Below are 72,089 nucleotides of genomic sequence, written 5' to 3'. Positions count from 1 at the left end.
GTTTAAGTTAAGGAGTAGACTGGACTAAAGGTTTAAGATAAGCAGTAGACTGGACTTAATGTTTGAGTTAAGCAGTAGACTGGACATAAAGGGCAAAGCAGTAGACTGGATATAAAGGTTTAAGTTAAGCAGTAGACTGGTTAACTTAAACCTTTAGTCCAGTCGACTGGACTTAAGGTTTAAGTTAAGCAGTAGACTGGATATAAAGGTTTAAGTTAAGCAGTAGACTGGACTAAAGGTTTAAGTTAAGGAGTAGACTGGACTAAAAGTTTAAGTTAAGGAGTAGACTGGACTAAAAGTTTAAGTTAAGGAGTAGACTTAACTCAAACTGGACTAGGGGTTTAAGCAGTAGACTGGATATAAAGAACACATCGGGTGTCACCCAGAGTTGGGACCCGATCTGTGAAAACATTGTTTTACTTGTAACCGGTCTGTGGCCCAAGTTTGTGATTTTGGGCAATAGAAAATAAACTGAATTGAATTAGTAGTTGTGTAGTTTAGTTTAATATAGTTTAGTGTATTTTAGATAAGTGAAGTGAAGTTTATTACCGTTGTATTGTACTGCATTATATATTGTGTTATTTAGTACAGTATATACTTACAACAGTAAAAAAAAAGGAAGAATAAATGGCAGATGGAATATGTGATATGACCAAGAACAATAATCCAAGTTTCTTTCATATACTGAACTCCATGCATAAAGCACAATAGTCTAGTTTTAACTGAACATAAAATAACAGATACAAAATCCTAAACATCAGTTTTACAACAATCACTTTTAACTCCTAAAATCTGAGTTAAGAAGCAGAAAAGAGCGCAGGCACAAAAAACAACTGAGAAATCCTCTTTATTGGCTCCATAAGTCCAGACGGTACAAAAGAAAGATGCAAAAACAGGAATATTACTAAAAACGGTCCAATTCAAGTAGGAAACAGTCCTTGAAATGCACAGATGACTGAGGTTAGAGCGCTCTGCTCCAGCTCTGGAGGAGCAGCCTTAAGACAGCTCTAGAGCTGCTGTATGAAGACATGTCCACTGTTAGACGTCTGGATCCACACATCCGATCACTTCATTATGCTTCTTGCTCACAGCAGGGCTTCTCCTACTCATGATTTCAACAGGGTTTCTCCTAAATGCCTCCACTACTACTAACTGTGGCTTTAATCGAGGGCAGCAATAATAAAAAGGTACTAACATCAGATCTGGAGACAGCCACTGGGTTTAATGCAAGGCTGGAGGATATTAAAGGAAAAGGATTAGCTACATCTCTAACAACACATGAGGATTAACAGTAGTTTAGCAGTTCACACAGACTGAGGTTCTATATGGGGATGTACACAAAGTGTGTTTACAGAGTGTGTACACAAAGAGAGCAGCTGCACTCTGGTTGAAGGATGACTTAAAGGTTATGCATGTAGGTTTACATGCTGCACATGTGACCCTACATTTCTGAGTCAGAGGCGTCTGATGGTAGAATCAACAGAACCAATTAACATATTTTGATAATCTTTCTGAAACAAATGTGCAGCTCATTTAGCGATGATGTCGCGCATCAAGCCAGCAGTGACCCCTACAGGTCAGCAGTGACCCCTATAGGTCACTGCTGACCTGTAGGGGTCACTGCTGACACGTCCTGCCTCAAGTCTGGATGTGGTTGTGTTATACTTAAATGACATAATAAAAGAGGAATGTCTGGAACACACTGGCTCCGTCCAGGTGTTGTATTCTTTGGTGACGTTTCAATTCATTCAGTCACGTCAACAAAGCCGAGCTCATTTAAAAATAATTTAAGAGACATCCTAACTTCCCCAAAAGCTGATCCCTCTGTGTGAAAAGCATGTTAACTATTTACTGATGGTACTACCAGAGCATCCACCATTCAGCTGTGACGTCTCACCTCAGAGGAGCACAGGAGCGCTGCAGCACATGAGGACTCCTAGCGCTACACTTAGTAGCTAACGAACTGCTATGCATCATACTGCTGGCTGCTCTGGCTGGAGGGTAGTAGAGGAGGAGGGGGAGGGGGAGGTGCGGGCTCTTCTGAGGGCGGGGGAGGCGGCGCTGCAGCCGCGTTGGGGATAACGGCGCTGGCGTTAGCGGCGCTGGGGTTAGCGTTAGCGGCGCTGGTGTTAGCGGCACCGGCGTTAGCTTCCTGAGCCGCGGGGGCTTCAGGCGTCGCTGCCCCGGCGTTGCTGTCTGAGGAAGGAGGCGGCATGCTGTTCCTGCTGTCGTCACTGTGGGTGCTGCTGCCGGGAGGGCTGCTCTCCCTGGGCGGCTCGGGGGGAGGCGTGGCTTTATCAGAGGCAGAAGAAGGGGCGGGGTCAGCCGGAGGAGCCGGAGCCGGAGCCGGCTGAGGCTCTGACGAGGGCTCTGCAGGCGCCGCCTCGTCTGGAGAGAGAGTAACGCTTTAGTTCAGACACATCCTGACCAATGATCCAGGACTTTACACCAAATGTCCATTACAAACATTTAGTGAAGTCTGGGTGTAAACAGTAAAAAGTGAGTAAATGTAGTATTTAAACTAACAATGAGAATACAAAGCATACAGTAAACCTTAAATGACACAAATGAATGAGACAATAGTTTGATTAAAAGAATAAACATTTATATAGATGCCTGTATGTATGCCTGCTTATATTTTGAGTCTTTCTTTTAAAAGCATATTCATTATTTCAAACTCGGCGTAAATGAATGACATGAACACATGAATATAACACATTTACATGACTTTTACTAAACTTTGGGGATTTCATTTTTTAAAAAGGACTTTTCCAGGCCTGGAAATAACCATTTTAAACTCCATGACTGTTCCAGGTTCTTCATGACGTATGAACCCTGTGAATCAGCACCAGAGGAGCTGAAAGCTCCAAAACAGCTGAAGGAAACTCAAAGGGGCAAAACCTTTAAATTCTTGTCCATGGAGCACGAGCATCCTGGTTTGTGCAGAGAGTCATTGAAGCCGCCAGAACATCACTTTTGGTTCCTTATGAAACTGTCGGGACACACTCGACTATGGCGATGTCAGTCTGTCAATAATTACCAAGACTAAACTAAACCAACAGTGTTTAATCTTTCCCTCCACGTCTGCAGCTCCAAGCCACTTCCTCAAACATGGAGCAGAGATGTATGCTTTTTAAATTCTTAAGTTTGAGAAGGGAAGCCTGTGTAGGTACCTGTCTCCATTGGCGTGGGCTTGTCCTCCTCCTCCTTGGTCCCTGAGGCCGGGTTAGCGGGGCTGCTAGCATTAGCACTGCTAGCATTGGCACTGCTCTGCTCTGCAGCTTTGTTTCCAGCCGCCTCCTGCTGCTGCTGCTGCTGCACCGCCGCCTGCTGAGCTGCTTTCTCCGCTTGCTCGGCCGCCTCTCGCTCCCTCTCCTCCGCCCGGCGCCTGGCGGCCTCTTCTGCAGCGGCCATCTCTGCTGCTAGCTTCTCCATGTCCACCTCCACCTTCTGACCGCACAGCTGGAGACGCAGGGAACACCAGTGAGACGACGGCTGGTTCACATTTAGTTCTTAAACACATTATTCTAGATGGAGGCTCAGCTTTCTAGAGCAAAACCTCATCCTCAAGGTCTCAAGGTCAAAAGGTTGCGCTGTACCCGCTTGAGCTCCGTGTTGAAGGAGTCCGTGGTCTCGAGGAAGCGTCTCTTCTTGTCCTGGTGGCGATCCTCAATCTGCAGAAGTTCTGCTTCCAGCTTCCTCTGAAACAGCGACACACAGGTCAAGCACACGCGTGACGTTTGCTCTGCGTGTTTGCAGACGGACCCCTGAGCTCCTCCCACGCGTCACATACCTGGTGCACCATGAGCGACTGGACCTGCCTCTTGAGGACCTGCATGCGGGCCGTGGTGACCACGGAGCGGACGTCCGGCACCACGATCTCACTGAGGATGTCGCTGATGAGCCGGTGGTTCCTCTGGAAGCGAGCGGCTGCCGTGTGCTTCACGGAGAAACCGTCGTCGTAGTCTGGAGGGAGAAGAGCACCGTAACAGTCACCATGGGGAGCCGGGCACACGGCTTTACACCGTATTACAACCATCAGAGCATACCAGTACATGCACGACATCAACACAGGGCTCTCAAATTGTGGGACGGCATTACAGCTGGGGCGCGGTGGATATATTATTATTTATTTTATATAATCCTTTACTAATCCCACAGTGGGGACATGATTCTCTGCATGTTACCATCGTTAGTATTAAGGAGCAGTGAGCTGCTGTGAAGCTCTGGGGCTTCAGGGTCTCATCTAGGACACTGAGACATGAAACTATGGGGATGAACCGCTACCTTGTGGCTTCAGGACGAACTCTCCATGAACTACACGGACATAAAACGTCATTAAGAAACACATGGAGTGCCTTTACCTTTGCGTAAATGTTTACGTTACCCGTTAACGGGCGACGCTGCACGACGGACAAGACTCTTGGAGGCTCGCCGCTCGTTGGCGTTTTGCTAACACTCCGTGAGGTCTTTTCTGCTGTTGCGTCTCATCAGAAAACAGATCTCAGCTCAACATTGAGCATTAATTAAGAGCCGTATCAAATCTACAACCCTGTTTATAAAGATGTGAAGAGGAAAGCAGTTCACTGCTCCACTAATACTGATACAACCTGATGCTCACACATCTCACTACTTCCATTTGCACAGGTTGAACCTTACTGTTATTATCTTGAAAATCTATTCAGTGCAAAACAGGTTAATTTAAGCCACAATAAGCTATTTTTTGTGCAAAATATTAGCACAGATAGAACTTTATTTGCAATGTTCTAACAAAGTGATGCCCATGTTATTAGTTTTTCTCTGATGAGCAATCTGGTTTACTTGAAAGGGATTTACATTTTCTTTGATCTATTATTTATAAAAGCATGGATAGAGGAGTCACAAAAAGTTATTTCAATAAGAATTCAGCATGGACCATTTAGTTACAACGTAGTGGGGCGGTGGGGCGTGAACACTGTTCTTCCTCCAGAGTGGGGCGTGACAAAAGGTTTGAGAACCACTGCGTTAACCATCCTCAACCATCGGGCTGTGAAACCCCAGGGAGCAACCCGTGGTTCAGGGTCTCGCTTAAGGAGACTTAAGGAGTCGTTTTGGCATCGAACCGCCACTCATGTGGTTAAAGGATGAGTCCGCTCTACTCTGAGCCTCAGACGCAACAACATTCCAGCTGAATAGTGGGCTTCCACATGGCTCCGTGTTTCCTCATATAAATGACTTCCCTCTTCTTCGTGTTTGGAACCGTTATTAAACCCGCCACCTTCTAGCTAACGGGCTACATGCAGCGTACCGTCCGGGTCCTCCGCCGGCTGGATGCTCATGTACGGCTCCCCCTTGTCCTGCCGGGTCTGCCTCTGGCGGCTCTCCTCCTCCATGGCGGCCTCGGCCCGGTTCTTAGCGTTGACGTAGGCCAGGTAGGCCGGGGAGTTGTGGTAGGCCTTCAGAGAGTCGTTGTACTCGATCTGAGAGGAGAGAGAACGCATAGAACAACAGTCTCATCCAGATGGGCCGGTTCTCTGAAAGCATTGGGATGTGTGTGTGTGTGTTTTCGGCATTTAAGTAACTTGGGTCAATTCTTGACTCAACCCCAAAGACGTGTTTGATCACGAGAAGAAACTATTCTACCACCACCAAATATCTGGTTCCCGCTTTAGATTTTTTAAATGCTCTCTAGTTGATTGGCTGAAGACTTGAAGAGCCTTTGCATGTGTGTGTGGTGGCAGACAGACAGCTAACTCACCTTCTCAGCTTCGTACTCGTTGAGGTAATCCTGTTTCTCCTCGTCGGTCAGGTCTCTCCACATCCCTCCGATAATCTTTCCAATCTCCCACAGCTTCAGGTCCGGGTTGGACGCCTTCACTTGGTCCCATACCTTGTGCGCACACACACACACACACACACACACACACACACACACACACACACACACACACACACACACACACACACACACACACACACAGGTCACAACAGGGAAACTGCAGTTAATGGCAACTTAGGTTTCTAAAAGGTAGTTAAGGAAATAAAGGAGGAAAAGTGCAAAGGAAGGAAGAAATTGGCTTCAACATTTACTCTATTGGACAGAATAATCTGTACAAGGAAAAGCAGATTCTGTGTTGTAAAGAGATGAAATGGAATGAAATAGATCTGAAGACAGAATCTGTTTTACGTGAACATGTCTGAGTAGATGTTGTCAATGTTAAGATGCTCTGAACGAGAGAAGCAGCAAAGCAACAGACATGAAGCAGAGCAGAGCATGCTGCAGAGGAAACAAGGAGGTTTCTCTGTTTCGTTCTACGGTAAGCCGACAGAGGAGAGACTCCACGAGGTGGCTGAGGTGGTGGTGAAGGCGTCATGGCTGTTTCCCACCCTAAAACCCCTGCAACTGTTCAGGGGATGGGAGGACAAGCAGTAAAAGCAGACACCGTGGACGGGTGTCTTACCTTCCTGCTTACCTTCCGGCTGTACCGCATGTAAGGCATCAGGGGCTTGTCTGGAGGCTTGGGAGGTTTTGGGACGGTGATCCCTGTGGAGTTCTGTGGAGGGAAGGCAGAAAGAGAGGGGAAGAGAGGTGGAGAAGGGGGAAGAGAAGGAGAAACAGGACAAAGGTTTAGAGAGGACAGAAAACAACCTCAACGACCTGAACAGAGACTCTGATCAATGTTCCCTCTAATTTTTTTCAGCACTGAGCAAATTTTTTTCTTCCTTAGCACACATTTCAGCACTGTGAGCAATTCGCAACCACGCGACCTGCCGACAATGACCACACGCCTGCGTTAGCCATAGGGGATTCAAAGAAATGACAGCAAATGCATCAATATGTATACACGGTTGATATTTATTCAATATCCTTTATAATGGCTGGACTTTGGGAACATTTTAATGATGGTGTTTTACCAGTCAGTTTAGTTGAACTTAAAGGATCTTTGTTGAACTTCAATAAGGGGAGGTTATGACTGGTTCACTGGTTATGACTGATAATGATATATATAAAAAAATAAAAGTATCAAAGGTGTTTAGTCATTTCTCAGCAGGTACAACATTTAAGTGGAACTTCATTGAAAGAAAAATGCTAATGCTTAACAATAATTATAGGCCTATTAAATTGACATGGTGTCATTTTTCCTAAAGGTAGCCTATATAAACAATGTAATAACTTCATATTCTTCATATTTAAATATGTCTGAAAGTTTCATCCTACCTGTGTCAGTTTGGACTATTTCACCTAGCCACTCATGTTTGAATGTTAGGCAGACCTTTTTCTGGGGCGCCTGCTCTGCCTTTCTTTTCGCCATGGTAGCCTATAGCTGCTGGAGCAGGGCCCGCCAAGAGGAGCCTAAACAGCGCCGGCCCGAGCTCATGTGGCGCTCTGGGCGAGCTTCACTCCTGGCGCCCGGTGGAGGACAGCGGGGGTGGGGGGTGCTAACGGAGGCGGGGGTGCTAACGGAGGCAGAGCGCTAACAGAGGTACAGAGAGCGCATACAGGAAGCTGATTGGCCAAGAAGACTCGACACGTCACATCAAATATCGTATTATTGCGGAGATAGCTCACTCCTATCTCAGAAACACTGGCGCAAAAAAGATTTTTAACCCCTGGAAAAAAATCGTTTGTGCGGTCTGAAAAATCTATTGCGCGGCCACTTTGACTGGCCTGCGCGGCCGCGCACGTGCCCAGCTTAGAGGGAACACTGACCCGTAAGTACAAACTCTCTGGAGCAGTTAAACCAGCAGTGTTCTTTGTGCTTTTTCTAGTGTAGATAACAACAACAACAATATATTAAACCATATTGCATCAGCCCTGTCTGCTCTCCTCAGACCAAGCAGAGGGTCAGCTGATGACATCATCTGTAAAATACCATCAACCAGATAAAGAGCTGCAGGACTGAGCGTCTTCAATACTCTAATATCGGGCCTATGTCACCACTAGGGTTGGGTACCGAGAACCAACACGTCCGGTACCGACCGGACTGAAAAGCAACGCAGATTTCGGTGCTTCCTTTCGGTGCCTGACCCGATTTAAATGACATCACGAGTCTCAGCATAGTATTCAAGGAAGTAGCTCACTGGCAGCGTACGTGAGCTTTTAGAGATCAGAATACCTTTTAGAGGTCAGAATAGGTTTTTGTGTACGAGTGTTTCCCTGCTATAGAAACAAGACCCCGCTGGTTATGGTGAAGCTTGTATGAAGGCAAATTAAGAGGTGTGTATGACTACCATGACTACCGTAAAAGTCGGGTTACAAGCCGCTACTACCTTCGGTCAGTTTCCCCGCTAGCTCCCCGCTGTAGCCAGCTAGCACTCCTGCTAGCTCTCCGCTAGCTCCCCGACAACCACCGAAGGTAGCGGGACCAGCCCCGGCTCGACACCCGACTCGAGCAGAGGGGACGCGAGCAGTAGCAGCAGCGGCGAGGAGCTAACAGCAGCTACAGCGGGGACAACCACCGGAGGTAGAAGCGGCTTGTAACCCGACTTTTACGGTATACATAAGTCTAAGAATGGTCCTGAATGTTTTCCTAGTTCCTGCAGATGGAGACATTTAGATGCATATTCATTCATGGTGGGCTCACAACCCGTTGCATGACAGAATGTTAAAGATAGTCTAACAATCACAAGGGAAACGCTCTTGGTAGCATTCAGGGGGTTTGCTGAGTTTAGTGGCTGAAACAGGAAGTGCACCCGGCTTCTAGTTCCTGAGTGAAAAGTTGCCTCCAGCAGGAGGAGGAGGGGCGGCTGGCCGGGTCAACACTGTGTTCAATCATTTGCGTTACAAAACGTGGCTAAATTGCACAAAAACTGAAATTCACCTTATGTAATACTTTTCCTTACTGGGCTTGCATAGGGGTATTAAAGTAGTCTATGAATATGACAATATGAATATGACAAGTCCTCCTGGGTGTTGTGGATAATACTGCAACGAACAGCACGTTGAGCATCAATGCTTTCTGCATTAAAACTAACGAAGTCTAAAGGTGTAAACCAAATACAGTCTGAAACATCTAATATAAATTATGCTTTTGGGGAAATGAAAACTGAACTCTGTTCAGAAACGTATTTTAAAAAGGACTAACTCTAGCTAACTTACCAGCACACTGATACTGTAGGCTCTCCATGATGCACTGAGCCCAGCAGTCATAAGTCACCTGTAGAAGCTAACCAGCTGAAGTCATAAGTCACCTGTAGATGCTAACCAGCTGAAGTCATAAGTCACCTGTAGATGCTAACCAGCTGAAGTCATAAGTCACCTGTAAATGCTAACCAGCTGAAGTCATAAGTCACCTGTAGAAGCTAACCAGCTGAAGTCATAAGTCACCTGTAGATGCTAACCAGCTGAAGTCATAAGTCGCCTGTAGAAGCTAACCAGCTGAAGTCATAAGTCGCCTGTAGAAGCTAACCAGCTGAAGTCATAAGTCACCTGTAAAAGCTAACCAGCTGAAGTCATAAGTCACCTGTAGATGAGCTGCTAACCAGCTGACGTCATAAGTCACCTGTAGATGCTAACCAGCTGAAGTTAAAAGTCACCTGTAGATGCTAACCAGCTGAAGTCATAAGTCACCTGTAGATGCTAACCAGCTGAAGTCATAAGTCACCTGTAGATGAGCTGCTAACCAGCTGACGTCATAAGTCACCTGTAGATGCTAACCAGCTGAAGTTATAAGTCACCTGTAGATGCTAACCAGCTGAAGTCATAAGTCACCTGTAGATGCTAACCAGCTGAAGTCATAAGTCACCTGTAGATGCTAACCAGCTGAAGTCATAAGTCACCTGTAGAAGCTAACCAGCTGAAGCCCCTCTCCTGCCTGGGCTCTCTTCAGCCCAGACAGGTCCCCGGTGCCCTCCCCCTCATGCTCTGTGTGGTCATCCCTCTTTAAAGCATTACCCTGCTGGAGCCTCCGGAGCTCCCTCCCAGCCGCAGGTTGTTGTAGGCCAGATGGCTGTAAGGGTTGTAGCCCACAAACCCTGGGGTGGAAGGCAATTGCTGATGGAAGACAAATGAGACAAAACACGAATGAGAAATGGCTCACAAACAGGAGGAGGAAGAGGGAGCAACAGAAATAAGTGATAAGGGGAAAACGTGAACATTTATGCGTATAGTTTTCTCTTGTTTGTTTTCCATGATGTCATCATGCAAGACAAACGGGCACCAGCTGCACCCAGTGTGAATGCTGCATGGGAAAGGGACTGGTTGCATGTAATTAGACATGTGACGCAACACTTCTATTCAAACAGTTCCCCCTGCAGCCGACATAAGGAAAAGCATCACGACACGCTGGCTGACTAACTACACGCGTGTGCTAAACTCTGACACCAGAGGCTTGACCCCTTCAATCAGATGTAGTTCATAAAGGCATATGAGAAGCATTGAGCCCTACTGTGAGTGGTATGAGAGTAAAAAGCTGAAGTGAGAGCGATGATGAGAAACTTCCTCTGTGTTCAGACAGAGAATTTAAATAAAAGCAATATTTAAAACCATGTGGAGAGAAAGACCCCAAGAAAGAAACGACTCGACTTACTGCTGCCGGGGCGGGGGGAGGGGGAGGGGCGTACGACGGTCGCTCTGCAGGGGGAGAGAGAGACATGCATGTTTCAGATGACTCATACAATACTAGTGAACCTTTAGTAACATCATGTTTCAGATGAACAACACTAGTGAACCTTTAATAACATCATGTTTCAGATGAACAACACTAGTGAACCTTTAGTAACATCATGTTTCAGATGAACAACAGTAGTGAACCTTTAGTAACATCATGTTTCAGATGAACAACACTAGTGAACCTTTAATAACATCATGTTTCAGATGACTCATACAACACTAGTGAACCTTTAGTAACATCATGTTTCAGATGAACAACACTAGTGAACCTTTAATAACATCATGTTTCAGATGAACAACACTAGTGAACCTTTAGTAACATCATGTTTCAGATGACTCATACAACACTAGTGAACCTTTAGTAACATCATGTTTCAGATGAACAACACTAGTGAACCTTTAGTAACATCATGTTTCAGATGAACAACACTAGTGAACCTTTAGTAACATCATGTTTCAGATGAACAACACTAGTGAACCTTTAGTAACATCATGTTTCAGATGCTCATACAACACTAGTGAACCTTTAATAACATCATGTTTCAGATGACTCATACAACACTAGTGAACCTTTAGTAACATCATGTTTCAGATGAACAACACTAGTGAACCTTTAGTAACATCATGTTTCAGATGAACAACACTAGTGAACCTTTAATAACATCATGTTTCAGGTGAACACTAGTGAACCTTTAGTAACATCATGTTTCAGATGAACAACACTAGTGAACCTTTAGTAACATCATGTTTCAGATGCTCATACAACACTAGTGAACCTTTAGCAACATGTTTCAGATGAACAACACTAGTGAACCTTTAGTAACATCATGTTTCAGATGCTCATACAACACTAGTGAACCTTTAGTAACATCATGTTTCAGATGACTCATACAACACTAGTGAACCTTTAGTAACATCATGTTTCAGATGAACAACACTAGTGAACCTTTAGTAACATCATGTTTCAGATGAACAACACTAGTGAACCTTTAGTAACATCATGTTTCAGATGCTCATACAACATTAGTGAACCTTTAGTAACATCATGTTTCAGATGAACAACACTAGTGAAACTTTAGTAACATCATGTTTCAGATGCTCATACAACACTAGTGAACCTTTAGTAACATCATGTTTCAGATGAACAACCCTAGTGAACCTTTAGTAACATGTTTCAGATGAACAACACTAGTGAACCTTTAGTAACATCATGTTTCAGATGCTCATACAACACTAGTGAACCTTTAGTAACATCATGTTTCAGATAAACAACACTAGTAAACCTTTAGTAACATCATGTTTCAGATGAACAACACTAGTGAACCTTTAGTAACATCAGGTTTCAGATGAACACTAGTGAACCTTTAATAACATCATGTTTCAGATGAACAACACTAGTGAACCTTTAGTAACATCATGTTTCAGATGCTCATACAACACTAGTGAACCTTTAGTAACATCATGTTTCAGATGAACAACACTAGTGAACCTTTAGTAACATCATGTTTCAGATGAACAACACTAGTGAACCTTTAGTGACATCATGTTTCAGATGCTCATACAACACTAGTGAACCTTTAGTATCATCATGTTTCAGATGAACAACACTAGTGAACCTTTAGTAACAACATTTAGGAACAACACTAGTGAACCATTATGCATGTTTCACGTTACTTACTAGACATCGTGGCTGGAGGACTACACACTAAGTAGAGGTGATGTTCATATTTGTCAACCTGGAGGAGAAAGCATATGCATCAGTCACACATCACATCAACCCCTCGTCACGCCGTCTGTAGCGGCACAAAGACACAGGGTGAAGGTACATGGTTTAAAACGCTTCCGTTGACTGAGCCGCTCGGCCTGCTAGCTAACCCTGCTAACACAAAGACGCCATGTACCCTATCTATCTATATATATATATAATGCTATCTAATTCATAGACTTCAACGTCATTTAGTCACTAAACAGAACACACACAGGGTGACACATGTCAGTGTGCTCGGCTTTCCAGAGGTTTGAAGCCGAGCCGCGGAAGCTATGCTAACAGGCTAACGAACAATACTAACTCCGGCTAGCATGCATCGTGCTAGCAAGCTATCCATGCTATCTTAGTTTTAGAAAGGTAAACAATTACATTGACGTCGTTTTACACCAGCGTTACCACTTCATAAATATGTAACAGTATTAAGTATTTCTGTTGGAAACTGCGTAAACATACTCAATCAGTCGTCCTTTGTTCCCTCCTTGGGCCGCTGGTTCAAACCGGAAGTGTCTTGTGCGGAAAGGATGTTTTCAGAATAAAAGCGTTGCTTCAAATATATAGCTAAATAAAAATAATAATAAACAGGTTCCGAAATCAGCAATATTCAAACTCAAGCTATACTTTTCGGACAAAATGTGACTTTTGGAGAGTTCCAGCAGTGATATCAAGAACCAATAATTATTTATAATATGATCTGTATGTGGAATGTGGAAAAGGCTATTCTCAAGTCACACATAAATATAAGGGTAGTATAAGTATTGCTTATGCAGTGATGCATTATATTAGTAAATGATGGTAAAAATGGAAATGTCTTTATTAGATCAAAGATTATGTTTGGGTGATCACTTTTTAGTTTTGGGGGAGAGATGGAGATTACAAAGCAGAGCCAAGTTGTGCAAAAATCCGGCATATCTTGTCCCATAACGATGCATGAAAAATCTATTATTATAAGCAAGATACATTTGTAATCTTCTTCGGACAGGAAGCAGCACGTGGAGCTGGGACAACATGTCTCAGCCTCTCGGACCATCACATTTAAACTCCTTCTCCTCTACAAAGCCTGAACTGGTGATGCACCATCTTCTCTAAAGGAGCTCATAGTACCATATTACCCCACTAGAGAGTTTATAGTACCATATTACCCCACTAGAGAGTTCATAGTACCATATTACCCCATTAGAGAGCTCAAAGTACCATATTACCCCACTAGAGAGCTCATAGTACCATATTACCCCAATAGAGAGTTTATAGTACCATGTTTCCCCACTAGAGAGCTCATCGCACCATGTTACCCCACTAGAGAGCTCATAGTACCACATTATCCCACTAGAGAGCTCATAGTACCATGTTACCCCACTAGAGAGCTCATCGTACCATGTTACCCCACTAGAGAGCTCATAGGACCACATTATCCCACTAGAGAGCTCATAGTACCATATTACCCCACTAGAGAGCTCATAGTACGAGATTACCCCACTAGAGAGTTTATAGTACCATATTACCCCACTAGAGAGCTCATAGTACCATATTACCCCACTAGAGAGCTCATAGTACCATATTACCCCACTAGAGAGCTCATAGTACCATATTACCCCACTAGAGAGTTTATAGTACCATATTACCCTACTATAGAGCTTATAGTACCATATTACCCCACTAGAGAGCTCATGGTACCATATTACCCCACTATAGAGCTCATGGTACCATATTACCCCACTATAGAGCTTATAGTACCATATTACCCCACTAGAGAGCTCATAGTACCATGTTACCCTACTAGAGAGTTTATAGTACCATGTTACCCCACTAGAGAGCTTATAGTACCATGTTACCCCACTAGAGAGCTCATAGTACCATATTACCCCACTAGAGAGTGTATAGTACCAGATTACCCCACTAGAGAGCTCATAGTACCATATTACCCCACTAGAGAGTGTATAGTACCAGATTACCCCACTAGAGAGCTCATAGTACCATATTACCCCAATAGAGAGCTCATAGTACCATATTACCCCACTAGAGAGCTCATAGTACCATATTACCCCAATAGAGAGCTCATAGTACCATATTACTCCAATAGAGAGCTCATAGTACCATATTACCCCACTAGAGAGCTCATAATACCATATTACCCCAATAGAGAGCTCATAGTACCATATTACCCCACTAGAGAGTAGAGAGCTTATAGGCAAAGCAAGTTCATTTGACGCACATTTCAACAACAAGGCGATTCAAAGTGCTTCTCATAAAACCATTAAAAGCATCAAAACATAATGCAGAGAAAACAGGATTTAAAAAAAGTTAAGAAAACAGTAAAACAGTAAAAAAGCTAAATACAAATTGAATACAAGTTGCAGTGCAGCTTAAGAAATAAAATGCAGTAGTGAGATGCAGCAATTGAATCTGGATCAATTCAAGCTAGCAGCAAACAGAAAACTCTTCAATGTGGACTTAAAGGAGCTGAGGGTCTCAGCAGACCTGCAGCTTTCAGGGACCTTGTTGATTTGTGGAGCAGAAAAGCTGAACACTGCTTCTCTGTGTTTAGTTCTGACTCTTGGAACAGAAAGTAGACCAATACCAGGTGACCAAGACCAGTCCCAGACCACCTGAGGGGTCTGATGGTTCATAAGGTAGACCAGTCCCAGACCACCTGAGGGTCAGGACGGTTCATAAGGTAGACCAGTCCCAGACCACCTGAGGGGTCAGGATGGTTCATAAGGTAGACCAGTCCCAGACCACCAGAGGGGTCAGGACGGTTCATAAGGTAGACCAGTCCCAGACCACCTGAGGGGTCAGGATGGTTCATAAGGTAGACCAGTTCCAGACCACCAGAGGGGTCAGGACGGTTCATAAGGTAGACCAGTCCCAGACCACCTGAGGGGTCAGGATGGTTCATAAGGTAGACCAGTCCCAGACCACCAGAGGGGTCAGGATGGTTCATAAGGTAGACCAGTTCCAGACCACCAGAGGGGTCAGGATGGTTCAAAACCCTTTACAAACAGTGGGGAGAGGGATCCTCCTCTGTTGCTCTCCTGAAGGGTTCTTCCTGTTTTCCTGATCCGATGTGGGGTCCTAGGACAGGATGCTATGTTACAGACTGTAAAGCCCTCTGAGGGTATTTTGTGATTTTGGGCTATACAAAATAAACTGAATTGATTGAAGACATATTTGAACCACTGTGGTCTGGGACCTCAATGCATCCGGACCGGCTCAAGGGTTTCCCCCCCAAAAATAGTACTTAACTTTACATATTCTCGACTACATGAGAAACAACAAAATACGCAATCAAGTGAAAGTTACAGATCAGTATTGATTCACAAAGAACCCACAACCTGTACTCAGATTTTGACAACAAATTACAAAACTCTTCATTAGTATATGGAATTGCATTGCTCTTCTCAATATGTAGATATTGAATAAGAACATTTGTCCATACATGTATAAGAAGAAGCTAAGTGGTGTGTCATGCTCTTGCTATGGATGGTGTGTAAAGCTCAGATGGTGGAGGATGCATGTTTCAGACAGCTTCTTGTTCCTGGTGCTTTGTATATTGGATACATGAGTTTCAGAGAGCTCTACGTCATTAACGTGAGCAGCGCTTTCCTCAAAGACCTGTTGTATACCACTGTATGCATGTAGTCTGCCATCTGGTGGAGTTTCCCAGCACTTCAGGCAGGAGACCGGATGTAATTACCATATTCAAAATGGCCGCCGTCACAAAGTTACTCGTTCGTCTTTTCCAGGGAAATCATTGGTGATTTTGAAAAGGTTATGGTAAGAATTACTTTTATATTGTTACTAATATTTCAACATGAATAGTTACTGTATTGAAGCAACCTATAATTGCGTAATGTTTCGTTCCTTATTTGATAGTAAAGTTGTTTTGAAAGCACCTGTATCAGATATGATATACAGCAGGTATTTAAAGTATTGTATTTAATTTAATTATAATAATCTGGATTATGCCATATCAAAATGCCAAACATTTAAGGTTAAGGTTTTTATAGATAATAACAAAATCCTTGGCTATCATAATCTTTTGTTATATTGCCTAATTATGAAAAGAAATTCAGAGTAAACAATCAGTTGTTTGTTGTTTACCTTTAGATGGCTAAAAGGTGCAGCGTTGAAATGTAAAGTCCATATTTTGGACAGAAACTGTTTTTTGCCGACCACAATTCAAACTAAAAGGCTCTAAAAGGGTTCCTGTTGGGGAGAAATAAACACAAACCAACTGAAATGTTCCAAATGTTCCAAAAGCAATGCACATAACTTGTAATTGTTTCTAAAATAAACATTGTTCTGATCAATACATTGACAAATATTCCTGATGTATCAAATGTGATGCAAAAAATATACCATATACGTAAATGCATTATTTTTTTAATTATTATTATTTGTTGACTAAAGGTCCAATAAACACTTCAATTTAAAAAAATAAATAATTTTCTGAATATTATTTGATGGGCCAGGCTTCACAGGGCTGGCATTTTGCATTGTGCATGTCAGAAATGTAGAGGCTTCAAGATGATAAATGAAATTATTATTTTTTTTATTTTCTGCACTTGATTCAATCATACCTCCCCCAAATGATGTCTTCAGCCATGCAGAAGCTCTTTGAGGCCACAGATACATTGAACAGATAGGTCTGAAGTTTAGCAGGCACAATGCTAGCAATGTAAGCTAACGAGCACTTAAGGTCCAGCAGAAGAACAGCTGTGGCAAAATTGTCAGTTAAAAAAACCTTCTAATCTAGTGCAGAGAAGCATGAAGGCCAGCGCCTTAGTGATTGTTTATTCAGTTCAGGGCGTGTGTCTGGTACATGGTAGCACAAAGGAATGGACACATGGAATACACATCTGGTCGGAAAGTTTATTGTTGACCTCGTGAAAATGAAACAGAAGCGTTCAGCTGCTTTGCATGCCGAGCCAGCAACACATTTTGTTGATGAAGATCTTGACATTGAAAGCTCTGAAAAAGCAAGAAGTGGATGCATGTTGTTTACTGTGGGCTAGAGTGGATTTAAATATGGTCGTATTCAATATGTCAATCGTTTTATAGCAGGATCCAATCTTTTATTTACGCTAGAAGGCAACAGTTGTTTTGCTTTCTCAAAGGATTCATGTCTTCCTATCACCTGACTCTGGACCAAACCACTTTCTCCCTGTTCCTTCTTTACCCAGATCTCCATCTGTCTACACTCCTTTGAATGACAGAACATCATGATCTGAGCCAGTTGATGTCATATGCCAGTCCTATTGCATTGTAAGTATTGTGCTGGGTTGCTGCTGGTAGCAATATGAGGACACAGTGTTAGATAAATAACTTAACAAGTTACCCTCATATTTACAACAGAAACAGGAGTTTTAAATGTGCTGGAAAGCTGCCACGCCTTCCCTAAACATGTGGAGAAGCTCAGGGTCGACTGTGAAAATGCTATTTGAGAATTGTAAACATTGCTTTACGCATGTTTACCCTCCACAGCCCCGTCACTATCAGGTCGTCTTACGATTGGCCCGTTTCTTTTTAAGGCGGGTCTTCAGGGCCAGAAGGTCAATGTAGAGGGTCTGGTTGAGGACGGACGAGGCGCAGAGCAGTCCGCCGTGCAGCGCCCCTGCCATGCCGTTACAGAACACGTCCTGACCTGCACACACCGACACACACAGTCATTCAGCAGCCGCCTACAGCCGTCTGCTCGGCTGATGCTACAGCAGCTCACCTGTCAGGTAGAGGCCATCGATTGGCGTCTGTGGGCGCGTCCTGGCCACCGTGTCTGGATTGAAGCGGTCCAGGTTGTGTTCAGCGCCGTACATCTCCCCTCTTGGAGCGCCCAAATAGTGCACATTGGTGAGAGGAGTGGCAGCATCCACCATCACCACCTGAGATAAACACACATGCTATTATACTTGTATATATTTGCACTTGGTAATGTGTACATACAGTGAAGAAAACGAAAAGAACAACTTAGATAAAATACTGAATACACCACACTGAGGACGGATGTGGCAAAGACTCGAAAGCCCCAGGATTAAAGCTAGTAAGTGAACCTTGAGTTTGGATGCATTACCTTGTCCCGCAGTTGAGGGAAGATGGTCAGGGCCCAGTCCAGCATCTCTTGGGCCATGCCGTTCTTCATGTCCACGTAGTTCTGTCCCCTCTTGCCGAGCTTGGTGCCCTCCCATTCCTCAAACCACTCATAGCGAGCCATGGTGAGCAACGTCATGCAGGACTTACCTGCAGAGAGATCACAAGGGGAAAAGAGATGGATGATGATATGGCTCATGTCAACAGCAGATTCTGTTTGGGTACTGTGAATCAGGCCTCATTCCGAATGGAGCATTTTACAATTAAAGACGTGGGAATTGCCGGTTATTCTGGTTGAAGGAGCATTCTTTAGACATGTAAACAACACATTCAAAATATGCATCTCAAGAGGGTTTTTTACAGCATAGCCTCTTTCCTGCTTACGGCTAGCTCTGTTCACGGCTAGCTCTGTTGGCTAGCTCTGTTCATGGCTAACTCTGTTCATGGCTAGCTCTGTTTACGGCTAGCTCTGTTTACGGCTAGCTCTGTTCACGGCTAGCTCTGTTCACAGCTAGCTCTGTTTACGGCTAACTCTATTCACGGCTAGCTCTGTTGGTTAGCTCTGTTTACGGCCAACTCTGTTTACGGCCAGCTCTGTTTACGGCCAGCTCTGTTTACGGCCAGCTCTGTTTACGGCCAGCTCTGTTTACGACTAGCTCTGTTCACGGCTAGCTCTGTTGGTTAGCTCTGTTTACGGCCAGCTCTGTTTACGGCCAGCTCTGTTTACGGCCAGCTCTGTTTACGGCCAGCTCTGTTTACGGCTAGCTCTGTTCAGCGTCTCATGTTACATTTATTATTTGGGATATATAATTTAGCTGCTTTAAAATCTTACAGGGTTCTGATTTGATGTCACACTAACACGCGTGTGGACATGTGTGTGTTACCAGTCACCTGGCTGTCTGATACTGGATGTGGGATCTTTAGCTGATGGGAAGGTGATGAACATCATAGGAATGTTTCCCAAAACCTGCTCTGCACTCAGAGAAGAGTAGCGCTCCATGCTGCACACACAAGCACAACAGGGATGTGATCAAATAACATGGGACATGTTAGACTCAAACAGCATCAACATATCTATATATCTATATATCTATATATATATATATATATATATATATATATATATATATATATATATATATATATATATATATATATATTTCTTTATTAAAACCTACAGGGTGTCCAAGTCATTGTCTTTATACATCCAGAAGTTGGTGGAAACAATGCCGAGCTCCTCTTTGGTTCCATCCAGACCAACAAAGACCAAGAAGGAACCCATGCCATGACGCACCAGGCCCAGCAGGGACTGGACCTCTACACACACACACACACACACACACACACACACACACACACACACACACACACACACACACACACACACACACACACACACACACACACACACACACACACACACACACACACACACACACACACAAACTCATTAGAGGAAGTACGCAGTATTAACGGTAGTGAAAGAGAAAAGGTTGGATGTAACCTCAGTTACCTGGTTTGTGCTGAACAGCTTGAGGCAGAAACTTCTGGAAGGTGTTGAAGATTCCAGCGTTGGAAATGACCACAGGGGCATGGACCTCGATCTCCTCTTGTCCCTTCAGCACCGTCACACCTGACACACATCCACACAGTTTGCATCATGTTGTGGCCTGTGGTGATGCGGCCATCAGGCCTCGACCTAACAACACGACATCTTTGACTAGAGCCATGCAGGACGGACACGGGGTGGGAAGGGAAATGCTCAAATGCAGTCATGCTCTTGGTCAGTTTTCAGTCAAGTCCTGTGATTTGGAACGTGCTCATTAATGGAGGCTTCTTGAACCCAAAGAAGATGAGAAGCTAAAGGAGTCCCTGAGGACTCTGGCCAATGAGAGGCCTCTTGAACCCTAATGCCGTGTTCACACCGGACGCGACGCGAATTTGCGGCACCGCGTCCACCGCGGAAGTTTACTCGCGCGAGTAGAAAGAGGGTGTTCACACCAAACGCGAATTCGCGGCGCGACCAAAGGGGCGTGGCTTAGCTCTGTTGCTTGCCTCTGTGAGAGACAAGTGACGAAGCTTTCATTTCCGCTATCGACCATGGAATAAATAACCACTAGTTCTGCTTCATACTTGTTGTGGAAGTCCCAAACATGTCGGAACATGAAACGCCCTCGTGTTCGGGTTCATAACATCATCCGTAGCCGCACACAGCTCGGTGAATTTCACCGACTCCTCCAGGAACTGCGTCTCGCGTATCTTCGTAAAAACGATACCGATTATGCCATCCACCATGGAAATAACCACCAGTTCTGCTTTATACTTTTTGTGTAAACTCCACATATGTCGGAACATCAAACTCCATGGTGTCTGGGTTCATACTATTATCCGTAGTCCCACAACAGCGTCTCAATGAAGCCGCTGTCAGCGCTGGTTCAGGCGGAGCAGCAGCAGTTTCATTCAGAAACGGGGAGACGGCGGTGGTGACGGGCGGAGCTTCTCAACGCTGATTCTCAACGCTGATTGGCTGACGCAACTTTGCGTCACGCGATTTCCCCGCCAGAGTTGGGAGAATTCAACTCACGCAAATTCGCGCCGCATCCTTCGCTTTGTTCGCCCCAGGGCAAACGTTCTGTTCGCGCCGCCTCCAACGCGTCTATCTCGCCGCACATTCGCAAATTCGCGCCGCAGCGCGTCTGTGGATTGACTTAACATGTAAACTGGTCGCACCGCAAATTCGCGTCGCGTCCGGTGTGAACTCTAAGAAGATGAGAAGCTAAAGGAGCCTCTGAAAACTCTGGCCAATGAGAGGCCTTTGTCTGAACCCTAAGAAGAGTGGCTCTGAGATGAAGGGAGAGGAGTCTCTGAGGACCCTGACCAATGAGAGGCCTCTCACCAAAGGCCCTGCCCTGCTGGTTGAGCAGGATGCGCTGCACCGGAGCCCGGACCAGCACGGCGCCGCCCGCCTGCTGGATGACGGGGATGATGTGGAACGCAAACTCACTGGCGCCCCCCACTGGGTAGTAGGCGCCGCGCTTGTAGTGGTGCAGCAGCAGAGCGTTGATGAGGAAGCTGGAGTCCTTAGGAGGGACGCCTATGAGGAGAGGAGGAGCTTCAGGAGGGCGAGTGAGTGTGTGTGTGTGTGTGTGTGTGTGTGTGTGTGTGTGTGTGTGTGTGTGTGTGTGAGAGAGAGAGAGATAGAGAGTGTGTGAGTGTGAGAGTGTGTGTGTGTGTGTCTCTGTGTGAGTGCTTCACCATAGAACAGGTATGCAGAGTGAGTGTGTGTTCACCATAGAACAGGTATGCAGAGTGTGTGTGTGTGTGTTCACCATAGAACAGGTAAGCTGTGTGTGTGTGTGTGTGTGCTCGCTTCAACATAGAACAGGTAAACAGTGTGTGTGTGTGTGTTCACTATAGAACAGATAAGCAGTGTGTGTGTGTGTGTGTGTGTGTGTGTGTGTGTGTGTGTGTGTGTGTGTGCTTCAACATACAACAGGTAAGCAGTGTGTGTGTGTGTGTTCACTATAGAACAGGTAAGCAGTGTGTGTGTGTGTGCTTCACCATAGAACAGGTAAGCAAAGAGTGTGTGTGTGTGTGTGTGTGTGTGTGTGTGTGTGTGTGTGTGTGTGTGTGTGTGTTCACCATAGAACAGGTAAGCTGTGTGTGTGCGCGCTTCAACATAGAACAGGTAAACAGTGTGTGTGTGTTCACTATAGAACAGGTAAGCTGTGTGTGTGTGTGTGTGCGCGCTTCAACATAGAACAGGTAAACAGTGTGTGTGTGTGTTCACTATAGAACAGATAAGCTGTGTGTGTGTGTGTGTGTGTGTGTGTGTGCTTCAACATACAACAGGTAAGCAGTGTGTGTGTTCACTATAGAACAGGTAAGCAGTGTGTGTGTGTGTGCTTCACCATAGAACAGGTAAGCAAAGAGTGTGTGTGTGTGTGTGTGTGTGTGTGTGCGCGCGCGTGCGTGCGTGTGTGTGTGTGTGTGTGTGTGTGTGTTCACCATAGAACAGGTAAGCAGACAGCGCCTGCAGGTCCTTGTTCTTCGTGAGGCCGGACATCATCTCTGAATGGCTGGTGGTTGCTAGGCAGAACACGGAGGAGATGCGATCCAAAAGGCGGAATCGAATCAGGAAGCTAGCCAGCCAGTAAGGCATGATCTTCAGCATGGCGATGAGCGGCGTCCTCCGTGAGGCCAGCTGCAAGGGAGGTCATCAGCTCAGTATGATAATATCACATAAACACCTTCAACAAGGGAGGTCATCAGCTCAGTATGATATCACATACACACCTTCAACAAGGGAGGGCATCAGCTCAGTATGATAATACCACATGAACACCTTCAACAAGGGGACTGCAGGGTGTTAACGTGTTGAGACCGTCTGCACTAAAGAGTTGAGACCTCCTGCACTAAAGAGTTAAGACCTCCTGCAGACGGTTTAATGTACATTATAACAACATGTGAGTCCTTCAAGTTCCTCTTCATGGGCAGAGAGCAGATATCAATAAGACACATGGCTTCTCATGATGCAATCTGGGACAACAATGCACATGTTTGATCGTAGTTTGCACAACTAGTATTATTATTGTTATTGTTGTCATATTGATATGATCCATTTCCTAAAAGCTCTATTTCCTGTAGTGACGTGAAGAGACAAGTCAAGGCCTCAACACTGAGCTCTGGTTTTCAGATTGGATCTTACAGATGAACGTGTCTATGAACATGGAGTCTAACAAAGAGCTCTAGTGTTTCCTTAACTGTTTTAAATGTTAAATGTTTTAAATGTTTTCTTAACTGTTTTTAAATCTGCATTATGTTTTGATGCTTTTAATGGTTTTATGTGAAGCACTTTGAATCGCCTTGTTGTTGAAATGTGCTATACAAATAAACTTGCCTTACCTTGCCTTCCTGCTGGAGGAAGTGTTCAGCCTGAAGCCTAGTTTATGGTTCTCCGTCAGGTCGACGGCGTACCTACACCGTAGCTACGCCGTCGACGCAGACCCCTACACCGTAGCCTGACGCGCACCTCCAAAAAATCCTAACTACGCGTCGCGTTGACGCGGACCGCAAGCGCTGTGATTGGTCCGCTCAGAACGTAGTTTCCGGCAGTTGCTTTTTCCCAGCCTCGACCGGTTTAGTGGTCGTACAGACCACCTCCGCAAACGTCTTCTCTGTCGCCTGCGCTTCAACATTTGCAATATAAGCATTTGCGCTTCAATATTGATGAGCTCCAACTTTAATGCAGCCGCTCCAACTTGGTCGCCATTGTTTACTGTGACCGAAATTCGGCTATAACCCCTGAAACCACACAGCCACGCAGGCCCACCCCCCTGGTGGCATGGCGGTTAATTGCAGAGCAACGCGGTCCCTCGACGCAGAACTTCGAATGCTCAACGACGGCGTCACGTGACGGAGAACCATAAACTAGGCTTAAAGGGCTTAGACTACAGACAGCCGGGCGTCTTCCAACACCGCCCCCTAGTGGCAGCACGGAGAAGCAGAAAGGGAGCTGCCAGATGTTCATTGGGTCAAGTTGCTATAAACACAACCTGGTTCATCATTCCTCTCCAGCTCCTCCCATACCTTCATTAACCTCATGAATTCATCGATGGCCTTCTCCTCTCCTGGGAACTGCTTCTTCAGGCTGGAGGCCATCTCCGTCTTCCCTGCATGGATGTGGTACTCCCTGAGGGCGGCACAGGCATGGGGGAGAGAGTTAGATATCCTCAAAGGAGTGGACATGAAACATTTCAACATGGAAGTGTAGGAGCTTGAGGATGCCAGGCTCTGTTGCAGATGTTAGTCCTGGTAATGGATGCATGTGGAGGAAACCCAACGGTCAGTATACATGAGGTGATGCTGTCCCACCTGCGCCCCTCGTGCTGACCCAGGAACAGGGTGTCGAAGTGCGTCTCCAGCCGGGTGAACTGCAGCTGGCCCTCAGTGATCTGGTCCAGGGCCACGCGCAGCAGGCTGCCCTCGTGCAGCTGGCCCAGGTAGTGGATCCCTGGGGGAGACAGGGCTTTAGATGAAGATACTGGATTCTAAATCATAATAATGCATTAGTAGTGATGTATTGTTGATCAATAAATAATAATTCTAATTAAAGCTGCTCGCAGCTGTGACTGGGCCCTCGCTTCAAGCACCTCGGGGACACCGGCGGGTCGCTGGCTCTCCCGGCCTCGAACATCCGCCTGGCAGGCGAACGTTCTCGGACGGACGACTAAGAGAAGCAAGCCAAAGTATAGAAATATTTACTTCCTGTTGCCATTAGGTGGCACTATGACTCTAATTAAAAATTAGACTGCACATGTCTTCAGGCCTGGAGTCTCATCAAACATGTGAAACCTGGAAAGGATCTTGTCAAGTTCGTAAAAACGGTGGGCTTTCAGCCTAAAGGGGGCGCTATAGAGACATTTTCTCAAACTTTTGGTCGACACCCAAATTATATTAAAATTTTCGCCGAGTCGGATGGGAATAAGAATAATAATAATAATAATTAAAGCTGCTCGCAGATGTGACTGGGCCCTCGCTTCAAGCACGTCGGGGACGTATATATATATATATATATATATATATATATATATATATATACACAGAGGAAATTTGGCCTTTTCCAAGCTCCAGTAGAAGTCGGTAGGGAGAGAAACTGAAGCTGGTTCTTCAGAGATTCACTGCATCTCCATCAGTTCTAGTTCGGACTCTCTTCACTTCTTCTGCATCATCAGGAAGGGAGTCGAGACCAACTTGAATTCTTTCTCAATGGGAAAATTATGCGAAATAAATTATTATTTCGCATACATTTTGAAATGATCACACTGGAACATTCATTCTCTAAGTTGGAGTTTGGTAATAAAACATGAAAAGTCACTTGAGCTCCATAAAGGTGACTCAGCTCTGTGCTGCCCCTACAGGGCGCTTGGGTCATGGCAGCTGTGCTGCTACAAGAAGATGAAAGGACATGTCCACTGTATGTGCTCCACAGTGAACATGTTCACAGTGGAGCACATACACAGTGAACATGTTGACAGTGGAGCACATACACAGTGAACATGTTGACAGTGGAGCACATACACAGTGAACATGTTCACAGTGGACATGTTCACAGTGGAGCACATACACAGTGAACATGTTCACAGTGGACATGTTGACAGTGGAGCACATACACAGTGAACATGTTCACAGTGGAGCACATACGCAGCCACCATGCTGAGGTTCTTTGATATTCCTCACAGGATGTTTGTGTTGGACAGTTTCTCTTTACTTAAAGGAAACTGACTGATGCGTATCTATACAAACACATTGGAGCAGCTGTTCCCCATATCACGGGGTATGTGGGTTCATCTTCATCATCATCATCATCATCATCATCATCATCATCAGTGCCTTCTTACCCACATCAAACTCAAAGCCCTTGTTCTGGAAGGTGTGTGTGCAGCCTCCGGCCTGGTCGTGTTGCTCCAGGACTACGACCCTCTTGCCGGCTTTAGCCAGAAGCGCTGCTGCTGCCAAACCTCCGACTCCGCTGCCAATCACCACGGCGTCCAGAGCCGGGGGAACGCGGTCCACCCGGAACCCTGCAGGGGCAAAGGCTGTCAGGACCAGTGTGGGGGCGGGTCCACAAAGAGGCCTGTCATTCTACCATGATCCACCTAGCTGCACTAAACTAATGTGCACATACTGTGAGTGCAGGGCTCAGCCGGCTGTGAAACCTGAGGGACAGACATGTGAAGTCTACCTAACAACAAGACCACCCCAGAAACACCAGTGTTGCCATCTTTCATTGAAACCATCTGGAGCTGGTTGAAAACCACTTCTAGATTATTTGGTTCCTGCTGAGATGAAGAGCAGCTTTCTCTTGCATGTCTCACACTTGACCTCTCTGTTTGACCTCTGTTTGACCTGTAAGCCTTTCTATTCAAAACCATTTAAAGGATAACACTTGATTGAAAGTAGTTGTCACACTTGGATATTGGGTTGAAAGCTCTTGGTGGACGTTGATCCAATGCTCTGGTAATAGTCGTCCAGACTTCCAGACTCAAGAAGCATCAGAATCAAAGGTTCTTACCTCTCTTCAGCGCGTCGTCCCTCTGCCGGCTGTCGGTGACCAAAGGTCCTGGAGGCCTCAGGCACTTCTCGCTGAACACCTTGTACCGCTGCCCGGTGGTCAGGAAGAAGATGACCACCGCCAGCAGCAGCACACAGCTCACACCACCAAGAAGCCACCACATGGCGAGAAAGGAGGAGGTAGGACTGAGAGAAGAACCCTGGAAGAGAAGGGAGGAGGTAAGACTGAGAGAAGAACCCTGGAAGAGAAGGGAGGAGGTAGGACTGAGAGAAGAACCCTGGAAGAGAAGGGAGGAGGTAAGACTGAGAGAAGAACCCTGGAAGAGAAGGGAGGAGGTAGAACTGAGAGAAGAACCCTGGAAGAGAAGGGAGGAGGTAGGACTGAGAGAAGAACCCTGAAAGAGAATGGAGGAGGTAGGACTGCAGGTTTGTGAGAGAAGACAGATGTGAAGTCCTCCGACAAGGCGCTCCCTCAGAAAGAGCCTACAGGATAGACACAGTTAAAGTGAGGGGTGGAGAGCAGGACACACTTTTAAGGTCCAGGAAGGACATGCAACTTGTGACGTTTGGGAAATTCTGCCTCCATACGGCTGAGCAGATGGCCCATTCTCCACACCGAGGACACGAGACGGGCGGGAAGAGAGAGCGGCTTGTTGTCGCTCCTGAGCCTCCACCCGGCCCGTCGCCCGCATCCAGCACCAATCGGTTGCTCCTGCTGACGCCCGAGGGTGAAGGGTTCTCACAACAATCTCACTGTGCAGCTGAAATCAGACGTTCCACCAGCAAAGAGAACAAAGACGCTTTCAGAGCTCAGATGTTGTAAATGTTTAGTTTGAGCCCCGTGACTATGTGGGTAAATGGACGAAGGTTAACAAGTGAAGAACCATCATCATCATCGTCGTTCCATTGGAGCCGTTCAGAAGCCAGGAGGCTGTTGAGAGAACGCGTCATTCATCCTTCCTTCAGGTTGTAGGTTCTAGATTCAGAGCTGCTCATGTTCCTCCACAAGAGCCATGCACTAGACGGACGTTTCTTCACAAGCAAAAGTCATGATTCACAGTCACAGAAAAATATTTTGGTTTTGGAACTTCAGATTCACAATGTTAAGAAACACGTCTTTGTACTGAAGCCGATTGGCTCCCGTCACTTTGTTTTGTGGCCTTGAGTTGAACTTCCATACACAAAGTAGAGAGAAGTCAGAAATGTCTTCAGTAACGTTACAACGCAGAGAACGTAACGTAGAGAACGCTCTGTTGAGGAAACACAGAACTCTCTTCATCAAATATACACGTTATGCTCCGTGTCAGTTGGGTTTTCTGATGCGTTGTCCCGTGTTGAGGGAATGTCGGAAAGAAGAAATGATGGCAGTTATGACAGTTTTTACAGCTTCTGGCTATGATTAAGTAGTTTTTTAATAATGTAGTTTTGGCGTTTTTTAAAGAAAACATGTTTCCATCCTGCCGGCGGGTGTTGGTGTCCAAAGTTATAGAAAAGGGGTCGCTGGACCGTTTCCTGGTTTCATGTTGTTTTGGTTTGCTATTCATCCATTTATTCCTGAAACAATGGATTCTGTACGGGGGGCGGGGCGGGACGGGAGGGGCAATAAGAACTTTCATAACATGAACACTGAGGTCTAGAAGAACCTTCATAACATGAACACTGAGGTCTAGAAGAACCTTCATAACATGAATACTGAGGTCTAGAAGAACCTTCATAACATGAACCCTGAGGTCCAGAAGAACCTTCATAACATGAATACTGAGGTCCAGAAGAACCTTCATAACATGAATACTGAGGTCTAGAAGAACCTTCATAACATCAACAATGAGGTCTAGAAGAACCTTCATAACATGAACACTGAGGTCTAGAAGAACCTTCATAACATGAACCCTGAGGTCCAGAAGAACCTTCATAACATGAATACTGAGGTCCAGAAGAACCTTCATAACATGAATACTGAGGTCCAGAAGAACCTTCATAACATCAACACTGAGGTCCAGAGTACTCTGGAGAAGTGAGGCGTGTCTTTGTCAAAGTCTTCAGAGGCCTTCATGAGTCTGAACACAGAAGTCTACAACAAGGTGTAAACCACTGAACCCTGAGACTGACGACTGGAGGCCAGATTAGACCAGAACATCTGAATGAGTCGGATCAGTTGGAGATGAAGGTTCTTTGGAAGATGAAACCAAGATGAACTTATTCCAGAAGGCTGGGGAAACCCACTGCAGTTGTGTAAATAGGAGAATTAGAAATATTGTGTCACCGTCTAAATACACAGAGAACAAAGGTTGTGTTGTGTGTGCGTGTGTGGCTCTGGTTCTAACCTGCTGGCTGAGCAGTGACAGTGTGTCTGGAGACACAAACATATGAATCATAAATGTCCAGTAGCTATAGAACAATGCATCCTCTTAGAGGCTCATGAACATTGTAAGAAGAGTTCTCAATAAAAACACAATCAGAAAGGATCAGAATCAATGATTTATTCAGACAGAAGCATGAGCATCATCAGGACAACAAAACTACAAGTTCACGATGAATAACTTGTCGAGGTCGTGTGACTGTATGTGAACTATTATGGCAGAAGAGCTAGGATCACTAGTGTGATGTCATCTTTATGAAAACAGGTCATGGAGTCTGATAGACATTAATAATGAGCAGAGGAGGCGTGAACAGAGATACGGATCAGCTGCCTTTGGGGAATTGTAGGATCTGGAGTCTTTGGAGCGTGACCCATAATAAAGGTCCAGATATTTGCTGCTTCATTTTGACTTCAGTCATCTCTCGACTTCACGGAGGAGCAAACTGACTCACTGTCCCTTTGAATGAGACGGTTAAGGAACATCTTGAGATGACATATTTAACAGATAACTGAGCCATGTTCTTACAAACCAAATGGCTTGACAGTTCCATCTTAATGTCGTCAAACATACAGAAACACTTTCATTGAGACTTCTTGGAGAAAAGACACAGCGCTTTAGGAATGTGCTGCCAGACAAACATCTGCTCAAGCCACTTCAAAAGAAACAGAGCATCAATACAAACGAGACTTTACAAAGAACGAGTCACTGAAGATGTGGTTCTACGACTGAGGACAACGAAGGAACTTATGTGCCAGATATGAGCCTCAGCTGCATTATCATCCATGAACATTGAGTGCAGTAGCTGCCACATAACAGGACATGAACACGGAGGTCTAGAATAACCTTCATAACATGAACTTGAACTTCCCTGAACTTCCATGAACTTCCATGAACTTCCCTGTGAACAACCAGAGGCACGGGCTCATGTACGGTGGCCCAGGAGGCACCAACTACTTCACAGGCTAAACAATATTGTCTTCATTGTTTCACTCTTTTATTTAGTGCTTCAGTCTGGCTGGCTCTCTGCCACGTTGTTGTTGTTGTGTTGTTGTTGTTGTTGTTGACTGTTGGTCTCACTAATCACATTCTGAATGAAACTTAAGTGTAAATATAGCCGGTCATCATCTCATACCGATTAAAAATCACTTTCTATAATATCATTCATCTCTACAAACTGTTCACAAATGAGTTAATAAATACTTATAAATACTACAAAATGATAATATGAATGTTGAACCCATTCTTATGAACTACTGCGGTAGTAAAATAGAGCTTCATGTCACTGGGAACACTGGTGTGTTCATGAGGGTCTGACTGGGTCTGGGTATTTAACTGGTTTTGAGTTATTCTCTACATTCTTCTAAGTTCATAAAATAACATCAGCTGTTCCACACCTGGTTTAGTTTAACTTTCAACATGTTGTTTAAAGCACGGAGCATGAAGGACTAATGTTTGGCAAATTGAGATAAAAAAGATCAGATGTATCTGTTAGCCCTTATAGCTGCTGGATCACGTGTAAACGTTAGAGTTGATATGTAAACAATGTGTAAACGATGTGTAAACATTAGAGTTGATATGTAAACAACGTGTACACAACATGTAAACAATGTGTACACAACGTGTAGACAATGTGTAAACAATGTGTACACAACGTGTAAACAATGTTTACACGTTGTGTACACAATGTGTAAACGTTAGAGTTGATGTGTAAACAATGTGTAAATAACGTAAACAATGTGTAAACAATGAGTAAACAATGGGTAAACAATGTGTACACAAAATGTAAACAATGTGTACACAACGTGTAAACAATGTGTAAACAATGTGTAAACGTTAGAGTTGATATGTAAACAATGTGTACACAACATGTAAACAATGTGTACACGTTGTGTACAGAATGTGTAAACGTTAGAGTTGATATGTAAACAATGTGTAGAGAATGTGTACACAACGTGTAAACAACATGTAAATGTGTACACAATGTGTAAACGCTAGAGTTGATGTGTAAACAATGTGTAGACAATGTGTAAACAATGTGTAAACATGTAAACAATGTGTAAACAATGTGTACACAATGTGTAAACGCTAGAGTTGATGTATAAACAATGTGTAAACAATGTGTAGACAATGTGTAAACAACATGTAAACAATGTGTACACAACGTGTAAACAACATGTAAACAATGTGTAAACAATGTGTACACAATGTGTAAACACTAGAGTTGATGTGTAAACAATGTGTAAACAATGTGTAGACAATGTGTACCCAACGTGTAAACAATGTGTAAACAATGTGTACACAATGTGTAAACGCTAGAGTTGATGTGTAGACAATGTGTAGACAATGTGTAAACGCTAGAGTTGATGTGTAGACAACATGTAAACAACGTGTACACAATGTGTACACAATGTGTACACAACATGTAAACAATGTGTACACAACGTGTAAACAATGTGTAAACAATGTGTAAACGCTAGAGTTGATGTGTAAACAATGTGTAAACAACACGTAAACAACATGTAAACAATGTGTAAACAACACGTAAACAACATGTAAACAACACGTAAACAACATGTAAACAATGTGTACACAATGTATAAACAATGTTTAAACAACGTGTAAACAATGTGTAAACAATGTGTACACAATGTGTAAATGCTAGAGTTGATGTGTAAACAACATGTAAACAACACGTAAACAACATGTAAACAATGTGTACACAATGTGTAAACAATGTTTAAACAACATGTAAAGAATGTGTAGACAATGTGTAAACAACATGTAAACAATGTGTAAACAATGACAATGTCTGTGGATGATCAACACAATGCTAACCATGTAGAACATACAACATATCTGCTCTAAGATCCATGTGCACACACACACACACACACACACACACACACACACACACACACACACACACACACACTCTAGAAGACCCAGGTGACCGGGACCCACTGGGGGTTCTTGGAGACCGTGTCCAGGGCGGCCTTGGTGGTGCGGTAGGTCTCGTCCAGGTTGTCGTTGGTAACGCTGAGGTCAAAGTACTGACCGAAGGCCGCCTGCATTTTGGAGCTCTCGTCACACGTCCTCTGCAGCTCCTCGTCCTGCAGCGGGAAGCCAGGGTTATGAACACATTACTTTGACCTGTCAGCAGTTAGTTTGAGCTCCTCAGCTGAAGGTCTGATCCTCACCGTCAGGGTCTTGGGGACCACCCCGGCCTCCACAGCCGAGTGGTTCAGGGCCTTCAGCACCTCGAAGTCTGGAGACTGCAGGAACACCACGAAGGGCAAGAACTCAGAGGTCCTGAGCACCTTGAGGGACTGGAACACAACATGCTCACAGTTAACAGATGGAGGTCCTGAGCACCTTGAGGGACTGGAACACAACATGCTCACAGTTAACAGATGGAGGTCCTGAGCACCTTGAGGGACTGGAACACAACATGCACACAGTTAAGTCAAAAAGAAACTAGAAATAAAGAAATAACCTGATTAATAAATGAATATGACATTACATTTAAGAACAAACATAATATTCAAAATAAGGGGAGGAATGATTTATTTGAGTCATTTGTATTAATTTGCCATTGTAAATGAATAAAGTTGTTACGTAAATGATGACATATGAGTGTTGAATTTTAGGCAGAGAAACAGATTTACAGATAGGAAACACTGACTCTCCTTCGAGCCGCTCTCGATGGATCACATGTGTTTATGAATGAGTCGCTTGTATGAATGAACCACAAAGAATGCTGAACCCAGCAGCCCTGCAGCAGTTAACCTTTGAGAGTTAAACGTTCTAGTTCTATGTTCTCCACGGTTCCCTCCTCCTGCAGCAGCTGCTTCAGTAAGAAGCTCTGAGATCATCTGAACGCAGCTGAGGTGTGAAGAGACTTGTTAGCTGACCGTCCACGAGAAGAACTTCATAAGTACGAGGGCTGGTGGGAGACTGGTTTAAACCGGTCTGACACTGGTTCTGTGTCCTTTATACAGATGCCTGTATGCATGCCTGCTTATATTTTGAGTCTTTCTTTTAAAAGCATATTAATTATTTCAAACTCAGCGTAAATGAATGTCATGAACACATGAATATAACACATTTACATGACTTTTACAAAGGACTTTTCCAGGCCTGGAAATAGCCATTTTAAAACTCAAGGACTTTTCCAGATTTTCCATGACGTAAGAACCCTGATCAAAGGAAGTTAAAGTTGAGAGAAAAATGAATCCACCAGTCTCCAGACTAGTGATTGTGAGTGTGAGTGTGACGCGGCACAAATTTAAATTTTCCAACTCTGCCGAAAAATTGGTGTGACACTGAGTTGCGTCAGCCAATCAGCGTTGAGAAGCTCCGCCCGTCATCACCACCGTCCTGCTGTCTGAATCAAACTGCTGCTGGGCCTGAAGTAGCGCTGGAAGCGGCTTCATTCAGACGCTGTTGTGGGACTACGGATAATATTATGAACCCAGACACCATGGAGTTTGATGTTCCCACGTATGTGGAGTTTACACAACAAGTATAAAGCAGAACTAGTGGTTATTTCCATGGTGGATGAAGGAAACGGTAACTGTTTTTACGGAGATAAGCCACACACCCTTTCAGGCGCGAGTAACGTTTGCCGTGCCACTGGCTCAACGTTTGCCGTGAACGCAGCTTTATTGTCCACGAGTAAACATAGACGCAGCATCAGGAGCTAAACCGGGGTGTGCGTACCTGAGGGTTGGCGTCCAGGATGCAGACCCGGCCGGCCTCCACCACCTCGTGGATGGAGTCCATCTTGATGCCGTACAGGCTGCCGTCGTACTCTCCATGCTCCAGGTAGCGGCCGCTCTTGATGTCGGCTTCCATCTTGCTGCGGCTGGTGAAGGCGTACATCCGGCTCTCGCGGTCTTCCTTTTTGGGCTTTCTGGAAGTATCTGGACACAAGAAGGCACACACACACCCTTTTGGTTAAATCATGTTGTCAGAAACGCCTGCATCAGCTTGTTCCTGCTCCTAATTCAGCTCCACACATCTTAAGGATCACATCTGTATCTGCCTGGTAGTACTACTCCTTAAATATAGGACCTTCATACATGGAATGGTGGTGCCGAAGAGGAGAGGGTCTCTCAGGAGAAGCTTGTTCTTCAGTCTCCGCCGCCCCACACCCTGGGCACCGATTAAAACCAGAGTTTTCCTCTTGAAAGGCGGGACCTTGGCCACCTCCTCGTAGAGCAATATCTCATGTCTGTCGAACTCTGAGAGAGAAGGTGGAAAGGATGGAAAGTGGGGTATGATGAGTAGAAGAGTTGGAAAAGGAAACGTGTATCAGTAGTGACTACATGTAAGGAGATGGCCAAACTAATGACACCACATGGTAAAGCTTGGTTACCTGCATTTTTGGTTGTCACGTACATCATTTTCTTCTTCTTCTTACCACCAACACCAGTACAAAGATTTCCTGTCACATGAATGGAGCAGAGAGGGAGTCAGGCATGAGCGCCTCATTCACTGTCTCGTTTACTGGCTACTTCACTGTCTCATTCACTGGCTACTTCACTGGCTCATTCACTGTCTCATTCACTGTCTCATTCACTGTCTACTTCACTGTCTACTTCACTGTCTACTTCACTGTCTACTTCACTGTCTACTTCACTGTCTACTTCACTGGCTACTTCACTGGCTCATTCACTGTCTCATTCACTGTCTCATTCACTGTCTACTTCACTGTCTACTTCACTGTCTACTTCACTGTCTACTTCACTGTCTACTTCACTGTCTTATTCACTGGCTCATTCAATGGCTACTTCACCGTCTCATTCACTGACTCATTCACTGGCTAATTCACTGACGCATTCACTGTCTCATTCACTGGCTACTTCACTATCTCATTCACTATCTCATTCACTGGCTACTTCACCGTCTCATTCACTGACTAATTCACTGGCTACTTCACTGGCTCATTCACTGTCTCATTCCCTGGCTACTTCACTGACTCATTCACTGTCTCATTCACTGTCTCATTCCATGGCTACTTCACTGTCTCATTCACTGGCTCAGTCACTGTCTCATTCACTGACTACTTCACTGTCTCATTCACTGACTCATTCACTGGCTACTTCACTGGTTACTTCACTGACTCATTCACTGACTCATTCACTGACTCATTCACTGGCTACTTCACTGGTTACTTCACTGCCTCATTCACTGGCTACTTCACTGGCTCATTCACTGGCTCACTCACTGGGGTTATGTGCCAAACTTCTTTGCCAGGACGATTTGCTGTTAGTTATCTGTTTGTTGTTTACCATATGTATATATTAGTGCACTATGTTTATTGTTTGTATTATATTTGTATGGTTGTATTATATGTTTATTGTTTGTATTATATTTGTATGGTTTTATTCTATGTCTATGTTTATTGTGATGCATCCTTGTATGTTCAACGTACCCGGCAGTAAACTATTCTGATTCTGATTATCGCTCCTCTGATTGCTGATACTTGACATTGTAAATGAGTGCACAAGCCACTAGATAGCAGTGTGGAACAGCTAAGCGCTGAAGAGGAGAGTATTGGGAACTGTATCCAGAAGGGAAGGTATTGCAGTAATAAAACATAAACCGTTCATAAATACACAGGATACCATCCACTCAAGTAGACCACACCTTCCCTAAATCACATTGGAGCTGCTACGGACTTTTCATCTGATTCATGCCATCATTAAATTCATTTAAACTATTGCAATTTTCTTTGTGAATAATTGTTATTTTATTGATCATCATTATTGTTTGATGATCCGATGTGAGGGGTGTCTATGTGTACAAATTGTAAAGCCCTCTGAGGATAACTAGTCATTGGTGATTCTCATTGTGTTTCTTCTCAGTGACCTGCTGGAGCCAGTTCCACGTCTCTCTTCACGAACGCTTTCCTCTTCTCCTCCAGAATCTGACTGGGGATCAGCCCGGCACTGCCTCCCTCCACATGACGGGCCTGACAACACATGTGCATATACGTTCATAACACACAACACATGTGCATATACGTTCATAACACACAACACATGTGCATATACGTTCATAACACACAACACATGTGCATATACGTTCATAACACACAACACATGTGCATATACGTTCATAACACACAACACATGTGCATATACGTTCATAACACACAACACATGTGCATATACGTTCATAACACACAACACATATGCACATACATTCATAACACACATCACATGTACACATACATTCATAACACACAACACATATGCACATACGTTCATAACACACAACACATATGCATATACATTCATAACACACATCACATGTACACATATGTTCATAACACACAACACATACGTTCATAACACACAACACATATGCACATACGTTCATAACACACAACACATACGTTCATAACACACAACACATACGTTCATAACACACAACACATACGTTCATAACACACAACACATATGCACATATGTTCATAACACACAACACAGATGCACATACGTTCATAACACACAACACATATGCACATATGTTCATAACACATATGCACATACGTTCATAACACACAACACATGTGCACATACGTTCATAACACACATCACATATGCACATACGTTCATAACACACAACACATGTGCATATATGTTCATAACACACAACACATATACGTTCATAACACACAACACATACGTTCATAACACACAACACATATGCACATACGTTCATAACACACAACACATGTGCATATACGTTCATAACACACAACACATGTGCACATACATTCACAACACACATCACATGTACACATACATTCATAACACACAACACATATGCACATACGTTCATAACACACAACACATATGCATATACATTCATAACACACATCACATGTACAGATATGTTCATAACACACAACACATACGTTCATAACACACAACACATACGTTCATAACACACAACACATATGCACATACGTTCATAACACACAACACATATGTTCATAACACACAACACATACGTTCATAACACACAACACATATGCACATATGTTCATAACACACAACACAGATGCACATACGTTCATAACACACAACACATATGCACATACGTTCATAACACACAACACATATGCACATATGTTCATAACACACAACACATATGCACATACGTTCATAACACACATCACATGTGCATATACGTTCATAACACACATCACATGTGCATATACGTTCATAACACACATCACATGTGCATATACGTTCATAACACACAACACATATGCACATACGTTCATAACACACATCACATGTGCATATACGTTCATAACACACAACACATATGCACATACGTTCATAACACACATCACATGTGCATATACGTTCATAACACACATCACATGTGCATATACGTTCATAACACACAACACATATGCACATACGTTCATAACACACATCACATATGCACATACGTTCATAACACACAACACATGTGCATATACGTTCATAACACACAACACATACGTTCATAACACACAACACATACGTTCATAACACACAACACATGTGCACATACGTTCATAACACACAACACATGTGCATATACGTTCATAACAACACACAACCCTACGGTCCTTTCATTACAGTGAACATGTCTACATGTTGTTGGTTTCATTACAGTGAACATGTCTACATGTTGTTGGTTTCATTACAGTGAAATATCTACACGTTGTTGGTTTCATTACAGATGGACATGTCTACACGTTGTTGGTTTCATTACAGTGAACATGTCTACATGTTGTTGGTTTCATTACAGTGAACATGTCTACACGTTGTTGGTTTCATTACAGTGAACATGTCTACACGTTGTTGGTTTCATTACAGTGAACATGTCTACATGTTGTTGGTTTCATTACAGTGAACATGTCTACACGTTGTTGGTTTCATTACAGTGAACATGTCTACATGTTGTTGGTTTCATTACAGTGAACATGTCTACACGTTGTTGGTTTCATTACAGTGAACATGTCTACACGTTGTTGGTTTCATTACAGTGAACATGTCTACACGTTGTTGGTTTCATTACAGTGAACATGCCTACATGTTGTTGGTTTCATTACAGTGAACATGTCTACACGTTGTTGGTTTCATTACAGTGAACATGTCTACACGTTGTTGGTTTCATTACAGTGAACATGTCTACACGTTGTTGGTTTCATTACAGTGAACATGTCTACACGTTGTTGGTTTCATTACAGTGAAATATCTACACGTTGTTGGTTTCATTACAGTGAACATGTCTACATGTTGTTGGTTTCATTACAGTGAACATGTCTACACGTTGTTGGTTTCATTACAGTGAACATGTCTACACGTTGTTGGTTTCATTACAGTGAACATGTCTACATGTTGTTGGTTTCATTACAGTGGACATGTCTACATGTTGTTGGTTTCATTTCAGATGGACATGTCTACACGTTGTTGGTTTCATTACAGATGGACATGTCTACATGTTGTTGGTTTCATTACAGTGAACATGTCTAAATGTTGTTGGTTTCATTACAGGTGGACATGTCTACACGTTGTTGGTTTCATTACAGATGGACATGTCTACATGTTGTTGGTTTCATTACAGTGAACATGTCTACATGTTGTTGGTTTCATTACAGTGAACATGTCTACACGTTGTTGGTTTCATTACAGGTGGACATGTCTACACGTTGTTGGTTCCATTACAGGTGGACATGTCTACACGTTGTTGGTTTCATTACAGATGGACATGTCTACACGTTGTTGGTTTCATTACAGATGGACATGTCTACATGTTGTTGGTTTCATTACAGGTGGACATGTCTACACGTTGTTGGTTTCATTACAGGTGGACATGTCTACACGTTGTTGGTTCCATTACAGGTGGACATGTCTACACGTTGTTGGTTTCATTACAGATGGACATGTCTACACGTTGTTGGTTTCATTACAGATGGACATGTCTACATGTTGTTGGTTTCATTACAGGTGGACATGTCTACACGTTGTTGGTTTCATTACAGATGGACATGTCTACACGTTGTTGGTTTCATTACAGATGGACATGTCTACACGTTGTTGGTTTCATTACAGATGGACATGTCTACATGTTGTTGGTTTCATTACAGGTGAACATGTCTACATGTTGTTGGTTTTATTACAGATGGACATGTCTACATGTTGTTGGTTTCAATACAGGTGAACATGTCTACACGTTGTTGGTTTCATTACAGGTGAACATGTCTACATGTTGTTGGTTTCATTACAGGTGAACATGTCTACATGTTGTTGGTTTCATTACAGATGGACATGTCTACATGTTGTTGGTTTCAATACAGGTGAACATGTCTACATGTTGTTGGTTTCATTACAGATGGACATGTCTACATGTTGTTGGTTTCAATACAGGTGAACATGTCTACACGTTGTACTCCACCTGCCACCAGTTGACGTCGTCCTGGTTGACGATCTGCAGGATGTCTCCGGTCTCGAACCTTAGGCCCGCCTCCTTACAGGGAATCAGGTTGTCATTGGCCGGGTCGTAGTCATAGTGACACTTAAAGAACAGCTGGAGGAACAGAAACAGATGGAGAGATGGAGAAATGGAGAGTCCATACCAACACCAGCGGAATGACATGATTCTCTATATCCAGTTCTACAACATAACAATACGCAGGTTGGATATGTTGTACTTTAATGTAACATTTACATGAATTGAAAATCATTGACTTCTTTTTTGAATAAATCTGGATGTCTGTCTTTGCAAGTGTCTCCTCCTTGAGTCTGAACAGTCTGTTTGCATACTGCAAATGTGCTATTGATCATATTTGAATCTAAATATTTGCTTTGATTAATGGCGTTAGTAATTCTAATCTTGTTATAATACATAATTATAACCACTAACACCATAAATCAATGCAAATATTGCTTAGCACTAGTGTTAAGAAGCTAAACAGGTCATATTTCCTTTTCTAATATCTATGTTATATTGGAAACATCAACTGGATTTACACGATTAACTTCCTTTTTCAAGATTACATTGAGCCCATCACGATAACATCATAATGAACCTTCACCTAATACGTTCTTTTGAGTATTTTGGCTTCAACTCGAAGCCTCTGCTCTGTGACGTCTGTAGATAAAGACCTAGACGTCCTCAGTTGAGTGTTTGTAAATCTATGCTATAACTGATAATACATTTGTCCGTTTCAGAAGCCTCACGCCTGTCAGCAGGTGTGTCCTCTGTGTGCTCACCTGTGTTGGCAGTATGGCCTCATGGTAGCTAGGCAGGATCTTCAGAACCACACTTCCGCTGGCGGCCTGCAGCTCCTCCTGCAGCACCCGGGCGTCCCGGCCCACCTCTCGTCCATTCACCTGTCGACACATGGAGAGCGGGACGTTTCTGAACCGACGCATTCATAATCACATGTGTGGGATCTTCAATGCAGGATGACGGGTTACTGAGGACTTCACAAAGATCCCAGGAGCTCGGTGGGCTGCACGTAATAAGACAGAGGACCCAGCCTTGAGGTTCTCCACTGATAAGATCATAAGAATTGACATATGTGTCTGAGGGAGAGGTACCGGAAGTCCTTCTTTCCCGCTGCTGTCAGGCTGCACAACAAGCTGAGCTCAAAGTAGACCACAAACACTTATAACACTTTAACTTTAATTACGTTCATCTGATGCAATATATATAATACATTTAAGTACTTTATATACTTTTTTATTCCATCTGTATATTTAATATTGCTATTGTATTATCCTTTACTGTTCTTATAACTGTTTTACTGTTTATTTATATTACTTGTTTTTTTATTTACTGTGTGTCTCCCCACTGTGGGACTAATAAAGGATTATCTTATCTTATATGTTTCTACGTTCTGACAGAGCCAGGCTGTTTCCCTGGTCCTTTTTCCATTTTTCAGTACTTTTGTGCCAAACTGCTGACAGTAGCTTTATATCTGGCGTATAGACAAAGTGACATCAATCTCATCATTTAACGAATGAAGAACGACAATTAGCTCTTCTTTTAAGACACACTATAGTTTGGGTCAGATCAAAACTTTGGTTTTAAAAATCAAGGAACAAATCAAGTTCAATGCCCTCCTACCATACGCCAACATAATGGGAAAGGTCAGTAGAGGTCAACTTATGTATATATATCTTTATTTAAAAAGTGACCATGTACAGTTAAAACATAAATGTCACCATTTGATGCAGATCCAGATTTTAGCTTCAGCTAATTTGCATCCGTAGTCCCTTGACAGACCATAACAAACATAAAACAACAGCAAACAGGATAGGAGACACAACATGATATGTGGTGAGAATAACACACAATACACACAACCCTCTTAAAGGTGCAGCCCACCTCTTTGATGATGTCTCCGACATGCAGCAAGCCCTGCTGGTCGATCATGCCTCCGTGCAGGATGCGGGCGATGATCAGCTCTCCGCCCTCCACCTTGAACGTTACGCCCTGAAACACAAGGAGCAGCACACACTTCTTTACAAGCAACAGGAAGAGGGCTTGGAGCAGAGAAGGTGGTTCCAGTGGTTCCTACCAGGTGCTCGCCCGCCACCTTGCGGACGCCCACCATGCGGATGGCATCGGGCGGCGGGGGCAGGTTGTGTGTGTCCTCCTGCTCGTGATCCACACAGTCACACGGGCTGGGGGGGGGCGTGTCACAGGCCTGGGACGCCACGGAGTCGTGAGTCTGCAGCAGAGACTGAACACACGGGACGGACGGCAATGTTAGACACCACGATGTTCCCTTAACTGAGAAGAGGAAAGAGCCAGGCCTTCTGAGAGCAGAGGTTAACACAGAACACGAAACGTAATCACACCTGGAAGTGCGGCTGGGTCAGGATGAGGCTGAGCTCGGCCGCCGTGTCGGAGCGCTGCCTGAAGGGGTCCAGCTCACTGAGGATCTCTTGCAGCAGCTCCACGTTGTTCTCCCTCACCGGGGACGGGTCCTTCAGGCGCTGCTGCGGCTCCTGAGACACATGTACACAACCATGGAGACACATGTACACAACCATGGAGGCACATGTACACAACCATGGAGACACATGTACACAACCATGGAGACACATGTACACAACCATGGAGACACATGTACACAACCATGGAGACACATGTACACAACCATGGAGACACATGTACACAACCATGGAGGCACATGTACACAACCATGGAGACACATGTACACAACCATGGAGACACATGTACACAACCATGGAGACACATGTACACAACCATGGAGACACATGTACACAACCATGGAGACACATGTACACAACCATGGAGGCACATGTACACAACCATGGAGGCACATGTACACAACCATGGAGACACATGTACACAACCATGGAGGCACATGTACACAACCATGGAGACACATGTACACAACCATGGAGACACATGTACAAAACCATGGATACACACATGTACACAACCATGGAGACACACATGTACACAACCATGGATACACACATGTACACAACCATGGAGACACACATAAACACAACCATGGATACACACATGTACACAACCATGGAGACACACAGACGCAACATCGACAGAAACATACATATATACACATATATATATGTATATATATATACGTGTGTGTGTGTGCGTGCGTGTGTGTGTGTGTGTGTTCCTCACCAGAGGGCTCTCCATGATGCCTTTGAGGAAGATGAGATCCAGGTCATTGGCTGTGGTGGAACTGGTGGTGGTGTCGCTCATCGCGTCCAACTGGTGCACTATAACACACAACACGCACACACACAGACACACACAGCAGGGAGACACAGGAAGAGAATGAGACAGTGACTCTGGCTGCTTCAAGGTTGTCGACTGACATTCGTCAAGTCAAATATTTGTTTTATCTGGTCTAACACTGTGGGCGTGTTGTGGGGTCTAAAACTGGGGCGTGTTGTGGGGTCTAACACTGGGGGCGTGTTGTGGGGTCTAACACTGGGGGCGTGTTGTGGGGTCTAACACTGGGGGCGTGTTGTGGGGTCTAACACTGTGGGTGTGTTGTGGGGTCTAACACTGGGGGCGTGTTGTGGGGTCTAACACTGTGGGTGTGTTGTGGGGTCTAACACTGTGGGCGTGTTGTGGGGTCTAACACTGGGGGCGTGTTGTGGGGTCTAACACTGTGGGTGTGTTGTGGGGTCTAACACTGTGGGCGTGTTGTGGGGTCTAACACTGTGGGCGTGTTGTGGGGTCTAACACTGGGGACGTGTTCTGGGGTCCAGTCTCACCGGGCTCGGTCCTGGTGGAGGCCACAGGCATGGTGGAGCTGAGGTTGATCTGAGGAGGAGAAAGAACAGAAAACAGTGGATTAGGTTTTCAGGTGTAGTGGTGACCTGTAGAACTACACACTGCACTGTCTTAAGACACACTGCCTCAGTGAAACTACAGCACTGTTACACAAAGAAGACTTAGACGCTGCAGGAACAGTTCACCAGTCAACACCACTCATGTCTGGACTGGGAATATAAAGCAGCAGTGTGTGTGTGGGCCACTTTGCATCAATGCCGTGCAGCAGTTGTGTGTCAAGTCCTCCTTTTCTCGCTCTCTCACACACACACACACACACACACACACACACACACACACACACACACACACGCACTAGCACTAGCAAGGGAGGGAGTCCCAGAGATTGTTCTGAAATGGAGCATTTATACTGAGAGAGAGAGAGCGAGACATGAAGAGAGGGGAGGGGAATGTGGGCGGAACAAATCTATGCATTGCCATGACAACAGACACAATACAATGGCAATTTGGGGAATGAGAGGAGAACAAAGAGGGAACACCGACCACTCAGCAATATATGAAATCCCTTCTACTGGTCCAGCTTTAACACAATGTGTGTCTGTGTGCGCGTGCGTGTGTGCGTGTGTGTGTGTGTGTGTTGTGTCTGTCTGTCTGTCTGACAAAGCTGTAGCTAGCTTGTGGCTGCCATGGTAACCTGCCCTCCTTCAGGGTTGCCTTCTCTCTCGCACTCTCTCTCTCCCTATCTCCCTCTGTCCCTCTCTCCCTCCCTCACTCACTCACTCACACTCACTCACTCACACTCACACACTCTCACACACTTTTGTGTTAAAGCTGGACCAGTAGAAGGAATTCCGCTAGAGTTCTCGTTACACAACAGCCCGGCAGGAGCAGATGGAGCAAAGAGAGAACCTGTAAAGAGGAGGATGTATTCTATTGCAATTCAGGATTATATTGGGAATCAAATCATTTTCCTGATTTAAATATCATTAAGAGAGAACTGAATTTGTTTATAACTAAGTAATCAAAATTACTCTCAAAGTCTAAATCTATTATTTGTAGTTCAAGACAAACGCATGAAAAAAGACCAATGGTGTTTTCTATAGAGCAGGTTACAGAAACCAGTATCTTGGCTATTACTCAGTGTCTAATGCTTCAGTTATTAAAGGAGTCCCTCACGTCGCTCACGAGCACCCTATGTTACCCTACGATACGATCATCTGGAATGTTACCCTACGCTATGATCATCTAGAATGTTAACCTACGCTACGATCATCTAGAATGTTACCCTACGCTACGATCATCTAGAGCGTTACCCTACGCTACGATCATCTAGAACGTTACCCTACGGCACAATCATCTAGAACGTTACCCTACGGCACAATCATCTAAAACGTTACCCTACGATACGATCATCTAGAATGTTACCCTACAATACGATCATCTAGAATGTTACCCTACGCTACAATCATCTAGAATGTTAACCTACGATCATCTAGAGTGTTACCCTACGATACGATCATCTAGAGTGTTACTCTACACTACGATCATCTACAATGTTACTCTACGCTACGATCATCTAGAATGTTAACCTACAATACGATCATCTAGAATGTTACCCTACGCTACGATCATCTAGAATGTTAACCTACGCTACGATCATCTAGAATGTTAACCTACGCTATGATCATCTAGAATGTTACCCTACGCTATGATCATCTAGAGCGTTACCCTACGCTACGATCATCTAGAGCGTTACCCTACGCTACGATCATCTAGAGCGTTACCCTACGCTACGATCATCTGGAATGTTACCCTACGCTATGATCATCTAGAATGTTACCCTACGCTATGATCATCTAGAATGTTACCCTACGCTACGATCATCTAGAGCGTTACCCTACGCTACGATCATCTGGAATGTTACCCTACGCTATGATCATCTAGAATGTTAACCTACGCTACGATCATCTAGAATGTTACCCTACGCTACGATCATCTAGAGCGTTACCCTACGCTACGATCATCTAGGACGTTACCCTACGGCACAATCATCTAGAACGTTACCCTACGGCACCATCCATCCATCCATCCATTATCAGCCGCTTATCCGGGGTCGGGTCGCGGTGGCAGCAGGTTCAGCAGGCCGACCCAGGCTTCCCTCTCACCCGCAACACTTTCCAGCTCATTCTGGGGGATCCCGAGGCGTTCCAAGGCCAGCCGGGAGATATAATCCCTCCAGCGTGTCCTCGGTCTTCCCCGGGGTCTCCTACCAGTTGGACGTGCCTGGAAAACCTCTAATGGGAGGCGTCCAGGAGGCATCCTGACTAGATGCCCGAACCACCTCAGCTGACTCCTTTCGACACGAAGGAGCAGCGACTCGACTCCAAGCTCCCTCCTGATGTCCGAGCTCCTTACCCTATCTCTAAGGGTGAGCCCGGCCACCCTGCGGAGGAAGCTCATTTCGGCCGCTTGTATTCGAGATCTCGTTCTTTCGGTCACGACCCAGAGTTCGTGACCATAGGTGAGGGTTGGAACATAGACCGACCAGTAAATGGAGAGCTTCGCCTTCCGGCTCAGCTCCCTCTTCACCAGGACGGACCGGTACAGCGCCTGTTTTATTGCTGCAGCCGCACCGATCCGTCTGTCGATCTCCCGCTCCACCTTACCCTCACTCGTGAACAAGACCCCGAGATACTTGAACTCCTTCGCTTGGGGTAGGCAGTTTGTCCCCACCTGGAGGGAGCAATCCACCGGTTTCCGGCAGAGCACCATGGCCTCAGATTTGGAGGCGCTAACTCTCATCCCTGCCGCTTCACACTCGGCTGCAAAACGCCCCAGTGAATGCTGGAGGTCACAATCCGAGGAGGCAAACAGGACCACATCATCCGCGAACAGCAGAGAGGCGATCCCGAGACTCCCGAACCGGATCCTCTCCGCCCCCTGGCTGCGCCTAGATATCCTGTCCATGAAAGTCACGAACAGGACCGGTGATAAAGGGCAGCCCTGGCGGAGGCCAACACCCACCGGGAACGTGTCTGACTTACTACCGAGGATACGAACACAGCTCCTACTGCAGGCGTACAAAGACCGGATAGCCCGTGCCAACGGGTCCGGCACCCCATACTCCCGCAGCACCCCCCACAAAAACCCCCGAGGGACCCGGTCGAAAGCCTTCTCCAAGTCCACAAAGCACATGTAGACTGGTTGGGCAAACTCCCAGGACCCCTCCAGTAGTCTTGCAAGGGTAAAGAGCTGGTCCACTGTTCCACGACCGGGACGGAATCCGCACTGCTCGTCTTGAATCTGAGGTTCGACAAGCGGTCGGAGCCTCCCTTCCAGCACCCTGGCATAAGCTTTTCCCGGGAGGCTGAGCAGTGTGATGCCACGATAGTTTGAGCACACTCTCCGGTCCCCCTTCTTGTAGATGGGAACCACCACCCCGGTCTGCCAGTCCATGGGCACTGTTCCCGACCCCCATGCGACACTGAAAAGGCGTGTCAACCAAGACAGCCCAACAATGTCCAGCGCTTTCAGCATCTCAGGGCGGATCTCATCCACCCCTGGCGCCTTGCCACCAAGGAGCTTTTTGACTACCTTAGCGACCTCTGCCAGGGATATGGGAGAAACCACCCCAAAGTCTTCCGGCGCTGCCCCCTCTCCGGGGGACATGTTAGCCGGGTTTAGGAGTTCCTCAAAGTGCTCTTTCCACCGCCCGACGATGTCCCCAGTCCGGGTCAGCAGTTCCCCCCCCCTGCTGAGAACAGCCTGGGGTAGGCCCTGCTTTCCCTTCCTGAGCCGTCGGATGGTTTGCCAGAACTTCCTTGAGGCCAACCGAAAGTCCTTCTCCATGGCCTCCCCGAACTCCTCCCATGCCCGAGTTTTAGCATCCGCGACCATCGCAGCTGCAGCCCTTCTGGCCTGCCGGTACCCGTCAGCTGCTTCAGGAGACCCCTGGGCCAGCCAGGCCCGAAAGGCCTCCTTCTTCAGTTTGACGGCTTCCCTCACCCCCGGTGTCCACCACCGGGTTCTCGGGTTGCCGCCACGACAGGCACCGATGACCTTCTGGCCACAGCTCCGAGCAGCCGCGTCCACAATAGAGGCTTTGAACATGGTCCACTCGGGTTCCATGTCCCCAGCCTCCCTCGGGATTTGTGAGAAGTTCTTCCGGAGGTGGGAGTTGAAGACCTCCCGGACAGGGTCCTCCGCCAGACGTTCCCAGTTCACCCTCACTACACGTTTGGGCTTGCCAGGTCTTTCTAGCCGACTCCCCCGCCATCTGATCCAACTCACCACCAGGTGGTGATCAGTTGACAGCTCTGCTCCTCTCTTCACCCGAGTGTCCAAGACATACGGCCGCAGATCAGATGATACGACTACAAAGTCGATCATTGATCTCCGGCCTAAGGTGTTCTGGTACCAGGTACACTTATGAGCCACCTTATGCTCGAACATGGTGTTTGTTATGGACAAACTGTGGCTAGCACAGAAGTCCAACAACAAAACACCATTCGGGTTCAGATCGGGCAAGCCGTTCCTCCCAATCACGCCCCGCCAGGTTTCTCTGTCATTGCCCACGTGAGCGTTGAAGTCTCCCAGGAGAACTATGGAGTCGGCAGGCGGCGCCCTTTCCAGGACCCCTCCCACCGACTCCAAGAAGGCCGGATACTCCGAACTGCTGTTCGGTGCATAAGCACAAACAACAGTCAGAGCTTTACTCCCTGCAACCCGTAGGCGCAGGGAGGCGACCCTCTCGTTCTCCGGGGAAAACTCCAACATAGCAGCGCTCAGCCGGGGGCTCGTGAGTATCCCCACTCCCGCCCGGCGCCTCTCACCCTGGGCAACTCCAGAAAAGGACAAAGTCCAACCCTTCTCCAGGAGCTTGGTTCCAGAGCCCATGCTGTGCGTGGAGGTGAGCCCAACTAAATCTAGCTGGTACCGCTCCACCTCCTGCACCAGCTCCGGCTCTTTCCCCGCTAGCGAGGTGACGTTCCACGTCCCTAGAGCTAGTCTATGCTGCCGGCGATCGGCCCGCCCAGGTCTCCTGCCTGGCCTGCCGCCCGGTCTGCATTGCACCCGACCCCGATAATTCTCCCCGCGGGTGGTGGGTCCACGGGGTGACTGCTGCTCCATGTTGTTTCTTCGGGCTGAGCCCGACCGGGCCCCATGGGCGAAAGCCCGGCCACCAGACGCTCGCCGACGAGCTCCCCTCCTGGGTCTGGCTCCGGGAGGGTGCCCCGGTTTCCCTTGTCCGGGCGAGGTAACTTTAGTCCGTGGGCTGCAATTCATCAGGGTTTTTTGAATCGCTCTTAGTCTGGGCTCTCCCCCGAGACCTGTTTGCCTTGGGAGACCCTACCAGGGGCTGACGCCCCGGACAACATAGCTCCCAGGATCACTGAGCCACTCAAACTCCTCCACCACGTTAAGGTGGCGATTCATTGGAGGAGACCCCTCTAGACCCTCTAGAACGCTACCCTACAATACGATCATCTAGAATGTTACCCTACGCTACAATCATCTAGAATGTTAACCTACGCTACGATCATCTAGAATGTTAACCTACGATCATCTAGAGTGCTACCCTACGATACGATCATCTAGAGTGTTACCCTACGTTACGATCATCTAGAATGTTAACCTACGATACGATCATCTAGAATGTTAACCTACGATACGATCATCTAGAATGTTAACCTACGATACGATCATCTAGAATGTTAACCTACGATACGATCATCTAGAATGTTACCCTACGCTATGATCATCTAGAATGTTACCCTACGCTACGATCATCTAGATCAGGGGTGCCCAATACGTCGATCGCGATCTACCAGTCGATCGCGGAGGTAGTGCGGGTAGATCGCATGCCATTTAAAAAATAATAATAATTAAAAAAAAATTAAAAAAACTTTAGCGACAAAACCCAGCTCCCAGTGTGCAAATTAATGTCAATCACTACGGACGCTGCGCCCGCAATGGTTGGCCGCTTGAATGGATGTATTGCCAAGTACAGGGAGATGTTTTCCCCGACTTCCTTAATTACCATTGCATAATACACCAACAAGCATTATGCACTACAACGCTAAACATGAAAGAGATCACGGATGTGGCAACAAAGATCGTCTAATCAAGCGAGAGCTCTTCAAAGACGGATGTTCTGTGCGCATCTGGAGAAGGACTGCAGCCACTCTGACTTCCTGCTGCACACTGATGTGAGATGGCTTATAGAGCTCTGTCCGGAGATACAGGAGTTTCTCCATGTTGTTAAACATGCAGAATACAACCAACTAAGAGTAGGTCAATATGCTCACGTTTCTGAATTACAATTTAAAACGTGTGTAAATTGTGTGTTCCCCTGAAGGAGGGAGCAGCAAGACGTGGGACTGTAATGAGTCATTTTGATTTACTTTTAAACCCTTGCGCTTTAATTATCGGGTAGGATGGACAATTTTTTTAAACTTTTGGACTCTGAATGGCACTTGCAGCCCAGTTATTCTTTAGTTATTTTGCACTTTCAGAGGCTTGATTGCTATGTTGAGTTACCTTTAAAGCTTTATTTGTACTTTTTCTTCATCTAGAGTGTTACCCTACGCTACGATCATCTAGAATGTTAACCTACGATCATCTAGAACGTTACCCCACGATACGATCATCTAGAGTGTTACGCTACGATCATCTAGAATGTTACCCTACGATACGATCATCTAGAATGTTACCTTACGATATGATCATCTAAAACTTTACCCTACGATACGATCATCTAAAACGTTACCCTACGATACGATCATCTAGAACGTTACCCTACGATACGATCATCTAGAACGCTACCCTACGCTACGATCATCTAGAATGTTAACCTACGATACGATCATCTAGAATGTTACCCTACGCTACGATCATCTAGAATGTTAACCTACGCTACAATCATCTAGAATGTTACCCTACGCTACGATCATCTAGAATGTTAACCTATAATCGTACGACCTATGATCATCTAGAGTGTTACCCTACGCTACGATCATCTAGAATGTTAACCTACGATACGATCATCTAGAATGTTACCCTACGCTACGATCATCTAGAATGTTAACCTACGCTACGATCATCTAGAATGTTAACCTACGCTACGATCATCTAGAATGTTAACCTACGCTACGATCATCTAGAACGTTAACCTACGCTACGATCATCTAGAACGTTACCCTACGATACGATCATCTAGAACGTTACCCTACGATACGATCATCTAGAACGTTACCCTACGATACGATCATCTAGAACGTTACCCTACGATACGATCATCTAGAACGTTAACCTATAATCGTACGACCTATGATCATCTAGAACGCTACCCTACGATCATCTTGAACGTTACCCTACGCTACGATCATCTAGAATGTTAACCTATAATCGTACGACCTATGATCATCTAGAACGCTACCCTACGCTACGATCATCTTGAACGTTACCCTACGATACGATCATCTAGAACGTTACCCTACGATACGATCATCTAGAACGTTACCCTACGATACGATCATCTAGAATGTTTGTTGTAACTGACCTAACTCCTACTGCTGTGATTATAGAGATCCTAAAGGACTTCTGTATGTACAGAAGAGATTGGAGGCCGTGTGAATGTAGCTTATCTTATGCTAGCTTTGCTTTGGAGGCCATGTGAATGTAGCTTGTCTTATGCTAGCTTAGCTTTGGAGGCCGTGTGAATGTAACTTGTGTCATGCTAGCATAGCTTTGGAGGCCGTGTGAATGTAGCTTGTCTTATGCTAGTTTAGCTTTGGAGGTCGTGTGAATGTAGCTTGGAGCAGCTGGTACCCTCCTTCATAAGGACTTTGCCCACCTGACCGTTGCACTATAGGAAGCCAGACATTATAACGTGTACAGTTGAATCATAACTTGAGAAGCTATAAAGTATGGTGATGTGTATCTTTCTCTAGTTTTCACCAAACACATGCTGACGTAGCGCAGAAGTCAAGAAGCAGCTGGGATGTGAGCTCATGCTGACGTAGAGCAGAAGGTTTGAGTGTGAGGACGTCACACACTCTGAATGGAAATCAACATGTCACGCTCTCACATTGAAAGACCAGACTCCTGAATCAAGAGAAGAAAGATCCATAAATGTTCCCCTCCATCCTCCCCCATTACTCCATAATGTATCCCACCTCCTCATCACCGACCCTCCTCCCTCCTCCTCCCTCCATCTGCTCAGATCGCTCCAATATGTAAAGAGACTAATCTTGCCAGGTGTGCACACACACACACACACACACACGCGCACACGCACACGCACACGCACACACACACACATGCAATGTCTCACAAACATAACAGTTTTAACTGTGTTGTTAATGCAGGGACACTATCTGTTTTTTAATAAGAGATACAATAACTATATGTTCTGACCTTTTTACTCCATAATGTTTGATTTGTAGTGGGTAGAGTGTGTGTGTGTGAGTCTGGATCATTGCTCCTCTCTTTGTTAAACCAAAAGGTTTAACAAAGAGAGGAGCAATGTACACTTGTGGATTATTTGCATATATGCGTCACCAAATAGGGACACACACAGTGCGGTACACACACACACATACATACATACATACACACACACACACACACACACACACACACGCACACACGCGCAGAAGGGTCAAATTAGTCTCTGGGGTCGCATATAACAAAGCATGACTGACAAGGAAGACTCCTCTGGTTCTCTTGTTCAGTGTGGAACGCTTTAATGTCCACGAGCCTCAGAGGAGCAGAAAGAAACGCAACAACATCATGGATGTGGATAAAGAAACACAACAACATCATGGATGTGGATAAAGAAACACAACAACAACATGGATGTGGATAAAGAAACACAACAACAACAACATGGATGTGGATAAAGAAACACAACAACAACATGGATGTGGATAAAGAAACACACATAAATAAACCCAACAATAGCAGCGTAGGTGTGGATAAATAACCACAACAATAACAGCATAGGTGTGGATAAATAAACACAACAATAGCATCGTAGGTGTGGATAAATAAACCCAACAATAACCGCGTAGGTGTGGATAAATAAACCCAACAATAACAGCATAGATGTGGATAAATAAACACAATAATAACAGCATAGGTGTGGATAAATAAACCCAACAATAGCAGCGTAGGTGTGGATAAATAACCACAACAATAGCAGCGTAGGTATGGATAAATAACCACAACAATAACAGCATAGGTGTGGATAAATAAACACAACAATAGCAGCGTAGGTGTGGATGAAGCCGCCATGTTTGCAGCTTACCTTCACACAACGACGAGCTTTTCCCGCTGAACGCTCTCCGGTGTCTCGTGCGCTGCTTGTTGTCGTCTGGCTCGCACACCGTCGGGACGTCCAGCTTGCGTCATTGCGTCATAGCGTTGTGTCAGCGTCAGGACGTCCAGCTTGCGTCATTGCGTCATAGCGTTGTGTCAGCGTCAGGACGTCCAGTTTGCGTCATTGCGTCATAGCGTTGTTTCAGAGGCGGAACGTCCAGCTTGCGTCTGTGCGTCATAGCGTTGTGTCAAAGGCGGAAGAGACATGCTTCAGTATAAAACGCCTTTGGCAAACATACGAGTATATGCAATATACACTATATTCATGAGATGGAGCTTGTATGAAGCTCTAAGACCTGGACCATATATATATATATATATATATATATATATATATATATATATATATATATATATATATATATATATATATATTTATTTATATACACTATGACGTCGTGTTCAATATTTCAACTACATGGCAGGCAGATTCGACACGGGCCTATTTCTGGTTAAATTTGACAAAACCCAAAGACATTGGCAGTAGTATTAAATGAGTATTAAAGGGAAAGTGCGTTGTTTTGTTTGTTGTCTTTTCTCTGCCGTTAAAGAAACCACTAAAAGTAGCCTAGCCGAAGCATAACACAGAATTACAGATCGCTAATGAGTTTTTAAACAGTAACTGAAGAACTGAGATGGGAGGCATTACCACTTTGGTCCTTGAGCAGCTAGATCTCTTTCAGGGCCACACAAAGGTTCTCAAACAAAAGGCCAACGCTCCCTGAGACACTTTGTTACTGAGTGTGTAAGTAATGTAAAAAAAAGACCATGGTTTAAAAAAAAGAGTTCGCAATCAGCTCTGCAGTTAGAAGGATGCCGTATATATATATATATATATATATATATATATATATATATATATATATATATATATATATATATATATATATATATATACACATATATACACACATTTATATATATATACACATACATATATATTTATATATATACATATATACATATATATATATATATATATATATATATATATATATATATATATATATATATATATATATATATAATGCAGTTAAAAATGTTCAGTGGATCAAATTTTGCCTCCATGAGTTTTCCTTTGCTATGATTTTTATCAAACAACTGTTTTGTAAAGTTTTACACACATATATATATATATATATACACATATTGTGTATATATATATATACATTTATATATACATATATATATACACACATATATATATACACACATATATATATATATATATATATATATATATGACTGTATGTCATATATATATGACATACAGTACATATACCTATAGCTCTGACCTCTTGTGAAAGCAGTGCAGCAGCAGCAGGCAGTGGACAGATTTGAGTATTACACTTGAATAAATCTACTAGCTGTGGTGATGTAAAGGTCTGCATAGTGATGGTGTTACTTATGTTCCAGCTAAGTTCAAACATGGTACTAAGGGAGTAATATATTGGGAACAACAGGATAGTAGGCTACTTGGAGGTAAAATAGGGTACTTTTTTGTAATAATGGGGCAAAATATGAGGATAATAATGTATAAAGACCTCTCAAGGTAACAATGGGCAGAACTAATACATGTTAATAATAGGTTTATATTTGTTTTCTTTGACCTTTTCTTCCTGGTATTTGCCTCAGTATTACCCAAACCAACCAAAGGAAAATATGAAATACTGTAGATTTATTTGGGATGTGTGCAGCATAAAAGATAGGGCCCATCCCAAACCCCAACAGGCCATAAGAAGCCAGTCTTAGACGATCCCAGCTGACTTTTGACCAGGGAACACAATCCAGCACGATCCTGCCTCGTTTCCAGATCCAGACAAATGTAAATAATCATTTGGGTTGCACTGTGTGTAAAATGGTGCATCTTCCTTTCCTGTTAGAGGAAACAGTTCGGTGGAGACGTGGCTCAATAATACAGGTAGGCCACAGGGAAAAACTGAACGAATGGGGTTTTTAACATCCGTCATTGTCTCTATAAATTGTAATCGAAAGCAAACTGAGAGGGAAACCTCAGGGTTAGAAAACGGGCCCTCCTAACACGGCTGGCGTAAGGAGTAGGCGCTCCCTCGAGGTTCTGACCAGGTCAGGGCCGGAGAATTGAGAGGGGCCCGACCCTGCTACCACAGGGAGAGTACTGGACACAGGTGGGACCATGCCCAGAACCTTCTGCTGTGAGGCCATATGGTTAAACACCAACATCCTGTCTACAGGGACCCAGATCAGGGTCTCCAGAACCATACGGTGGAACAGCTATGGCTACAACCATGGTGGCGTTTGAGGTTGGCAGCTTCTGTCTTCCACCAGCAGGAATGGAAATGCTCCAGTTTCTGATTTCAATTCAGTTTATTTTATATAGCCCAAAATCACAAATTAAAATTCTCCTCAGAGGGCTTTACAATCTGTAACATAACATCCTGTCCCGGGACCTCACATCGGATCAGGAAAAACTCCCCAAATAAAGATAGTAAAAACCCTTTCACAGGGAAAGCAGGAAGAACCTTTCAGGAGAGCAACAGAGGAGGATCCCTCTCCCCGGATGGACAGAAGCAATAGATGTTGCAGCACATTACATGAATATGACAGAAAATATTCAGATAAGATTTCTTGTCACTCAATGTCTCTTCTTCCCTGAAGAGGCCAAACCACTGCCTCTAGACCCGACGTCTCTCACTCTTTGCTCTTTGCTATGTCACGTTATTGGTTGTTAAAATTAATAATCATTTTAAGATCAAAATATTCAATGGTAATTAACAACTCAATTATGAATTATAAACCCATGAAGCACTCAGGTTCAGCTACAGGACACAATTAGTGTAAGCAACAGATTTTAATATTGTAATTACATTTAGGAGGCCACCCAACTTCAAAAATGTATATTTTACAATTCCGTCTCAACCTCAGGGTTGTTATGCCGTGTTTGACATGGTGTGACATATTTAACTGATGAATGGGTTCTTCATAAAAATGCATATTTATTGATCTTTTAACTACACACTAAACTACTAAACAGACAAATAAATAAATAATTGAGGAATACAATTCAGGAAATGAATAAAGGACAATTAAACCAGTACACTGAATAAGGATGGCCCATCAGTTGGTTTGTTCCTGTAGATCTCACGTGTTCTCTAATGTAGAGATGTGACAGACTCAAGCTTTCATGAACGTACAACGGCACAAAGAAAGTGAACATGTGCAGCACTTAACCCTCCTGTGATGCTCCTTCTCATACAGCAATGGTGATGTGACCCGCTGCGTGTTGAATCATCCAAAAGTTGTCAGGAACCAAAAAATCCTAATAAATATAGTTCGTACATGTATTTTTTCCTAAATGTTGTTTGCATTTTGAATTTAATTTTTTTCATGGGCTGATGTAGACAAATAGAGATGAGACACCTCTGCTGTTCAGGGTCATACCTGCTCACTCAAAGTCAAGCCAAATGAGTCATAAGGATTTATATTGAAAGTTAACTTTATTTATGTTTATTTATAGTGTTAATAAATCTGAATTGACCTCAAGATGGTCTTCATCTTCAGACACTTCACTGTGGTGATCCAGGATGTGCTCCAGAGCCTCCAGAGTCTCCAGGGCCTCCAGACCCTCCAGAGCCTCCAGGGCCTCCAGAGCCTCCAGGCCTCATCCTTTTGTTTCTGTACTCATATTGTCCACAGGAAGCTGCTGAGTTGTATGTATCTGCAGATTGTAGTGTACCAGGTGTACTTAGGGGTTAAGTGAGAAGATGAGCATTGTTTAGTCAGGAAGGTGTGGTTCACGTGGGGGACGGGCACATGAAGCAGGATAGAGACGGTTCCCATAACAACCACCTGCTTTGTTGTTTGAAGTTTGAAATGTGTACAACTTTGTGTGTGTGTGTGTGTGTGTGTGTGTGTGTGTGTGTGTGTGTGTGTGTGTGTGTGTGTGTGTGTGTGTGTGTGTGTGTGTGTGTGTGTGTGTGTGTGTGTGTGTGTGTGTGTGTGTTTAGGGAGGTTGAAGGTGCATAACAAAACAATAAGTTAAGTAACAGAATCTGAACTAACTCTGCCGGCCCGGTGCATTATAGTCACATGGTAATAAAAACAATATCAGTAAATAATAAATAACGCGTAATCCTTTAAAAGTTTACGTGTTGGTGCCATGCTGTCAAATCACACTCAAAAGCGGCTTCGTCTGCGAGTGATGCAAGATCCCCTTAGTACCGGGCCGCACAGAAAGAATGGAAAAAAAATAATAATCGAAAAAGATGTTTTATTTTGAAGAATGAGCGGATCCATCTGTCTGCGTTTGAGCCTTTTAGTCTTGACAAATGTCAAGAGGCTGCGTGATAACGTTACCCCGAAAATGAAACTGAAATGTACGTTTCAAGTGCTGTGTGGTGTTCTGGATTAAATTAATTGCAGAATAGCCAGAAAACCTGCAAGCAACATCCAAACCATGAATGTGAATACGGATCACGATCAGTAGTGTTGCATGCTGGGTGTGCAAACCATGAGTGTATGTAGAGACGCGAGGACTACTATAAATTTCAGTCAGTGATCACCAACATCATGTATTGGGTTGAATGCAACATTCTCTCTGAGCTACAGAATATAGTTGTGGCTGGCAATCTCAGAGGCCACTTGATGACAGAGGTGGGCTGGCCCAACGCTGCCCTGTTTTAGGGCAAATGGGATGTCTATGCAGCAAATAGGTTTACAGATGTGGTCCTTAGAGCCATCTATCGTCGGGGAGTTTGAAAAGGAACGAATGTGCTTCGGCCCAAAATCTGAATCATTTTTTTTGCCGTGAGAAATTAGTTGTGTGGCGTGAGTGTGTGTGAAAACATGCAAAAGCGTGTGTCACACGGCGAAACCGTGCGAGTTGGTAGCTCTGACATGATCAATTGATCAATGATCGATGATCAAGTCTTTGAGATGCTCACATTCAATTTAATTCAATTCAGTTTATTTTGTATAGCCCAACATCACAAATACAAGTTTGCCTCGGAGGGCTTTACAATCTGTACACATGACATCCCTGTCCCGGGACCTCACATCGGATCAGGAAAAACTCCCCCAAAAAGATAGTAAAAACCCTTTCACAGGGAAAAAAAGGGGAAGAAACCTGAGGGAGAGCAACAGAGGAGGATCCCTCTCCCTTATGTTGATGACTGCCTCAAATCCTTGGCAACAGAAGAGCAAGCTGTTAACCTCATGAACGATCTCAGAGAGCTGTGTGCTAAAGGAGGATTCAAACTAACAAAATGGGTTAGCAATAGCCGCGCCGTCCTGGCTGCTGTCCCAGATGAACACAAAGCCAAGCAGATAAGAGAACTGGACCTAGACAGAGAAAAGCTACCTGTGGAAAGGGCTCTAGGGATGTACTGGAATATAGAAAATGATACGTTTGGATTCCAGATAGCTATCAAAACCAGATCTCTTACCAGGCGTGCTGTACTCTCTACTGTCAGTTCAGTATATGATCCATTAGGTCTTGCTGCCCCCTTTGTACTTAAGGCGAAACAAATTCTCCAAGATCTTTGCCAGGCAAAGTGTGGATGGGATGTAACAATCCCTGGGGAATTCTCCAAACCATATGAAAAATGGCTGACAGAGCTAGATCAACTAAAACATTTTCAGGTTAGAAGATGCTTGAAATCTGAAGATTTTGGCCAGATAGAATAAGCGCAGTTGTACCATTTTGGTGATGCTAGTGAGCAAGGTTATGGCACTGCCAGTTATCTGAGACTCCTTAACGAGTTGGGGGAAGTTCATATTGCTTTAGTGATGGGAAAGTCCAGAGTAATTCTGTTATTGATATACTCATCATTTGTTACTGTTACAGGCTCCTCACGGTCCAAGAAAAAATATCGCCTTGGCAGGGATGACTCTAAAACAGGTATTTCACACACTAAATGCACTCCTATTTTGTTACCTGCTTTTACAAAAAGGGTGAAGTTAAAAAAATATTGTCCTATTGTTTTTAATATTCTACCTATTAAATGGTTTTATTATTCTTTAATACTTTATTAGTGCCAAGTTTAATCTGTCACTCACTTCACTTGTGTGATGAGAGCTTGTGCATCCTAGCCTGATTAAAATGGCTTTGATTATGGCTTTAATTACGTTTGATCAGAGACGTATCTCCTCCCTGATTATGTTTGTGTTTGACGTACTACAAATACGTTGATTATACACGTATACGTTGATTGTACACGTATTTAACGCGATGCAGAAACATTGATCCACGCATTTGTTACCTCAAGACTGGATTACTGTAACTCCGTTTTATCAGGCTGCCCTGGTAAATCCCTTGGATCTCTCCAACTGATCCAGAATGCTGCAGCTCGTGTACTAACGAGGACGAGGAAGAGAGATCACATTACTCCTGTACTAGCTGCTCTCCACTGGCTTCCTGTAAGATCGAGAATCATATTTAAAATCCTTCTCCTTGCCTACAAAGCCTTAATTGGTGATGCACCATCAAATCTTAAGGACCTTATAGTGCCATATTACCCCACAAGAGCATTACGCTCACTGAATGCAGGGTTACTTGTGGTTCCCAGAGTGTTAAAAAGTAGGTTGGGGGCTAGAGCTTTCAGTTATCGGGCTCCTCTTCTGTGGAATCAGCTTCCACTTTCAGTTCGAGGGGCAGGCACGGTCACCTCATTTAAGAGTAGACTTAAGACTTTCCTCTTTCATGGCGCTTATAGTTAGGGCTGTTTCAGGCTTATAGTTAGGGCTGGCTTAGGTTTGCCCTGGTCCAGCCCCTAGATATGCTGCTATAGGCCTAGACTGCTGGGGGACATTTTAGGATGCACTGAGCTCCTCCTTTCCTTCTGTCCCTCTTTTCGCTCCTCCTCTTCCTCTCCTTCTGGATAAATGATTGTCTCTTCAATGCATATTACTTACGCTACTTTCTTTTTCCATGGATTCGTGGCTGCCTAGAACCAGGGGGAGGACCATGGCCCTGCTGATGCAACTGGCCTGGAGCCGTCCTGCCAGCTGCCATGGCCCTGCTTTCTCCTCCCACTGCCCCTGGGATGCCCCTCCTCTCTACCTCCTTCTGCTTAATGGGTTGTGGCTATCTGGATCATGGACCATGCCTACTACTCATTAAATGAATCATTTCTGTCACATTCATTGAATGTGCTGTAACTCCGTTACGTTATTCATTCTGGCCACATGACATCTATTGCTTCTGTCCATCCGGGGAGAGGGATCCTCCTCTGTTGCTCTCCCTCAGGTTTCTTCCCCTTTTTTTCCCTGTGAAAGGGTTTTTACTATCTTTTTGGGGGAGTTTTTCCTGATCCGATGTGAGGTCCCGGGACAGGGATGTCATGTGTACAGATTTTAAAGCCCTCCGAGGCAAACTTGTATTTGTGATGTTGGGCTGTACAAAATAAACTGAATTGAAAAAAAAAATTGTTTTCTTGCTTTATTTAAGCATATTTTAATTTCTAAACTCTAAAAAAAGGATTCCCTCAGTAGTGGCAAGCGAAGAGGGGCGGGGTGAGGCCGGTAACGACCCCCGGTCACAACGGGGCTCGGTCTTCAGACCGCTTGGCCTCCGCCGTCAGGCCGCCGGTAACAGCCTCTGTCTGCCCGGCTCCGGTCTTCCCTGAGTCGGGTTGTTTGTGAATGCAGCCCAAAGTGTGTGATGAACTCCATCTAGTGCAGTAAACCACTGCAAACATCAGCAGACACTCGGATCTCTGTGGTCACATCAGCTGCAGCATCTGACGTGAAACATCCACACATCTTAACTGTACTGGTCATACAGAAATGTTGTAATGTGTCAAACACAACGTACTGGTACAGTTCAGATGTGTGGATGTGGTCAGAAATGTTCTGAACACATTCATATCAGTCAGTATTTTGAAAACCGGATGTTGGGTACCATGACTGTTTCCGCCCGTTTGAATCTGTTTCACGTCAGATGCTGCAGCTGATGTGACCACAGAGATCCGAGTGTCTGCTGATGATCGTAGTGGTTTACTGCACTAGATGGAGTTTATCACACACTTTGGGCAAACAACCCGACTCAGAAAAGACCGGAGCCGGGAAGACAGAGGCTGTTACTGACGGCGGAGGCCAAGCGGTCTGAAGACCGAGCCCCGGTGCGACCGGGGGCTGTTACCGGCCTCACAACGGCGAGCAAGCAGTCTTCAGACCGGCTCTGTTACCGGCCTCACCCCGCCCCTCTTCGCTTGCCACAACTGAGGGAATCCTTTTTTTAGACTTTAGAAATTAAAATATGCTTAAATAAAGCAAGAAAACAATAACACAAACACATGATTATAAACGTATTTGTAATACGTCAAACACAGACATAAAAACAATAAAAACAAAAATACGTGTATCATCAACATATACGTGTTTAATCAACGTATTTGTAATACGTCAAACACAAACATAATCAGGGAGGAGATACGTTTCTGGTCAAAGGTGATTGAGAATGCATATTAGTTCTGGGGGAACTTAATTTTTAGTTGACTTTGTAAATATGACAATTCCCACTGCTGAACAATTGAAGCTCTATGAATCAGTCAACTCGAGTGATGTGCAGTCTGTTCATAAACTCTGAAAAGACAGTAGGCTGCTCTTAAAATGACAGCAGCTCTGTACAGGGAAATTACTGGTTACTGACAATCTGCAGGTTACATCAGGGTTTTCAGTACGAGATAAGATCTCTGTAAATATTGCGTACACCCCTGATTGTCTTTTGCTTTCTTTTTGTCTTTTATCGAAACCTCAAAGAAGAGGACTTGGTCACTCAAAGAGGTTAATGCTGGGGAGAAGACACTGGTGTCCTTCATCAAATCTGGTAAAGTAGCAGGAAAATCTGACAGTCACCTGTATTAAGGCTTCACCCAAAGCGCTTAGAAATAGAAGCTGGACCGCAGTTAAGTTTTACGTGAAAAATCACATCACTGCCATTCAGCGTGAAAGTGCAAAAATAATTTACTAAAAAAGACTTGTTCGTACATGTTTCATACATTTGATGTTCTTTGCAGTTTTTGGTAACTGTTGTTATGGCATGTTTAAAACTCTTTGGCACCTAGTGTACTTAGTGCTTTAAATTGATGTTCTGAATAAAAGCTTTGTTCAAGTATGAGCTTAATTTGTCTCCTCTTTTGTCTTAAGTGTTTTCGTGTAGTGTTGTTTGCTCAACAATTATATTTTAAAATCAGATATGGTCTGTTTAAAAAAAAAGATTATGAGATTTAGTGTTAATGTAATCTCATAATAGTTTCAACCAATATAGGTAGATTCAGTGATTTTCATGAACTGTAGAGGGCCTCACAGTGGTGTTCATTGTATAACAATAGACATAAGAGAAAATTCAGGTTTAACATTTTTAAGAGAGTTTTTGATGTTTAAAAAATTATCATGATTTTACCAGTTAAAACCATGACTCTAGACCCTTCAGAAAGGGTGGGCTCCACCGGGCTGCTACCAGTCAGTGGACCCCACGGGGTAATAAAAACGTGTATGTGTGTGTGTGTGTGTGTGTGTGTGTGTGTGTGTGTGTGTGTGTGTGTGTGTGTGTGTGTGTGTGTGTGTGTGGGTGGGTGTGTGTGTGTGCTTTATTGTTCTTTATTGTTCCGCCATTTTCACAACAGCAGGAATATAAGACAACTAATATTCCTGATGGATCACAATGTGAAATGCAAGTTAGGCTGCCTGTCCTCTCAACAATAGTTATGAGTCTATTGGTTTTGTGTGCAATAATATAGATGTGTAAATATCAGTCTATATGTTACTGGTTAAGAGTAAATGAAGATGACACACAGAAAAAAATGAAAAGGTTTCAAGTCCGACTATGAAGAAAATTACTTTCAGGATGATTATTTCTTTGAAATGATGCAGCTGTAAGGTCCAACTCTAACCCAAATCATAGCTCAATATGTGAACATTCTCTAACCCAAATCATAACTCAATATGTGAACATTCTCTAACCCAAATCATAGCACAATATGTGAACATTCTCTAACCCAAATCATAGCTCAATATGTGAACATTCTCTAACTTAAATTATAACTCAATATGTGAACATTCTCTTACCCAAATCATAGCTCCATCTGTGAACATTCTCTAACTCAAATCATAACACAATATGTGAACATTCTCTAACCCAAATCATAGCTCAATATGTGAACATTCACTAACCCAAATCATAGCTCAATATGTGAACATTTTCTAACCCAAATCATAACACAATATGTGAAGAAAGTTAGAGAGGGTTTAGAACAGTGCACATTCAGGCGAGGTTTCATTGGGGCCCATTAGGCCCAATGGGCCCATATGGGCTATTTGAATGCTATTTGAATTGTGTCATTTACCTAACCATATATTTCACTTGTATATTACTTATGGTGTTCAATACATCCAAATACAGCAGTTTTGGTTCTGTTGTTTAATATATTTGACTATGATATACAGTTTTAAATAACAATCTTTCAGTGGTTTTTACAAGGTCCGCTGCAGAAGATTGTTCCAGAGAAATGCACCATTTCCTCCTGTTTATGTAAGATTTCCTAAACAGTGCAGTAACCAGCTGTTTTAGAACGTTATAGGTGTATAATACACAGAAACTTAAATGTTTTCAAATTAAAATGATACTATATATTTGAGAGCCGTTTAAAAAAAGCCCTCAGTGGGAGCCAATGGGCCTGGAGCAGAACACCAGGCGACGGCTAACCCATTGTTGGTTTGTTGGTTTGTTGGTTTGTTTGTGGGATTTGTTGACTACTAAAAATGATAAAATGACACCAGCCTTATCATTGTATACACATGAGTTTTATAATGTCAGACGGTACGGCTACACAGCGTCAGCACAGGAATCTCCAAAGATCACTTTGATTCATCAACACATTTTAATCACACAGAACAGTTTATATCATGTATTCTGTTTTTACAGAAGCAACAGTAAAACAAGAATTCCCTTCTCTAAACTGTGTTTGAGAGGGACACCGAGTGATCACACACACACTCACACACACACACACACACACACACACACACACACACACACACACACACACACAGAGGTCCACCTTCTGAGGATCTCATATATATATGTGTATATATCTATATATATTTGAGTAATAAATGATGTACAGTTGTGTTGTAACGACAGATGTGAGACAAGAGAGACAAAGAGAGCTTGTGTTCCGGTCAGTGATGGTCTTCAGTTCTAGGCCGGGTTCAGGGGTCGGAGGTGAGAGGCACATGTCGGCCCCTCCAGGTGCATTGTGGGACGCACCGAGAGGGAATGCTCCACGAGGAGGGCGGGGCAGCGGCGTCACCACATGTAGGACTCGTCGTACCTGTGGAGCAACACAGGAGGGACGTGTGAGTGCTGGTGTGCTTCATCAGCATGTCTGTGTGTTACAGGTCACAGCAGGCCTTCAGGTCGCGACCTTGATCTCTGGTCTCTGCCGCTGTCGCCACCGAACAGCAGCTCTGCCACCACGTCCTCCTGAGCGGAGCGCTTCCCGTACCTGGGTGAGGAGAACAGAGCAGATTGAAGCGAGGCTAGCACCAAGGCCAGCAGCAAGGCTAGCAGCAAAGCTAGCAGCAAAGCTAGCAGCAAAGCTAGCAGCAAAGCTAGCAGCAAAGCTAACGACTAAGGAAAGAAAGCGGTGAAATCTGGTTCAGATGTCATTTTAAACCAGAAGATAAATCCAACCAACTTTGGGGATCTGTTTATAGCGCCACCAGCAGGTCAGACCCTTCACTTATCCAGAGAAATATCTCAACATCTATGCAATGGACTAGCATCAAAGTTCTTGCATTCATGGATCCAAGAAGATGTCATGAGGTGAACATGACCCTTCAGGATGATGTCATGAGGTGAACATGACCCTTCAGGATGATGTCATGAGGTGAACATGACCCTTCAGGATGATGTCATGAGGTGAACATGACCCTTCAGGATGAATGGTGTTCTACTGCCACCATAAGTTCTTCATTCTTTCAGTTACATCTTAGTGTGTAACGTTTAGCAGGATTCATGACATGTTCACAGTAACGTGTTCATTGGTGTATACTCCCTTGACACTACGTGTGGTTGTGTACGCTTAAGGAGTATATATGGTATATAAGTACACAGGGAGCAGGTCCTCTTCCACATGTGGCTCCTTCGTGTTTCTACATTATTTGAGACACTGAAGGGAAGATGACTTTGAGTAAAAGGCCAATCAAGCGCAGCAGGGTGAGAACGTTTACAGCCAGAGAAGACAGACGCTGTGTGTCTGTCGTCAGCTGTCAGTAGTTTGCTCTCATGTTGACATGAAGCAGAGCCTCTCCTCTCTGCTGGAAGCACAGGAGCAGTTTAGAGATTCTGTTTCATGTGTTGAGTCATTCTAGTCAAGTTGTGCATTCTCCTCTCCTGTCCTGGTCTGTGTCTTGGTCTGTGTCCTGGTCTGTGTCCTGGTCTGTGTCCTGGTCCCTGTCCCTGGTGGTCCCTGTCCCTGGTGGTCCCTGTCCTCTCTGCGGGCCCCTCCCCTCCCTTTGATTCTCACGCTTCACGTTCACAGTATGATGTAAAGCTGATCTGGATGAGTCTCATCACGCTCATGATAAGAAACCAAGAGAGCTGCAAATGTGAACGCACACAACCATTTAACACAAAGCTTACCTCCTGGTGTGTGTGTGTGTGTGTGTATGTGTGTGTGTGTGTGTGTGTGTGTGTGTGTATGTGTGTGTGTGTGTGTGTGTCTTTGTTTTTATGTGTAACGTGTGCATGAAACCGTGCTTTTCAACACAACCCCTGCAGTTTGTCTGATTCTCATTAAGCACCTGTTCCACCTCCTCTATGTCCGCAAAACCCAATCTCATGCTCGGTTACCCACACAGGGAGCGCTGTGTCGCCCTGTGGGAGAGCCATCACACACTGTGTCTCCCTGTGGGAGAGCCATCACACTGTGTCTGCTGTCTGTCTTCTCCCCATGTCTGTAGATCTGCTTTATTTCTCCCTTTCTCTTCTTGTCTCTCTCTCTAATGCAGTAATCTTCATCATGCTTGTTGTATAAATATAACTCTGTTACATCCGAGTCACAAAGCTATTCCACTTTTCATAAAACAAATAGCCGTCCATCTTTTTCTCAACAATATTTTCTTCTAAATTAATTTAAATTCAAAGCAGAACTTACTGAAACTATAACAAACAACCTTATCACTATTTTCTTTACAGTTAGTGCCTTGTTTCATAGAAGCGATGAAGAAACTAGAAATGTCTAAGTTATTATCTTCAGAAAGTGAAAGTGTGTTTGATCACATGAATTATTAGCGGAGCAGAAACAGGTCTGATATAATGTTTGCATCTGAGGTGTTGAGGTGTGAGGAAGCTGAATCACATTCAGGGTTGTGAAGTGAAAGTAAGAGTTGGAATCTGTTGAAATGATGTTGGAGAAATACTGAATCATGGAGTAAAATAATAGAAAAAAGCACAGATTGTAAGTATAGAACATAAAGTCTCTGCTCTGGTGTTCATGTCTTAGAGTAACTGTGAATTTACTTAAAGTTACTGTGAATGTGTCCACACATGTATGAACTGCAGTATATAGTCATGCCCCAAAGGCCCGACTACCCACATCCATCCATGTTATCTGGAGCTCAGCCATCACATTGCTCAGCACCTTATAGGATCAAACTACTGAACGCATTAATACCGTCATCACATATGTCTTCATCTGTGTGACGTGTGGAACCTTCTACTAAACCAATGGACTTTTTATGGCGATTATGAGTCTTCTTTAAACCGAGTATCTAAGTATGAACCTTTCATGAGTCCGATCAAAGCGCTGCTGAGCCAGACTGCTTCTAATCAACTATAAAGCGCCCGACATCAGGTCTGTGCCTGAGAGCAGCAGCTGGGCTCAGGCCCGCTAACTGGATTTGGGATTCTTTCTTGGGTCCATCTGTGCCGATTTTATTGCTCTGGTCCCGTTGATGTGGAGGCCTGGAGGTTTTGAAGAGTGGCCAGTAATCTAATCTAGGGATCTGCCGTGTGCGGTAGAGGGTTGGGGGCGATGACATCACAGCTTCAGGTTTTAAGAGCGAGCAGAACCTAATACATCGAAGTCCCCGAATGACTTCAATCAAACCAAATGTCGTCTGGACTGAAGAAGCCAGCGGGCAGAAGTAGAACAGGCAAACTCAGTTCAGCTGCTGTTACACTTTTATTAGCTCCACACCTGGAAGTGTGTTTGGGGAAGGGACCGTTAAATGTTTGAGGAAGGAAGGGATCGTTAAATGTTTGGTGAAGGGTCCGTTAAATGTTTGAGGAAGGAAGGGATCGTTAAATGTTTGGGGAAGGGTCCGGTAAATGTTTGGGGAAGGGTCCGGTAAATGTTTGGGGGAGGGTCCGGTAAATGTTTGGGGGAGGGTCCGGTAAAGGTTTGGGGGAGGGTCTGGTAAATGTTTGAGGAAGGAAGGGATCGTTAAATGTTTGGGGAAGGGTCCGGTAAATGTTTGGGGGAGGGTCCGGTAAATGTTTGAGGAAGGAAGGGATCGTTAAATGTTTGGGGAAGGGTCCGGTAAATGTTTGGGGGAGGGTCCGGTAAAGGTTTGGGGGAGGGTCCGGTAAATGTTTGGGGAAGGGTCCGGTAAATGTTTGGGGAAGGGTCCGGTAAATGTTTGAGGAAGGAAGGGATCGTTAAATGTTTGGTGAAGGGTCCGTTAAATGTTTGGGGAAGGGTCCGGTAAATGTTTGAGGAAGGAAGGGATCGGTAAATGTTTGGTGAAGGGTCCGTTAAATGTTTGGGGAAGGGTCCGGTAAATGTTTGGGGAAGGGTCTGGTAAATGTTTGGGGAAGGGTCCGGTAAAGGTTTGGGGGAGGGTCCGGTAAAGGTTTGGGGGAGGGTCCGGTAAATGTTTGGGGAAGGGTCCGGTAAATGTTTGGGGGAGGGTCCGGTAAATGTTTGGGGAAGGGTCCGGTAAATGTTTGAGGAAGGAAGGGATCGTTAAATGTTTGGGGAAGGGTCCGGTAAATGTTTGGGGGAGGGTCCGGTAAATGTTTGAGGAAGGAAGGGATCGTTAAATGTTTGGGGAAGGGTCCGGTAAATGTTTGGGGGAGGGTCCGGTAAAGGTTTGGGGGAGGGTCCGGTAAATGTTTGGGGAAGGGTCCGGTAAATGTTTGGGGAAGGGTCCGGTAAATGTTTGAGGAAGGAAGGGATCGTTAAATGTTTGGTGAAGGGTCCGTTAAATGTTTGGGGAAGGGTCCGGTAAATGTTTGAGGAAGGAAGGGATCGGTAAATGTTTGGTGAAGGGTCCGTTAAATGTTTGGGGAAGGGTCCGGTAAATGTTTGGGGAAGGGTCTGGTAAATGTTTGGGGAAGGGTCCGGTAAAGGTTTGGGGGAGGGTCCGGTAAAGGTTTGGGGGAGGGTCCGGTAAATGTTTGGGGAAGGGTCCGGTAAATGTTTGGGGGAGGGTCCGGTAAATGTTTGGGGAAGGGACTGTTAAATGTTTGGGGAAGGGACTGTAAATGTTTGAGGAAGGGGCTGTGTGTGTGTGTGTGTGTGTGTGTGTGTGTGTGTGTGTGTGTGTGTGTGCGTGTGTGCGTGTGTGTGTGTGTGTGTGTGTGTGTGTGTGTGTGTGTGTGTGTGTGTGTGCGTGCGCGTACCGCTGCCTGGTGATCAGGTTGATGTAGTGCCTCAGGGCGGTGTAGTACTTGGCCAGCTCCTCCGGGGCGGCGTCCTCCCCGGGGTTCTCTGGTTTGGGCGGGTAGGCGTCGGCCAGTGTTCCCAGCATCACCAGCACACACAGCAGCACGGCCACCAGCACGGCCCACGGCTTCAGCATCACGGCCATCTGCACGAGGAAGAGTGTAAGAACGTTTGAATAGCTCCAGGTCCATAACACCACCACCAGTAGATGCCTTGGTCATGTCATTGTTCTCTATCAATTGTTAGTAGTTTGCTAAGTTCTTATTTTTTTATTATGTTGGTCAAAATAAAACAAGTTTTGTCACAGACGTTTGCATCAATTCCTCCTGTAACACAGAGACTCTGAGTGAAGGAGGTGGATAAGAAAGTCTTTATATGAATGTCTTTATATAAAATGTCTTTATATTAAAGTATTTATATGAAATGTGTTCATATGAATGTATTTATATAAAATATCTTCATATTAAATGTCTTCATATGACAGTCTTTATATGAAAGTATTTATATTGAACCATCATAGGTTATCAGCTCCTCAGGGAGCGGCTCAGTGAGGTCGTTTGTTTGAGTGAGGAGAAAAAACAGCTAAACAACTAAACAGCTAATTAGCTAAACAACTAAACAGCTAATTAGCTAAACAACTAAACAGCTAATTAGCTAAACAAATAAACAGCTAATTAACTAAACAACTAAACAGCTAAACAACTAAACAGCTAATTAGCTAAACAACTAAACATCTAAATAGCTAATTAGCTAAACAACTAAACAGCTAATTAGCTAAACAACTAAACAGCTAATTAGCTAAACAACTAAACATCTAAATAGCTAATTAGCTAAACAACTAAACAGCTAATTAGCTAAACAACTAAACAGCTAAACAACTAAACACCTAAACAAGTGAATATGAAGCTCGTGAAAAATATAAATAGAAAGGTATGCTATGGATGAATTTCTTGTCATGAGTTTAGTTTCTGAGGAAGATGGAGAAAAGGTTTTGACTCCAGATGTGGAAACTCATCACATCATCAGTAAATTTGATGTTTTTCATGAAATGAACATAAAAGCTTCACATTTAAGATGATTTGATAATGCAGCTTCATTTACATTTGTGTATACAAGTCAGTTATATTGTCATGAATGTAATCTTTACAGCTATTATTATTGAATGTGGGTTGTTGTCAATAATGTGAACATTGTCATTAGACTAAAATATCTAATTGGATATATAATTAAACACATTATTGCTAAATTGCCGCTCAGATGCAAAAAAAACGGCTAAAAATGCAAAACAGAAATTGAATAAAAGCTTGCAAACTTATCCTGGCTACTGCTCACCAAAAAAAGCATACAATAATTCCAATAAATATATAATCGTTTTCACTTCAGGAGTAACGAGGATGGTATAAGTAGATATACTCCTCATTGAATTCATACAAACAATAAGGCGATAAGAAATAAGAGATTAGTTATGATGAGCATCAAGGGGAACTTTATGGTTTCGCTGCTCTGACATTAAGATAAGATAAGATAAGATAATCCTTTATTAGTCCCGCAGTGGGGACATTTCAGGATTACAGCAGCAAGAGTCAGTACAATAAGAAACAATTAATAAATATAGTAAACCGTAAAACAATAAAAAATAATCCACAATAGCACTATTATATATACAGACAGAATAAACAAGTATTAAAATTGTGTTAAATGTATTTATACTATATACATATATATATTTGTACTTGGCATTATTCTTCTTCTTCTTATTATTATTGCGCAGCAGTTCACGAGGTGAGCTAAACTTTGCTGCCTGTGGGTTTTAGCAGGAAACAGCAAGTCAGCTACCGAGCAGCAACAACAAATGAATAACAATGTCATATTTATGAATAACAATGTACATTTTAAACAACGCGGCTCTGTCCGAGGTGCTGAACTCCTCCAGCACCGTGAGGTGATCTGACGTCATCTGAAACGACTCAAAGTGACGTTCCCCCAAAACTAAAATGCATTCTCAATTAAGTTCACGAGAAAACAAGATCACAGAAAAATAATAACGACTAGAAAAGGCTTTTCTCAATTACTAACATGAAGGAAACAAACGGTGAACACGTTGATGAAACGCATTTGTAAAACGTTTCTGTGAACGTGCTCCAGAATGCTTTTGAGTTTTGGGGGAACGTCACGTTTATGAGCTGAGACTGAAGCACGAGCACGAGCTGCACATTTACACTTCAACACCGAGAGGAAGCAACACATGACTCGAGGCTTTGCAGAAAGTTGTTCTAAAAAGTCTGCAAATATACTGCAAATATAGATTCTAACGTATTATCTTCAACAGTTGTTGAGACGTAAGGTGTGTGAGTGTTTTGCTTTATTTTATGTCCAAAAGTTGAATGAAAAACACTTTGGCTCAACAGAACAGAGTATTTATTTATAAAAGAATGGCTGAGTCTAAATGTGTCAGTCTAGAAAAACAATAGCCTACAAAAAGAGTTCCCAAGTCATTTAACTTGTAATATGAATGTCACGTGATGCGGGAGATCACGTGACGCCTCAACAGGTGCATGAGAGAGAAGAGGAGACTTACTTTGAGGTCTTTGGGGTCTTTGGGGTTCAGGTTCAGGTCTCGTGGAGGATCGGCTCTCCAGGTGCTGCGCTGCAGGTCTCTGGTTCTGACTCCGACAGAGAGGACTTATATAGTTCAGCGGCACCGGAGGAGGGAGGGGTTACACCAGCGCGTGTGTGTGCGCATGCATGTGTGTGAAGAGGCAGAATGCGTCAGATGGTGTGTGATGGAGATGATGCATCAGCAGTCACTACAGAAGACACTTTGTGACGTCACTAGAAGCTTCAGTGGTGAACACGTTAAATGTTGATTACCACCTGTTCCTCACTCAAACATCATCATTGTCCTTTACAGCAAGATGTCTGACCTTTGACCTCCCAAACAAGAAAGGAGAGAAGAGCAACATCTAGATAAGAAATCAATGAAATATTTCTTTACATGTCCAAGCAACAAGTCTAAAGGGATATTTGGGAACATCAGGAATGCCCCGAGCTACCTGAGGCTAGCTACATGAGGCTAGCTACCTGAAGCGAGCTACCTGAGACTAACTACCTGAGGCAAGCTACATGAGGCTAGCTACCTGAAGCGAGCTACCTGAGACTAACTACCTGAGGCAAGCTACATGAGGTGAGCTCAGGGCTCTCAAGTTTTTAAGACAGATAAGAGTGACATATCCCCCCCCCGCGCCCCCCTGGCCGCGCCCCTGCCGTATGCCCGCAGACCAGCCCCCCTCCCCCCCATATTATTATTAGCTTTATTTTCATTGGTTACTGGATTACATTTCACCCAGATACAACAGATACGTTTTTCTGATTGGCTATTCGTGTAGCCCATTTCTTTTTTTTGATTGGCTGATGAGTGGCACCTCGCGTCAGATCTCCAGGGGATTCGGGGGAGACGTGCTTGATTCCTCCATGGTGAGGGCAGCGCGACCAGGTCATGTTTGTGCGCTGCGGCACATTAAATAGTCTAGAGTTTTTTTTCAGCGTGAGAAATACGATCTGTGGCGGGAGGGCGTGACTAAAGACCGAAATGAGTGACAGTCACTCAATGCGTGACACTTGAGAGCCCTGTGAGCTACATGAGGCTAGCTACCTGAGGCTAGCTACATGAGGCTAGCTACCTGAGGCGAGCTACCTGAGGCGAGCTACATGAGGCGAGCTACATGAGGCTAGCTACCTGAGGCGAGCTACATGAGGCGAGCTACATGAGGCTAGCTCCATGAGACTAACTACCTGAGGCGAGCTTCATGAGGTGAGCTACATGAGGCTAGCTACCTGAGGCTAGCTACCTGAGGCGA

General features: G+C 44.3%; 4 protein-coding genes across 4 annotated transcripts; all 4 read right to left on the bottom strand.

The window, feature by feature from the left end:
• Window positions 1–1,636: 1,636 nt before the first annotated feature.
• Window positions 1,637–12,853, bottom strand: LOC306750021 (SWI/SNF-related matrix-associated actin-dependent regulator of chromatin subfamily E member 1-like). The gene is made up of 11 exons (XM_079233395.1): window positions 12,813–12,853; window positions 12,270–12,327; window positions 10,509–10,552; window positions 9,875–9,973; window positions 6,453–6,533; window positions 5,738–5,869; window positions 5,288–5,459; window positions 3,794–3,966; window positions 3,600–3,701; window positions 3,174–3,462; window positions 1,637–2,388 (listed from the first exon to the last, which is right to left on the bottom strand). Exons 2-11 carry the CDS (start codon window positions 12,274–12,276, stop codon window positions 1,967–1,969), a joined length of 1,521 nt encoding a protein of 506 aa, XP_079089521.1. The 5' UTR covers window positions 12,277–12,327; window positions 12,813–12,853; the 3' UTR covers window positions 1,637–1,966.
• Window positions 12,854–17,214: 4,361 nt separating this feature from the next.
• LOC306749697 (all-trans-retinol 13,14-reductase-like) lies at window positions 17,215–26,677 on the bottom strand (the record flags this gene model as incomplete). The annotated part of the gene is made up of 12 exons (XM_079233016.1): window positions 17,215–18,000; window positions 18,076–18,235; window positions 18,424–18,590; window positions 19,332–19,441; window positions 19,619–19,757; window positions 19,954–20,073; window positions 21,337–21,534; window positions 22,449–22,644; window positions 24,030–24,132; window positions 24,315–24,453; window positions 25,841–26,023; window positions 26,515–26,677. 12 exons carry the CDS (start codon window positions 26,675–26,677, stop codon window positions 17,852–17,854), a joined length of 1,827 nt encoding a protein of 608 aa, XP_079089142.1. The 3' UTR covers window positions 17,215–17,851.
• A 5,117-nt stretch (window positions 26,678–31,794) lies between these two features.
• Window positions 31,795–43,210, bottom strand: mpp2a (MAGUK p55 scaffold protein 2a; the record flags this gene model as incomplete). Its single annotated transcript, XM_079233116.1, has 13 exons — window positions 31,795–31,983; window positions 32,071–32,199; window positions 33,593–33,795; window positions 33,955–34,116; window positions 34,251–34,319; window positions 35,747–35,849; window positions 39,341–39,472; window positions 40,159–40,278; window positions 41,279–41,386; window positions 41,472–41,636; window positions 41,755–41,904; window positions 42,578–42,675; window positions 43,180–43,210. 13 exons carry the CDS (start codon window positions 43,208–43,210, stop codon window positions 31,807–31,809), a joined length of 1,647 nt encoding a protein of 548 aa, XP_079089242.1. The 3' UTR covers window positions 31,795–31,806.
• A 20,656-nt stretch (window positions 43,211–63,866) lies between these two features.
• pyya (peptide YYa) lies at window positions 63,867–68,377 on the bottom strand (the record flags this gene model as incomplete). The annotated part of the gene is made up of 3 exons (XM_079232834.1): window positions 63,867–63,891; window positions 63,985–64,065; window positions 68,190–68,377. 3 exons carry the CDS (start codon window positions 68,375–68,377, stop codon window positions 63,867–63,869), a joined length of 294 nt encoding a protein of 97 aa, XP_079088960.1.
• Window positions 68,378–72,089: the final 3,712 nt, after the last annotated feature.

The sequence above is a fragment of the Taurulus bubalis genome (assembly GCF_910589615.1).
Source record: "Taurulus bubalis genome assembly, chromosome: 17".
Lineage (NCBI taxonomy): Eukaryota > Metazoa > Chordata > Actinopteri > Perciformes > Cottidae > Taurulus > Taurulus bubalis.
The sequence above is the reverse complement of the archived record's forward strand: the minus strand, read 5'-3'. Positions and strand labels throughout refer to the sequence as shown.

Bases quoted from the DNA above. Each gene is read 5' to 3' on its own strand.
- LOC306750021 (XM_079233395.1), bottom strand. The intron at 3,702-3,793 runs GTATGTGACGCG...TCGCTGTTTCAG, and splicing joins AGTCGCTCATGGTGCACCAG to AGGAAGCTGGAAGCAGAACT. The intron at 2,389-3,173 runs GTACCTACACAG...CTCTCTCTCCAG, and splicing joins GCCCACGCCAATGGAGACAG to ACGAGGCGGCGCCTGCAGAG.